The sequence below is a fragment of the Mus caroli genome, unplaced genomic scaffold (genome assembly GCF_978045245.1).
Source record: "Mus caroli unplaced genomic scaffold, Mus_caroli_1 scaffold_2, whole genome shotgun sequence".
Lineage (NCBI taxonomy): Eukaryota > Metazoa > Chordata > Mammalia > Rodentia > Muridae > Mus > Mus caroli.
Window position 1 is genome coordinate 49,899,070 of NW_028227257.1, and position 72,089 is coordinate 49,971,158.

General features: G+C 44.6%; 1 protein-coding gene across 1 annotated transcript; it reads right to left on the reverse strand.

Annotated features, from left to right (window-relative positions):
• Positions 1-19,578: 19,578 nt before the first annotated feature.
• Positions 19,579-55,786, reverse strand: Tgm3 (transglutaminase 3). Its single transcript, XM_085828239.1, is given in 16 exon segments — positions 19,579-19,816; positions 19,819-19,830; positions 20,262-20,286; positions 20,288-20,395; positions 23,131-23,288; positions 25,795-26,103; positions 29,389-29,634; positions 30,421-30,524; positions 37,919-38,054; positions 38,153-38,330; positions 41,105-41,233; positions 43,583-43,701; positions 44,352-44,591; positions 45,076-45,277; positions 55,216-55,360; positions 55,656-55,786. Coding segments are annotated over 16 exon segments (2,376 nt in total). The 3' UTR covers positions 19,579-19,682.
• Positions 55,787-72,089: the final 16,303 nt, after the last annotated feature.

The following is a 72,089-nucleotide window of genomic DNA, read 5'->3' on the forward strand; positions in this document are numbered from 1 at the left end:
CTGAACTCCCATCTTTGAACCAAGTCTTGATGAAAGTCTCATATAAACAATGAAATTGTCTTAGACAGCAATGGCTACATCCTACGGGCACCAGGCATCTCTGGCTAGCTATCCTCTAAGAGTGATGGATGCCTCGTCTGGAGCACAATACAGAGGATGAGTAAAAGCAGTAAATAGTCTACAAACTGCTGGCTAAATATTCTGTCTGCAGGTGTGATCTGAGCCCACCTCCATAGCTCTAGGAAAGAAACCAAATCAGAATAAATAGCTTTCTCTACAGCATTCCAGGAAGGACTGACAAGATGTTGAAGGCTCACTCACACAGTATTAACATTTTTTCTTAAAGGGCACCTTGAGCTACATTTGCTACATATTTGAATTTATATATTAGGGACAAACTTATCGACAATTTATTTGTGTTTAACTTTTGGCAAAATAGAAACTTTGGTCATCGTTCTATAAGAACTTCTTAAAGGTTTTTTTTTTTTTTTTCCTGATTGAAATACCATTTCAGAAGTGATATACAACAAGAACAAGAAAGTAAGCATCTTCATATCTAACGCAAGCGCATGAGCTCTTCACCAGCATCTTAAATAGAGTGGGAGTCAGTGGTGCTTACAAACGGAGGGTACTCTTAATGAACAGTTACCTGGTTATCAAAATAAGGCACACCCTGCTATTGTCACCAATTGCTGTTAGGCAGTAGTGTTCTTCTTGGAAGGTCCAAGTTGGAAATCTAATTACCCAAAGGTTTAAAATGTGGTTTTGAAGACAATGTCAGTTGTGGGGACAGCTGCCTTGAACAAAATACCCTTCCTGGAATCCACAACAAGTTATCAGTGATGACATCCACCAAGATTTCAGCACACTGAAACACAAGTTCTCTTTCCCAGTCCATAAATCTATAAAGGCACTGTGCAAAATGTGGGCAGGGTAGGTCACACTCCAGTTTGGAGTGTATATGAAAACAAAGGCACATTTTCTAGGCACTAAACTGTATGTAAACTAACAAAAATAATCATTTAGATGAATTGTTTCTTTTATTGAAAATGTAGTGACCTTCATATTTTAACTGATTTTGATTTGACATTGTCTTTATCAGATATTAGAATAGCTACATTAGCTTTTTTGTTTGTTTGTTTCTATTTGCTTGTTAGATTGTTTTATATGTATACTATGACTCTTAGTCCCTGGGTGATGATACTAGTGAGGTGTGTTTCTTGGTGAAAATAGAAAGTTGAGTCCAGTTTTCTTTTCAATCTGTTCAGGCAATCTGTGCCTCTTTATTAATGAGCTGAGCCATTTACATGTAAGAATATTGTTAAGGACATTTCCTAATTCCTGTAATTTTCATCTCATTTTTTGTTTTGTTTTATGTTTATTTATTTATTTATTTATTTATTTATTTATTTATTTATGATCCCCTGTGTGTGTGTGTGTGTGTGTGTGTGTGTGTGTGTGTGTGTGTGTGTGTATGAGTGCACGTGTGTGCAAGCCCATGAGAGAGGATGGTGTTGCAGGCAGCAAAGCTGGAAGGACAGAGCCATCTAAGCCTCTGACATCTGACAGCCAACATGGAGCTTCAGGACTTGGAGTTGCCCTCCAGGGCTTTAGTCCTGCTTTGGTTTTGGTATTTCCTTACTATGCTCTTATTGCTTTTTGGAATGGCAGTGTATATTATGAACCATTCTGTGTTGGAAGTATGTCATTTACTTTATGTTGTGAGCTGGAAGTATGTCATGTACAGGGTGCTACAGTTAAGAGTTTGCCTTGAGTCTCTGAAGAGATTTTGAACTTTAGACTTTTAAGCACTGTTGAGACTGAAAGACTTTGGGGACTTTTGAAGTTAGACTGTGAATGTAGTTTGCATTATGTTATTACCACAAATCTATGGAGCCCAGGGAGTGGAGTGGAGTGGTTTAATGAGAATGGCCTCTATCAGCTCATATGTTTGAGACCCCAGTTTGTGGAATTGTTTGGGAAGGATTAGGAGGTGTGTCATTGAGGGTAGTATTTGAAGTCTCAAAAGACTACCTCATTCTCTTTGCCTCTTGCTTGACAGTTAAGATATGAGCTCTCAGCTGTTCCTGCTGTCATGTCTTTGCTCTACCGTCACTGACTCTGACCCTCTGAATCCACAAGCCTATGGTTGTCTCAGTGCACTAGTTTGTTGAATAAGTCTTTCTGGTACAAGTGTGTTGAATGAGCATTTGGCTTGGTACTCTCACCAAAATGCACATTTTCCACTTATTTGTACTCCCTCAACACAGGTCTAAGTATAACAAGCAACAACCATTTCACAGTCGGAAGTAGATAGAGGGGTGTGTGGCAGTGTGCTCTGTGAACGTTCTTCTTTTCTTTAGTCCAGGACCCAAGCCCAAGGCATGGTGCTCCTCACGTTCAGGGTAAGTCTCAACTCTTCAGTTAACCCTCTCTGGAAGGACCCTCTCAGGCATGCTCAGAGGTGTGGTGTGTCTCCAAGGTGACTCTAAACACTGCCAATTACAGTGACACATATGCACTATGACCCCTCCTGACTGTTCCCCAGCATTTATTACTTTTGGATTTATGGTAAGGGTCTATCTGAGTCCTCACAGTGTCATCTCTCCCCTACCTCCCCCCGACTCGGCAGTCTGCCAGTCTGTATGACTGTGAGCCTGTAGAAACCACCAAGCATTGCTGCCAAATCCTTACAACCTGACCATAGTAGGGATTCATTAATCATTTATCACCAGCTGAAATTTTGGCCTGGTGATTTTATGGCCTGGTGATACCAGAAGGTCCCAGCATGAAGGATGAAGTGTGCCAATGCGGAATTTTTAAAAATCCAAACCCTTCTGTAGTGTTAAACCCTCAACCCCACAGAATTCAAGCTCAAGCATAGGCCATCAGATTTATGATGTATGTCATTCTCCCATAGACCACTAGGAGGTGTCTTTTCCCCATTTCTAAGGACTATAAAATACTGAGATGAATATACTGCAGTATATCCTCTGGGAGGAGTAGGAGAATATAACTGTCTACTTACACACACACACACACACACACACACACACACAGCAAATCCTCTCATATTTTTACATATTTAAGATGTTTTAATGTTGTTAACATGCTTGCATAAAATACCTTAATGTAATTGCATGTGTTCAAAAATTGAAACTTCATTAGAAAGAAAGATAATCTATTGTAGACTGGTTATAAATTCCCTGGACCAGCAAGTTGTTTTCAGTGACAGGATCGTGAGCGAGAGGACAAGGAGATCAGGAGATAAAGAGGATAGATGATAGAGAAGAAAGTTTGGGGCCAGGAGGCCTTGCATAAACTGTCTTATGTCAAGCAAGCGTATTGAGAGGTCCTGTGTCTTATGTATTATTTTTAGGGGAGAGATAGGACAGACTCAGCAGAAACTCATATGATGGGACAAAATCAGTATGAAGCTAATCAAACATTGTTGCACAAGGGGAACCCAAGGTATCTCACAAACATCACAGACTGTGCATACAGGTGCTTGGGACTAATGACCACAGCCCTGTAAGTGAGGAAGATTTGGGCTCTCAGGATCTGAAGCTATAGCTCCCCAAGGCCTTGGTCCCAAGTCATTATCAGCTCAGCTAAGCATGATCCTGGTTTTAGAGAAGGAGATAAATCCATTCTCGATATGTCAGAGACTCAGGAAAAGCTTTGGTTTGTCATCCAGTCCTCAACATATAAAGCCTGAGTATTCAGACTATAAGGATAAGAAGTAATATTTTGTAGTATATTCTTGCACGCGTCCGACTCAACCAGCAAGAACGACGCTGCAACAGGATCCTTCTGCACGCGTTTTTGGGAGAGCTTGATTGCAGAGGCGAAAAGACCCTCACCCCAGCCCTGGTGCTGCTTTATATAGGCCTAGGAGAGGCGTGTCTCACACCCGGATTGTGTTGTGTTTGGTTGATGCTTACAACCTCATTTGCATTCCTACATCTGATTGGTTACTTTCTCTCTTCTCTGATTGGTCAATTTCTCTCTTCTGATTGGTCAATTTCTCTCTCTTCTGATTGGTCAATATCTCTCTCTTCTGATTGGTCAATTCTCAAAACCTCATCTTGGCAAAGAACTTTCCTGCCTATGTATGCGTGGTGGCCAGCAGAAGCCTGTGCCACTCTGCAACGACACATGTGGCTTCCCACATCTCCCCCTTTCTGTTTTAATAAAATGAGGCTGGACTAGGCCTGTGCAATTATGTCCATCTGCTGTGGCTCCTGTTTTAGGTCGTTCCTCCAAGGTCACAGTCTTTTCCCGTCGTAGGGTAACCCTATCGCCACCGGGCCCCGTGCCTTAGGTTGGCCTGTGCATGAGGAAAGTTGCCCGTCTCTGGATACCCCAGTGCTGTGTGACAGTAACTGCTAAATGACCTAGGGCGAACTCTGCAAAAGAGGCCAGCCAAAAAATGAATTAGTGGGGAAATCATGATCACCCTGTCGTATGCATCAATGTGCAAGGGCTGATCAATGATTGTTGAGTCTTTCTCATGCGCAAGAGCAGAGAACTCAGATGCCGACTAATTCTTGAGCATAGATAACCAAACTTTGGGGGAGGCGCCGTTTTCAATAGCCAATAGTGCCTGAGTTATAATTACCTTGTCCCGTTTTTGTTGTGTTCTAAATTTGCATACCAACCAGAGCATGAGCGCCAGTCCACAGCATATGGCAGCACCAAACAAAATCACTCCCACCCATTCCTTAAAGTAAGAGAAAGCAGAGGAAAGCCAAGAGGTAAAGTCTCCAAAGGTCACAGATTCCACTCTGGTTCCATTAAGGTTCAGGATCTGTATCTGCAGCCTCTTCTGCAGCCTGTCCAGCTCCTGCGACCAGTTTCCCTTCAGATAATTCGATAAGTCTGTACTTTTAATAAAAGAATTATTAATATACCTATTGGGAGTAATGCATACATGTGGAGTGGATGCCACACAACTCATTTGAATGACATCCATCATCTGTTCCATGTTATGTTGTAAAATATCCCCTCTCTGATTCACTAACATTAATCCTGAGGCGATATGAGAATCCACCCTTTGCAGGGTAAGCAATGCCTCAGACGTTTTTTCTGCTATCTGACTTATTGTGTCAGCAGTATTAACTTGATTGGCCATAGCAATTCCTGCGGTAACCACTGACGCTGCAGACACTACAATGGCAATGACAATGGCAGCTGTGATTCCAAAATCTCTCTTCTGCCTAATTAGACTCATTATTGGGAACTTCTCTGGATCTGCCTCAACAGGTACAGGGACCAAGATTGGTAGCTGTACCACTAAGGCTAAGGATTTGGTTCCATTCCAGCATTGCGTCAAAAAACAAGTGATATTTGTACAATCTAACCATTCTGTATCATTTTGAAATTCAGCCAATATAAAGAAAAATGGAGGACTAACACAAACTTCTACTGGAGAGGTAGTCATATTTCTGATAACTCTATTAGTTGTCACATTATCTAAATGAGCAGAGGTATTGGAAAGTGTGGCAGAAACATTCAATATCTCATGAAAGGTTCCAGTCAGCAGTGCAAAGGCTGACAGACTGGTACTAGCACCTGCCTCATTACTTAAAATCCATTGGTAATATGGCCAAATATTTTCTTTTCCTGTAGCATCTTCCTTATCATTCATTACAGAAAAATCTAAAGGAGGTGACAAAGCAAAACCCTTTGCTATTTCTTTTCGAGGAAAAATTTTTGATTGACAAGGTGAAAAAACTATAGGAAATGTGAGGTCCGGATGTCACCAGGGCACGCTGCGTTTAGCAGTAGCATTGCCAACAGGCCATCGTGATCTTTTGGGAATAGTCACCTTTCCCTTTATCATAATAGTGGTGATGTTTATAGGTGAAGTTATATTATTTCCAACACCACCTGTGCCTAATTGCTCTCCTTGGACGACTTGCGTTAAAGCATTAAGTAATACTCCAGAGCTCACTTTATTTTGGATAATGGGGTCTGCCCAATTAGAGATAATCTTTTTCTTTAAAAATATACAGGGTGTAAAAGGTCTATCCACATCATGCACAAAGCATAGTGTATAATTTAAATGAAAACTCGTACTATTATACATCCGTGGCTCTTGAGGAGTTTGTCGTGCACAAGGCGCATCCAGAAAACATTCTGTTGCATAAAACAAAGGCAAGGTGGAAGAATTGGAATGTACCGGTAAAGGTACTGGCCATGATCTTACTATGGCCCACAAAGGTATACTTATCCCCGTCTCAATCATCAGGAGCAGGAATAGCAGGATCATCTTGGAATTCATCTTGCTCTTTCACGGTCCTTGTCAGTCGCGTCGGGACCCAAAGTGGATTTTCTTCACCCTGTGGAAAAACACAAATAGCTCCCCATGATCTGATTAAGATAGGATCCGGGCCATACCATTTATTATCAAGGACATTTTTCCATTTGACCATTTCATTGGGCGATTGAGGCCATTGTCCGTGCCTTTCAGCTGGTGATCTTCCAGCATCATCCAATTTTAAAAAATTAAGAGTGAATATTGTAAGGGATAGAGCCATCTTTGGCATCATAGCCTCTATTCCCCCTTTCTGTTTTTGCAAATATTGTTTCAAAGTACGATGAGCTCTCTCAATGATGCCTTGGCCCTGTGGATTATAGGGCAGCCCAGTAATATGTTTCACTTGCATTTGTTTGCAAAATTGGCTAAATTTAGAAGAAGTATATGCAGGACCATTATCTGTCTTTAGCACTAGGGGCTTACCCCATGCAGCCCAAGCCTCTAAGCAGTGAGATATGACATGAACTGCTTTTTCCCCTGACAAGGGAGAGGCATGTAGGACACCAGAACTGGTATCGATGGACACATGTACATATTGTAATTTCCCAAAAGCTGGGATATGCGTGACATCCATTTGCCAAACATCTAGGGGTCGCAATCCGCGAGGATTAACGCCCACGGAAGGTGCATTAATAAATTCTACACACCTACCACACTGTAGGACAATATCTCGAGCTTCTGTTCGTGTGAGCTTAAACTTTTGTCGTAATGTAGAAGCAGGGACATGATAAAGTTGATGAAAATTTTTTGCACTTTCTATAGAATTTTGTGATAGGAAAACCATATCTCTGGTGGCTGAATCAGCAATTGCATTACCCTTAACCATAGGTCCAGGTAATGATGTATGTGCTCTAATATGTTGAATATAAAAGGGATGCTCATGCATCAAAATACAATTTTGTATTTTCATTAAAGTTTCAGTTACTGGACTAGACTGCTTAAAATTTCCAACAGTCTCTAACATTAGTACAGCATTAACCACATAAACAGAATCAGAGATAATATTTATGGGCATAAGAAATCTTTTAAAGACTTCTAAAACCACCAAACATTCTACCAATTGAGGGGCTCCTGGTGTAAATTGCAACCTTACAGCCTTTTCATTAATCACATAACTTCCAATTCCTGTTTTGGATCCATCTGTATAAATATCAATGGCTCCCTTTATAGGAGTGTTAGCCGTTACCTTTGGAAATATCACTGGATGTAATAACAGAAAATGTAATAAAGGATGTTTAGGATAATGATTATCAATTAAACCAGAATAACTGCATCTAAGAATAGCCCATTCATCTATAGTCGCACACAATGTTTGCATTTGTGCAGCAGTATAGGGGACAATTATGCTATCCGGCATTTTTCCAAAGTGAGTAATTGAACTTTTTATGCCTTTATGGGCCATATTTGCCACCATGGTGGGATAATGCTCTATAGTCTTATTAGGGAATATATGTGGATGTATCCATACTAGAGGACCATCTTGCCATAATACAGCAGTTGGCAAGTTTATGGTTCGTAATATGCATAGGCAAAAAGGTTTTTGCTCATTTATACGATTTAGCTGTGCTGTTTGGATTGCTTCTTCTACCTTCCTAAGAACATCAGAAGCCTCAGGTGTTAATTGTCTCAATGAGGTAATATGTGATTCACCTTCTAAAATTTGAAATAGAGGTTTTAATTCCGAAGTAGGGATCCTTAAATAAGGTCGAATCCAATTTATATCTCCTAATAATTTTTGAAAATCATTTAATGTCTTTAGATGATCTTTTCTTATACTAATCTTTTGTGGGGTAACACACCGTAAAGTAATAGTGGCTCCTAAAAATTGACTAACATTAGACTGCTGTACCTTTTCTGGTGCAATAATCAAGCCATTATTTTTTAAAATTTCATTAAGAAAGCCATAAGCTCGCTGTATACTTTCTTCTTCAGGTCCACAAATCACAATGTCGTCCATATAATGACAAATTTTTAAGGAAAGGAAACCATCTCTGACTGGTTGTAAAGCTTTTCCTACATATAATTGACATATGGTAGGGCTATTTGCCATTCCTTGGGGTAACACTCGCCATTGATACCTTTTATCAGGCTCCATATGATTAACAGAAGGTAGGGTAAATGCAAATCTAGGTTTATCTTTCTTGTTTAATGGAATGGAAAAGAAACAATCCTTAATATCTACTACTATAATTTTCCAATCCTTAGGTAGAGCTGAAAGTAGGGGGAGTCCTCTTTGTACAGGACCCATAACTTGCATTTGTGCATTAATGGCTCTGAGGTCATGTAACAATCTCCATTTACCTGACTTTTTCTTTGCAACAAAAATAGGGGTGTTCCAGGGTGATTGTGTGGGTTCTACATGTCCCAAGTCTAATTGTTCTTGTACTAATTCTTTAGCTGCTTTTAATTTCTCAGAGGATAAAGACCACTGAGGCACCCACACCGTGTCCTCTGTACACCACGGAATGGGCAAAGGCTCCTCAGCGGCCCCTAGAAAAAACCCAGCCCTTTCTTATCTGCTTTTACTGTGGCTTTAACTGGTGAAATTCTACCTTGTAAATTTTTTCCTAGACCTAGTCCAGGTATATATCCCATTCCTTTCATCATTTCCTTGCTTTTCTGAGAATAATCATTAGTCAGTATAAAGTTCATGGCTGACATCACATCTCTTCCCCATAAGTTTACAGGTAAAGGGAGTACATAAGGTTGAAAAAGCCCTGTCCTTCCTTCTTTATCTTTCCATTGTAAGGATTTTGCACTTATAGTTGGGGTAGCCTCATATCCTAATCCTTGTAAGCTATGTGATGATTGATTAACAGGCCAAGAAGCAGGCCACCAATTACTGGATATAATGCTTTTATCTGCTCCTGTATCCATTATACCTTGAAAGGTTTTTCCTTTTATTTGTAAAGATGTGTACTCTCTTTTCAAACCTACTCTTTCCACCCTTTGTACACTACTTTTGCATATCACCTGTTTTCTTATGTTGTTTAGAATAACTCTAAACTTGAATTTCCAATTTTAAGCTAACTTTCTGTTACAAGCAAAAGGCTGCCTGCCCCTTTAAAAGCTCCATTTGCAATCGGCCCTCAACAGGGCTTTTTCAGCTGTACTTGACTCCCATCCACCTTGCAGCTAACTTTTCAATTTTTGCTGTGCAGACTGAGACTGCTTTTTATTTTTTTTTCAACATGAAACACAGAACAATAATCATTCAATCATCCAAGCATGAATTGACAAACATATAGACAATTTGGCGCACCAAAAACAGACAATAGACAGCTCAAAGGGACACAGTTATCCTAACCAGAGCTAAGAATCTCTCCATAGGAGTCAGAGAGGAAGCAGGACGTCTCCTGTTTTCCTTCTGTCCCTAGGAGGGCTCTGAAATAGCTTATTTTCATTTTTTCTCTTTCTTCTAGGAATTCTGCACAGTGGCTGCTTCTAATAGTTACTCCTCTTTCCCTGAGAGCTATCGTTAAGCCTTTGATGAAGGCTGCCTCTTTAGTCAAAGTCCTCGAGAGGAGGGTAAATTGACTTAATTTTTTGTTCTTCATTTTTTATATTATCCTTTATATTATCCTTTGTATCTTTATATTATCCTTTATATCTTTATATTTTATATTATCCTTTGTATCTTTATTTTTAGCTTCCTTTCTTTTTCTCTCTTTTTTTTTTTCTTAAGTTACTTATTTTTCTACGCGCGTCTTCTTTTTCCTTTCTCTCTGTTTCTGATGTGCCTTCCTGGTACTCCTACACCTACTGCGTAAGAAAGCATACCTCTCAGAGACTTACCTTAATTTCTTTATACTTACCGGTACCACCGTTCCTCAGCTGAAGAGTTCTGAATCCACGCAGTTGAATCCTTCTCAGCAGTCTGTTTTGCAGGAACACTTTATTAACACCGCTCCCCAGCTGAAGAGTTCTGAATCCACGCCGGATCCTTCTCAGCAGCCTGTTTTACGGGAACCTTTATTAACCGCTCCTTCCCCGCGATGCAGTTCTGAATCCTCCCTGTAGCAGGGGGTCTTCGCTCGTGCCTGGAGATGTTTCGTCCTGGGTTCTCGGCACCACTTCTTGCACGCGTCCGACTCGACCAGCAAGAACAACGCGCTGCAACAGGATCCTTCTGCACGCGTTTTTGGGAGAGCTTGATTGCAGAGGCGAAAAGACCCTCAGCCCAGCCCTGGTGCTGCTTTATATAGGCCTAGGAGAGGACCTCATTTGCATTCCTATATCTGATTGGTTACTTTCTCTCTTCTCTGATTGGTCAATTTCTCTCTTCTGATTGGTCAATATCTCTCTCTTCTGATTGGTCAATTTTGGTCAATTCTCAAAACCTCATCTTGGCAAAGAACTTTCCTGCCTATGTATGCGTGGTGGCCAGCAGAAGCCTGTGCCACTCTGCAACGGCACATGTGGCTTCCCACAGTATATTGATCCTTTATGATATCTTCTGATGTGTGCTGAAGATGCAGGTTTATTCAGCACAAATCAGAAAAGATGGACTATCTGAGGAGGGGGCTGATGGGTTGTTGTATTAAATTTCCATTTTCATCACAACTCAGAACAGCACAAGTTATCAAGTAATGTCACCAAACTTATCATATTACTATAGTTTGGATCTTCAATGTCCCCTGAGGGTCCATATTAAAGTCTTAGTCTCAGCCAATGACAGTAATAGGTGGTGGTGGTTTTATAAGGAAAGACCTGGTGGGGCATTTTTAGGTTAATGGGGCACTCCTTAAGGGTGGTGGGTTACTAGACTCTCATTTTCTTTGTATCTTGGCCATGGGGTGGGTGGTTTTCTCTTGCGCGCACCCAACTGGCCAGGAAGAATGACGCTGCAACAGGATACTTCCGCACACGTTCATTGGGAGAGCTTGATTGCAGAGGCGAAGTGACCCCAAGCCCAGAACTGGTGCTGCTTATATAGGCCTAGGAGAGGCGTTCTCTCTCATCTGATTGGTTAACTTGTCTCTCATCTGATTGGTTAACTTTGGTTAATTCTCAAAACCTCATCTTGGCAAAAGAACCTTTACTGCCTATGTATGTGTGGTGGCCAGCAGTAGCCAACTGCCACTCTGTAACTGCCACTCTGCAACGGCTTCCCACAGTTTTCCTCTGTCTTAGGTTAGCTTGTAGTAACTAAAAGTTGACTAGCATATATGTTTTACTGCGATATCACCCAATCAGCTTTGTGCACTTCTGATTATGCATTCACTCCAGTATCTATTGACAGAGAAGGTTGCATCAAAGCCCAATTATGCTCATAAAGGAACAGGAAGGCAAGGCAAGGGGATGGCTTCTCTAAACCCACTTCCTTCTTAGTACCACTGTATAATGTGTTCACTGATGAAGGCCCTGGAGAGAAAAAAACAAAACAAAATGTAATGGCATGAGTCCCCATGAAGCATAGGTTCTGGGTTGAGTCTGACTGTCTGGGACCAGAGTCCTAAAGCAACTGAAATCAAGATTTATTTTATTTTTTTATTAGGTATTTTCTTTATTTATATTTCAAATGCTGTGGATGCTCATAGTCATCTATAGGATGGAACACAGGACCCCCGATGAAGAAGCTAGAGAAAGCACCCAAGGAGCTGAAGGGGTTTGCAACCCTATAGGTGGAACAACAATATGAACTAACCAGTACCCCCAGAGCTCGTATCTCTAGCTGCATATGTAGCAGAAGATGGCCTAGTCGGCCGTCAGTGGGAAGAGAGGCCCCTTGGAATTGCAAACTTTATATGCCCCAGTATAGGGGAAAGCCAGGGCCAAGAAGTGGGAGTGGGAGTGGGTGGGTAGGGGAGCAGAGCGGGGGGGGGGAGTATAGGAGACTTTCGGGATAATCATTAGGGAAATGCAAATCAAAACAACCTTGAGATTCCACCTCACACCAGTCAGAATGGCTAAGATCAAAAATTCAGGTGAAATCAAGATTTATAGAGAAATTGACCTAGAGATAGAGCAGGGGGCGAGGGTGAGGAGGATAATTCTGGGAAAAGGGACCTTTGCCAGTGGTGTAGCAGCTGCTGGACCTTGCTGGGAGGAGACATCTGAAATTGTCTACAGTGGCACCCAGCCCCATCTTTGTGTTGCTGTGTTATTTACCTCCATGACTCCTTGTAAACCCACAATGAAAAGCACCACTGGATCCCACAGTAGCCTCTGTGTGGGTGGTTAGGCATAATGCACAGATTGAGACAGTCTACCTGGAGAAGTTCCCTAGCTCTGCCATTTTTGAACCTGAGAAGCCCCTGACCTAGAAACTCTCGTCACATGCCTCATTTGTATAATTGAAATAATAGCAACACTTTCCTTAAGGACTGTTGCAAGGGTTAAATAAACATCTATAGAATACTTGGAGCAGTAATTAGCAGAGAGTTATATATGACACTCTTTCCAGCCTTGTCTAGTAGTCATTTCACCACACTCATTATTCGCAATTTCATTTACTTTTTGGTCCTTTGTGTGTGTGTGTGTGTGTATGTGTGTGTGTACATACATATGCATGTGTGTGCACATGCATGTATATGCATGTGCATGTGCTTGGAGAAGGAACAGCTACGTAGCTTACCAGAAGAAGGGGCACTGGAGCTGAAGAACACATTTCATGGGTTCATTTTGTCTGCGGTGTACAACCGTGTGAGGTACTCCTGCTCCTATAAGTAGCTCTAAGGAGACCTGTTTGGTCATCATCAAGAACAACAAAAATCCATGAAGGCAGAAGAGGAACTAATTGGGAGAGAGAAGGAATCAGTATGAGTGACAGGGGTTGGACATGATCACAATACAGTGTATGCATGTATGAAACTCATGGTGTTCAATCGTTGATACTGTCACCTGGACAAAAGCTAGAACTGACCTGGGCCAGGGGGTTGTTCTCCAGTAACAGGGTCCTAAGGGGCTGAGCCAGAAGATGAGAAGACAAAAATGATAGAAAACTCGGCATCAGGAAATCCTGCATATGCTGACAGAGTATGCCAAAGAATATTATTAAGAAATACAGCATCTCATATATGTATGTTTTCAGGGATAATGTGACCAAAATAAAGTTAATCAATTGATTTTGACAAAGAGAACACAGGTTATCGCAGACACACCTACCTTAGGACCAACAACCACAGCCTTCAGAGGGGAAACCTGGGTTCTCAGGAGCTGTTATCCTTTGAGGCTCTGTCCCAGCCTCAGCCTGGACTGCTCCTGGGGAAGGACGCAGAGCTAGCTTTCCCCCTGTCCATTCATCAGGGTCTCCAAGAAAGCCTTGGATTGGTCTTGGTCCACAAATAACCACTGAAGAAGCAAGCCTCAGGGTAGACCTGTGGGGGCTTACCTAGATGATATGGGAAGACCTATTCTGAATGTGGGTCCATGGCTGAGGGCCTCAGACAGAATCAAAAGAAGAAAGTGAACTGAACACTAGAACTCACATGTTCTGTGTCTTGATTATTGGATGTCATGTGACCACCCTCCATGATTCTGATGTCATAACTTCTCCACCATGGTGGACTGTTCACCCTAGAACTGTGAGTCAAAATAAACATCTTTCCTTAAGTGCTTCTGTTATGCTTTTTTGACACAAAAATCTCCAAAAGTAACGAATATGCAATGCAACCTTATTGTGTATGAATATATGCTAACATATACTGATAAATATTAAGTAGTTTTACCCTCAAAAATGTTACCAGCTAAAATGTGTGTAATATGCCTAATCAACCAAGCTACATAGCCTAGCCACACAATGCTACCTAAGCATTCTGAGAGGTGGCACTATATACCAACACTCTAGAAAAAGATCAAAGTTCAAAGTTTGAAAATGTTTTGTTTTGAGTATGTATTATTTTGTACCATAATAAAGTATAAAAAATAGGAGTTGGGACTATCTATATATGAGCATAGTGCTATAAATTTCTTCCAGACTGTGCTTTAACTCATCCTACATACGCTAATGAGCTGTGTGAAGATGTTAAAACTCTACAGAGGAGTTTTCTTTTACATTTCCCTGTCATCTATTGGCTATTCTGAAGGCTTTCAGTTACTTCTCATACATTTGGAAGCTTGGCAGGTGTATTTGGTATTAGCATAAGCTAATGTCCTCATGGTCAAAGAAAACAGGTTATTTATAATTTTTTTAATGTATTGATATTTTACCATTAGAAAATATTATTGTCTCTGGTAACATTTTGACTATTTTACATATTTGTGTAACCCTTCCTGATTTCTGTCAGTTACCATTTGTATAAGACATAATTTTTATCCTTTTACATTTAATTCATATCAACTTTATAGTTCAGATTCACTTTTTGTAGGGGCATGGAGTTGGATTTTGCTTTTAAAAATCCAATTTGACAGTAGTTATCTTTAAAAATTATTTAAATTATATTCATTCTTAATTTTATGTTTGAATGCTTTGCCTGCATGTAGGTCTGCAAACATGTGGAGTCTCATGTTATACAGGGAAAGGGCATCGGATCCTCTGGAACTGGAGTTACAGATGGTTGTGAGCCACCGTGTGGGAGCTGGGAGTTGAATCTGGGTGCTCTAGAAGGGCAACACATGCTCTTAAGCACTGAATCTCTCTCTCGAGGGTCATGCAGTAGCTATAGTTTAATTGAGGTGTTTTTGCTTTTCATGTTTAATGTGTTATTAATACTTTGTGTTGGAGTCTATCATGACAATACCCACTGTTTTTACAGGTGATATGGCTTCGTCTCCTGTTTCCCTTTCTCTGCTTTCTTTCCCATTAACTGAATATCTTCATTGTCACAATGCTTGCTCTCTGTACCATTCTCTGAGGGATGTTCTCCATGATGTTGGGGACTGGGATCCCTCATCTTTGTATGCCTAACTCCTAGAATAATGTCTGGCCTGTGTGAGCAGCTCCCATATAACAATACATTGGCTAGGACATTTAACTAGGATACTCAATGGGAAGTGCTTTAACCAATCAGAATGTATATTATCTCACTTCAACACAACTCTGGAGGTTGATAGTTTTGGATTAGCAAATACAATGTCAAAGCTCTGACTTCCTCAAAGGCAGGGATCCACTGGATGCTCAGTTACCTTATCTCTTCACATGTTAAGAGTGAGGTGCAATAAGATTGACAACTAAAATAAGGAATCAAGGTGTTCTCATGGAGCACACTCTTCTTCTCAGAGGTGTTATGGGCACAGTGTGCACTGGAATGCATATCTCATGCATACTCTGTCTTCTGTGTACCCTTTGGCTGGCTAAAACAGACAGAGGTAAAATGGATCTGCTTTGTAAGAGTTTACAAAAGGGTTAGACTTTCCTTCAGGAGCCACATGGCAGACATGGAAATGGGCTACCTCATATTTTCCTGATGCTCTGGAACATATCTCAACTTTTGAGCTGAGGTTATGGGCTTCTAGGACAACCCATGACCAAGCACAGGAAGTCTGCTCCATGTAAATATTTCCATGGGAGAACTCGCTACACACAGCTTCCCATGGGGCTGGCTGAGCTTTTCCTAGAGCCATGCGGTGTCCTGAGTCCCTTCCTTCTGCTTCTCCTTTCACAGGGGCCAGGCCCGACCACAGTCTTCAGGACCAGTCTCTACCTGTCCCTCTTTTGTACCCTGGTCATTTTAATGTACTTCTAACCCCATTTTGATATCTTCAAGGACATACTTGATTTTTTTTTTCTTTTGGCCTCAAAGGGTTCTCATTTTGCTTCTTTAGCAACTGAAATTGGGTACCCCCACTTAGCTCTAAACAATAAATCCGGTCTTCAAGGCTAGAGAATGCTTTCCAAAAACCCTGGCAGGGTAGCTTTAGGCAACCCCAATTTGGGAATCAGTGGTCTGACCTTGGGAAAGGCCAAGGGTCAATTCCTCCGATGCAAGCTTGAAGCTTCTTTCTGCACCATTCAGGGGTAGGGGATAGAGACTTGCCTGATGGGTAATTTGGAAAGAAAAATTAGATGTGAAGGATTCAATTTCCTCTTGGTGCTCTTGGTTTCTCTGGGTTTCCTCCATGTCCTTGTCCCACATTGCCCATGTGTTGGGGAATGAAATCGTGGGGTACTAGTGGGTACCTTTTTTTTTTTTGCCATAGTGAAAGAAACTATATGGCATTAGCTCAGTGCAAGTTCACCTAGCTAATGGCCAGACTTCCTAGCTGACCTAGTAGTTAACTGTGACAACGTTACTAAGTTCAAGCCAGTGGGAACATGAGCAGACATAAAATGTATAATTTTAAATGTCATCTGTCATACTGTTTTCTTCTAATTATTTTTATTTTATGTGTATGGATGTTTTGCCTGGATGTATGTGCCCCACAAATGTGCCTGGTACCTCCACAGGTACCAGAAGAGGGCATCCAATCCCCGGGACCTGGAGTTACATATGGTTATGAGCTGCCATGTTGTGGTTGGAAATCAAACCCAGGTAGCCGGGCAGTCATTACTCTTGGCCACAGGTCCATCTCTTCAGTGTACTTTGTTCTTAAAATAGTCCAGAACTTAAGTATGGTGAGAAGTTTATTCGATTTCTTTCTCAAGACCTGTGCCCGGGTTGGATAGACACGTGGCATAGAATTTTTTTAAATGCTCTGTCTTTTCCTTGAGGGTGGAAAGCCAAAGACAATCAATACTCTTGTATTGGTTTTGATAGCTCTGAACCCTGAACAGTACAGAGTCTGGCTCAGAGTGAGTAACTGGACAACTCAGATCACCCTGCGCTGGAGGACTCAGCCTAGACCAGCCTCCTGTGGATGGGAAGTGCTTGGGAGCTCTGAATTTTCCTATCAGAAGCCAGAGCTCTAATGAGTCTATTTTACTTCAGCCTTCACTGGAGGCTGAGGCAGAGTCTCTGAGGCAGAATGAATGTCCTTATCCCCAACTCAAGGTGAATGGCAGGCCCCAGGAGTCACCAAAAGAGAAAGGGACAGAACTGTGAGGTTGCAAACAGAGTTATAATCTTTTCTTCCCTAGCTTGGGACCTCTCTGCAGTAGAGACTTAGGGCCAGCTGCCCTCAGCCACCAGAGTCAGGGCTAGGTAGGAGTTCTGGGGAAAGTTTGGTGTTGGGAGCAAATGTGGATACAGATGCAGGTGCTGCCTTCCCCCATGGGAAGTGGGATGCGGGAGCAGCTTGACTGGTGGGAAGGGAAAGGCTGGTGAACACAGCATACTTGTCGATGCACATTCACTGGTGGGCAAGGGGATGTGAGCCTCCTGGGCCAGGAGCTGAAGCCATCATACAGTGCTTCTGTACTCTTCTAGGGCAGAGCAGCCAGCATGTGAACCTCTTGGGCCAAAGCCATGCTGTCTATGTCAGAGGGTAAATTGTAAACACCAGCTCACAAGAGAGGCATCAGTGCCAGTGAAAGTCACTTTAGTCGTTTTCCTTGTGACTTCCCCTTGCTGTAATTCTGCAGATCAAACAACAGGAAGGAAAGGAAGGAAGGCGAGGATGACTTTTCCTTCACAGTCACCAGGGAGGCCTGAGCTGAGTATAAAGGGAGCGGGCTTTGGGTCAGATGTGAAGTGGCAATTTCTGTTTGGAATAGTTCCTGAAATTTGCAAAAATGAAACAGAACAGCCTGATTGGGACTGGTCAGAACATCTATGGGTGAACTAATGGAGTCTGCCTGAGACTATTTTGGTTGTTTGAGATAGGGTCTCACTACATAGCTCATTCAAGCTGGTTTTGAACTCATGATCCCCTTGTCACAACTTCCCAAGAGCTGGGAATGCAGGTGTGTGCTCAGTTGCTGGGGGTTATTTCAACAGGCAAATGCTGAGGCATTGTTTGAGTTTGTTGAGGGCAACAGTGCTATAGCTGGCTGACAAACACAGGCTCTTCTGGCTTCAGGGAGCAGAGGCTGGCCCAGGGGAGTGCTATAGTTTGAGGGGGTTTGAGTTTTGTCTGAAGGCTCATGAACTGGAAGCCAAGTCCTCAGTGTGGTTATGTTAAGAGGTGATGGAGAGTTTCAGGAAAGGGGTACCAGGCAGCCATTATGGGTGCTGCTTTCCGGAGGGATACACAGTTCTTATGAGACCCAATGTTATGAGAATGGATTGTTGTGACATAACAGCAGTGGCCCTACCTTACTTTCTGACTTCCTTTCTTGCCACGTAACTCTTTCCTCTTGTATATATGTCTACCAACTGCCATGATGTTCGTATTAGAGCCACTGTCATCATGTTTCAACTTTCATCCCTCCAATTTGTGAGTGAAACAGCCCCCTTCTTTGGACATGGTCCAGCCCCAGATATTTCGGTAGGGCCACAGAAAATGGACCAACACAGCAGAGAACAGCCCTGTGTGGGCAGAGCCCACTTTGCCTTAAGTGTCCTGAAAAATACTTGGAAGTTCTTTCTCTTTCTGAGACCTGCACAAAGGTCCCAAAGAGTTTCCTAAGCACACACAGTGATTAGGGCAGAGGTTCTCAAACTTCCTAATGCTGTGGCCCTTTAATACAGTTCCTCATGTTGTGGTGACCCCCAACCACAAATTATTTTCGTTGCTACTTCGTAACTGTAATTTTGCTACTGTTACGAATGATAATGTAAATATCTGCATTTTCTGATGGTCGTAGGCAATCTCTTTGAAAAGGTCACTCAACCCCTAAAGGGGTCGGGACCCACAGGTTGAGAACTACTGGCTCAGAGCCTGCCGTGACAGCCTCATTTCACTTGGGGCATTATGGGAAAGTTTTCTAGAACCAGCTGGCAGTGGTTCCCCAATTTTGCCCTTGAAGCCGCAAAGAGCTAACACATTTCCTGTGGACATCTGTGCCAATGGACAAGGCCTTCCTGAATCTGGGCCTTCTCTAGAGGAGGTGAACCCAGCCCCTCACCCTCAGGCAAAGCAGCCGGTTGGAACTGGTGGTGTATGATTGCACTTGTTTGGCATTTATTTTGACTGTAAGGGTGCGAGTGATGTGGTATGTGACTACTCCCTGGCTTCCATAGAGGCTGAGGGAGGAACAGGGTATCCATTTTGCAGACTGGGATCAGCAAGCAGTCCAGGCTGCCTTCTTCCCAATTTGTGTTGAGCTCTGGTGCTTCTCTGTCCGCAGCATTGCCGGCTATAAGGGATCAGCGGGGTCAAGGGTTCACGTAACAGGACGTCTCCAAGGGAAGCAATCAGGAAATGTGCAAAACTGATCAAGTCCCAGACCAGGGGGGACCTGGCCTAGCTTGAAGTGAGGGGTGGGGGGGTGGGGAGTTGGATGGGGGGGAGGGTGGAGGGCTTGCTAGAAGTCCATGTCTGGCAGCCTTGGGGACATGGAGGGCTTCTCAGGCTGGACAGAATAGGCAACAGTTTCACTCCACAAGAGAGCGCTGTCTGGTCTGTGTCACCGAGGTCTGTGGGAGTGCTGCTGGGTCGGTCACTCGGAGACATCAATGGGCAGCATGGCCTTGATAGCAGGGAATTTATTGCAGGAAAAGTCAGCGAGCAGTTGCTTGGTGCCACTCCGAGTGGGAAAAATCTCAAATCGGATGCGGGACCTCTCCTTGGGGCGCAGGGATGGCACACTGGTAGGGAAGGGACAGAGATTAGTGTTGACGTGAAATCCCAAGGGCTCAGGCTACATGGGCCCTAGAGGACTCCAAGTCCTGTTCTAGTGGAGTCAGGCAAACGCCACTATTTCTTCAGCACCCTCTAGCTGCCTCTCAGGGTGAGCTGGTTCCCTTTGACTCTGTGACAGCCAGCTAGGGAGGGACAGGTAGTCTTATGGTCTCCCAAATATGCCAAGCCCTGGAGATCAGATTTTAGCACTTGGCAATGAAGACTTCAAGTTTGATGAACTCCAAACCGAATGCAGATTCTTGAGTACCAAGGCTCACAAAGAATGAAGCTGCAAGGCCAGAGGGTACTCTGTCTGTCTACTACCTAAAGGCTCTGGGTAGGCCCTCCTGCTCGACTCTTGTCCACCCCCACAGAGGTTCTTGGGCCCAGGACTTACTCAATCTTGAGGCTGCCACGCAGCAGGCCGCTACCCTCCACCAGCAGCACACAGTTATTCACCGGCTGGTCCAGGGGGTTGGAGAAAAGCATCTGCACGTTCACGGGCTTCCGCACATGAGCCTGGTCCAGCACCTGGAGGGAGTGACCATGAGTTAAGATACTAGGTATGTGGCCCCTGCCTGCTCCCCTGTGAGAGCTGAGCGTGATGATAGGGTGAGAGAGAGAGATGCGCCTAGGATAATGAAAGATGGCTACTTCATTCAGCCCTAAGTATTAGATGGTATCCTAACCTCCATGTGGGGTAGTAAAACATTGCCATTATCCCCACACTGTATATGGGAGACAGCTCAGAGACCTGTGTTGTTCTCTGTGACTGGGAGCATACAGAGACAAGCTCACAGCTGGAGTCACAGAAAAGGACAACAGGATCTGGGACCATATAAGTAACACAAACTACTTACTCACCTTGGAAGGTGAGGCTGTTGTTTATCTGCTAAGCATCAGCCATGATCTGGGCAGACATAGCTGGTGAGGAGGGATAATTAATTATCTCCCGGTCTAGCAAGGAACAAATGACGTCACGGAAAGGGAAGAGAGTGTTTTGGAAATAGATGCTGAAATGGCATGACTAGCAAATTTCTCTCTTCCTTTGAGAACCCTGGAGGCTGTTGTGTTTGTTAGTTAGTTGTTTGTTTGTTTGATTTTCTTGTTAGTGCTCATGGCTACCACTGTATGGTGTAAAAGAGCAAGTTCAGACCAATTTGACAGCTTGGGAAACTCACACACTGGGAAACAAAAGAGCCTGCCTGGTCCTAAAGTCTAGACAATTTTTTGACAGACATTGCAATATATCAGTACACAGTATATCACAGTACACTCTGAATAAGTGAAGCACATTACACATTGTGATTACTTCTTCTCTCCCTTGGAATTCAAAGTACATTAAATAATTAGAAGACAAGAGCATAGTTTTGTGCTGTTGGTATGCGACAAGACTATATAAATAGTGCTGCTGGTGTTAAATGTCTACATCTGTATATTTAATTATCTTTGTTGCTGTTTATTAACCAAGTCTAGAAACACACTCATTTATATTTTCAAGTGTCTATTTCTTTATGGTTATATATTAACTTGGGTCTATAAGTGCAAGCAGCAGACTGGATATGGAGTACTAGTCATCAATTTGGAAGTCTCACCCCTTTGGAAAAGGTCCCCAGGTTAGCCCATGTTAACTACTAATCAGTAGATAAGATAGTGGGATGGGACTGATGAGACAGTTAAATGAGATAAGAGAATTTTACCTAGAACATTATCATTTTCTATAGATTCCCTTCATGAGTTTGAACTTCTGACACTGCTCTGGGTGAACCACACATTGACTTAGTGGTCAAAAATGTCTCTGTTTTCTAGAATCTCGACATCAGGGGAGGGTGTGTTTGAGAGAGGGAAAGTTGGGTGTATCTTTCTTTCTTTCTTTTCTTTTTTTTTTTTTTTTTTTGATTTTCCGAGACAGGGTTTCTCTGTATAGCCTTGGCTGTCCTGGAACTCACTTTGTAGACCAGGCTGGCCTCGAACTCAGAAATCCGCCTGCCTCTGCCTCCCAAGTGCTGGGATTAAAGGCGTGCGCCACCACCGCTCAGCTAAGTTGGGTATATCTTATAAAGATTCAAGGAAGTTTAGTATGACAGCATCAGTGATAAAGATGTTAGAGTGTCTTTAAAGATAAATCAGATGTTATACAGAAATCTAAAAATTGAATAGGAATGTATGAATAAAAGATGACTATGTAAGGATGTTTGAGGATTAGGGAGTAAAATGGGGGGAAACTAACTTAATTTAAATGTTCATCCTTTTAGGACAAAATATTTTTTATAGCTGAGCTGCTCACCACCAAGTATTGCTGTCACCTAGCTTTGGGAGTTGGAGAAAATACCCAGCAGTCCAACATCTTGCAGAGACGGACAGGGAGAGCTTCTTGGAAACTCCTTGTGAAGCAAAAGAGGCTGCACCAGGCAGAAGCACCGTGCACAAGCACCATGCAGGAGCCACCCAGGAACTGACAACAGCTTCCCTCTGGGAAAGGAGGGGTGGCAGCCCAGAGCCACAAGCTCAGCTGGAACCATGACCCGTGGAGGATGCTGTTTCTGTTTGATGAGGTTTATGTGGTGAGATGACCCCAGAAAAGCATTAACACTGACTATCAGACAGGGGCACAAATTGTTATACAAAGGTGTGCGTTCAATGGGACAAACATTTAGAATGACCAGGCCTGATCTGTGAAGATCTGCCAAGCGTGGCTACCCTGAGGAAGTGACACCCTGCAAGGAAAGCAGCTCCTCATTCCTGAGAGAGCTGAAGCAACAGGCTTAGCTAAAGGGCTTGCTCACTTTCCAGGCTGACAAATCCTGGAGCCCAGACACAAGGCCAAGTCTCATTAGGAGTAAGTCTCAAGGCTGGAATTACTACCCCATAGTGACTGTTTAGTCCTGAGGTGGGACCACCCCTGTCCTGAAGCACAGTGGACTAAACAGGACAGCAAAGCATGGGAAATGGGACCCTCTATCACAGTGAACACCCTGGGGCCCCTTTCCTGACATCAGAAACCCTAGAAACTAGGGGCAGCTTAAGAGAGGTGGGATCACGGTAGACACCACTACCTGGATCCTGTACCATGGGGACTCAGGAAGCCAGCAGTGGGATTATATAGGAAGAAGCAAGCACTATATACAGGTACAGTAGACAAAGTGTGACCAGATCCATGAGGCTCTTATGTACATCCCTAGGGAAAAAAACCTGCCTTTTCTGTTCACTTCTTCGTGGCTAGTGGGGCTCTTGGGACCAGGGAGGCGCCCTTCCCATCCTCTTACCTCCAGGGTCAAAGCAGGATTATCCAGGATGACATCCCGTTCCACAACCACCTCAGCCTCATCGGGCACCTTGCAAACGGCTGTGATCCGGATCATGTTGTCTGCCTTCAGGTATCTCTCATACTGAGAGTATTCGATCTTCACAGGATACTGTATTTCTGGAGGGAGAAGCGGGTAGTGGGTGGACTGAGCATGGAGCTGAGCTCTGGGATCCTTTCTAGAACGGAGTCGAGGTGGGCTGAGCTGGCAGGAGGCTCTGTATGTTGCCTATTGTTTTTAAAGCTTTCAGCACTCAGGTTTTGTGCAGTTTGTTGAGTTTGTGGTTTTGTTGGTTTGGGTTTGGATTTTTTTTTTTTTAATCGGGAGGTGGGAAGGGGCAGAGTAAGGGACAAGGAGGTTCCAGGATGCAAGCATGTAAGCTTGCATCCAAAATAGAGGGACTTGAAGAGCTGAGTGCAGCTAGCTGCCCCTCCCAGGCCTGGGAAGTGTCAGAGGGTGAGTGTCTTTGTAAGAGACAGGGAAGGATGCTAACCTATTGTCCTCCCATGCCTGGGAAATGTCAGAGGGCGAGTGTCCTTGTAAGAGACAGGGAAGAAGGATGCTAACCTATTGCCCAATGGCAGTGGCAATCTGGGTGGCAACACAGTAATGACTAGGCAGGGAGGCAGAGGCATTGGCTAAATGCTTCAGTTCTCTCAGTCATCTAATAAGCTGTGATCCTAGAGTGACAGTGTCCTTGGCTTCCTCCCCCTGGGCACTCCTGCTTCAGAGCTGTTCATACTCTAGGAAGGCAAAGCTTTGAGGACCACACAAGGTTTTCTAAATCATGTCTCTCCTCCTGTGCTTCCCCACAAAAGCCTTCCATGATGTCTTACTGCCTCGGGGATAAAGTTCAGACCCTCAACTTGGCCCTGTCACAACTGTGCAAAAGGCACCTCCTCCTTAAAGACACCCTGCACTTCTTCATGGGTCTATACATATCAGGCTTGTTTCCACCATACTTCTGACTTGTGGGTTTTCCCTTAATGAGATTTCCTCCTCTGGCTTCTCTTTAGGCCTCAAAGATTCCCTCCGTGGTGCTGGAGATAGAATTCAGGGCCTTGTGCACACTAAGCACATACTCTATCAGCGAGCTATGCTTTCACCCCGCAAAAACCTTCCAACACGGCAGATCGTGGGGCTTTCCCTCTTCAGATGGTCTTGGGCATCGCTTTCCTTCCCCAGCTGTGCTCCATGGCCTTGAGGGGGAAGACAGTTGGGAGAAGGTTCCCTCTGCTTCTACGGAGGGGATTGGCTACAGCAGTCCCTAATATGGAGAAGGAGTTCTCAAATCAGTTGATCCAGCCTCCTCAATGGTCTGACTCTGAAGCTCAGAAAGGGAATAAGACTCACTCACATTTATCCAGGAAGCACCTGAGCGTCAGGCTACAACGCCCACTCCTCCTGCTTTGCCTTCCAGTCTGCTGGGGTTTTTGTTTGTTCTGTTTTGTTTTTTTAACAGAGGGTTAAAATGTTTCCCCCCTTCATATGGGATATTTTTGGTCTACAGAAATAGGTAGTCCTATGCTAGAGATGTACCTTTGTAGCCTTCTTGCCTAGCATCTGGGAGTCCCTGGGCTCTTTTTTTTTTTTTTTTTTTTTAATTTTTTAGGTGTCAGAGGTAAATAACACCAACAGTTGCTTCTGACACTGACATTTCTGCTGGAAGGGATGCTGCCTCTTCTGGCTCTTAGCAGAGGTAACACAGCTCAATTTTTCTTGGAATTCTTTCAGGACAGGCTATATAATTAACCAGTTTCTATTAATTCTTGATGTGAAGCAAATAGTCACCCCACCCTTGCCAATCTGCTTTGTCAGCCCAAACTTTTCATGACAGCTCCAGGATTTTGCCAATGCCGGCACACACCTACATTCTAATCCCACAGAATCAGTCTCCCTCTGTTCTGCCTGGTTCCCTTCCCATCTCTGCTGCCCTGGAGCAACAAGTCACTGAACCTCCCAAATGCTTAGCTCTCCAAGAAAACCTGTCACTGTCATCAGGAAAAATTGCACCCAGAGCCTGGAAGGGCAACATGGGGCAAGGATTTAAGACTCTGGGATCTTGTAAAGACCACCCAAGGTCAAACCTACAACAGAACTGGGGCAGGGGGGCAGTGAGAACAGGAAAACAGCTACAAAGCCTAGCAAATAGGAGGTGACACTGGGCTTGACATCAGGACACCAAGGACCAACACCTCAGCACTGGCCCTTAATCACCATGGCACAAGCGAGTCACAAGTATCTGAAGCCTTCTGTTCAAGTCTATAACATGAGGCTTGAAATCACCCCTTTTTAAAGAAGGTCAGATGAGGTTACATTCACTCTGAAAATCATGCAGGGTGGCATAAACCCGTACAGGACACTGTGATGTGGCTATGAACTGCTGAAGCCTCCCTTCTTCCTTTGCCAGGGCACAACAAACATGGAGTTAACACCACAGTGACTGTCCTTGCTCACAAGACAGCAACTTCCAGAACATCAGAACTAAGGCTTTACCCATGGAGGCTGTTCACTACTCTGTCCACAGTCAACCGACTCATGGGAAGCAGCAGGACCCCATCAGTGAGCAACTCTTTGGGGCCCTAGATTGATTGAGTCCCACCAACTACAGGATGAGTCCGTTACCTTCTTCGGGATCCAAGGATATTGTGGCCGAGTCTTTCCACACTTCGTGGACAAGGGTACCGTTGTAGACGATGGTCCAGGCTGTCATGTTCATCGTCACCGCCTTCCTGTCACTAGTCATGTTTTTGAGCATCAGGGACAGACTGACTTCTTTGCCTACTGCCAGTACCCCTGTGACCTTGAACTTCCCAGAAATGCTGGGCTCCTTGTCTTCCCCTTCTGGATTCCTCGAAGACGTTGCGCCGAAAGATGCATTAGGTTTGAGTTTGTCCAAAGCCTTTTGGTGCACTTGTCTTTCATCACTGGAACCTGTGCATTGGCGAGAGAAACAAAAACTAAACAAGGGTACCTCAGAGATATAGCTGCAATTCAGACAATGGACAGTGTGACCCGCCTGGAAAGTGGCCTGGATCTAACATTGACACCACTTCTACCTGTCCAAAATGCTCCCAGCAAGGGTCTAATCTTGTCAGGTCTCCATTAACCCTTCTTAGTATAAGGCTTCCAGGCCAGCTGGGCTGTGGTCCCTTTTCAGTCTAGTCTATATACTCTTGGGAAGCCACTGAGAAAGCTAGGTCAGTTTCTGCAAACATTACTATGGGGCTTCATTATTTCCTTGTTTTAAGTTAGTTTTTTTTTTTTTCATTTTCTATCTCCCTCCCTCCTTCCTTCCATCTCTTTCTCACTTCCTTTCTCTTTCTTTGACTGGAAGGTCTTTTCCTGAGACTTGAAGAACAAACCGATCATTTAAAAGCAGACAACAAAACTGAATGGAGAGGATTGAGAATGAATCCATAAGCAAAGCCAGACTCAGGAGGAAGAGCTCCAAATCCCTTCCCCACGTTCCCCAGGCTTGTGTCTAGAGGCACTTTGAGAGTCAGCAAGTGACACTTTTGTCTGTGCAAGTCAGCAAGAACATCCTGAGGCTGGTGAGGTTCTAAGTCATGGCTAGTTTGAATTGCTGAGATGTTTGGAGTCTCAAAAACCGCAAGGGCTCAAACAAAGGGTGCATTCCCTGACTCTATAGGTGCATTCCCTGACTCTATAGGTGCATTCCCTGACTCTATAGGTGCATTCCCTGACTCTATAGGTGCATTCCCTGACTCTATAGGTGCATTCCCTGACTCTATAGGTGCATTCCCTGACTCTATAGGTGCTGCTGACTATGGCAGCAGAAGTAGTGAGAGGACAGCACTGGCGACACCCTAAAGGCTCACGGCACACTGGGAGAGCAAACAACTCCAAGCTCAGGCTGACTAAGCAGCTCACCGGCTGCTCCTGGCCTTGACCCACAGACACATGTACCATACAGCAGAAGGTCTTGGCCTCCCAAGAGGGCAGAAGAGTGACCATGTTGGCATGTATGGATCCTTAGGCTTTCCCAAAACCAACTTGTGAAAGTTTCAAAGTAAACCAGAAGGCTTAAGATAAGTACTCTCCAAGTCAGTGAATCCTTTCCATGAATTATGTAAATTCCCTGGCAGGGACTTCAGAGGCGCATGCAATCGAAGGGAAGCTACTGGTTTGGGCTCCTCTGGGATTTGGATGAAGAAAGGGAGGGACTCATCTCCAGAGATCTGGAGCCTGGTCTAAGGCTCCTCCCTTGTACCCACCCTGCTGAAAGCAAGAGGCTAGATTACCCGGCTTGAGAGCTCCCGGAGGGTCAGGTTCCTCTGAATGCCCTTCCATCCTCTAGCTGAGCTGTCAGTCCACACCCAAAGCTGAAGGCTCTACTGAGCCTCTGAGCCTCTTTGCGTGAATCCCCGAAGCAGGCGTTTGCACAAGGAGGTTCCAGAGCCTATATAGGTCACCTGCTGAGCTTACTCAAGACTATGCTTCCTGCTGCTGTTTTCTCACCGCAGTATTGCTATTGTGCAAATGCTTAGCAACCCATTTTTATGGGCTTTTCCTGCCCGGGGCTCTCTGAGACCAACTGGCATTATTAGGCAAGAAGATGTAGGTAACATCAGATAGCTGTTCCATCCTGCTGTCACGCATGAGCAGAGGTCCTGCCTGGAGTCCCGGAGGGAGCTTCCTACTAGGCTTCCCTCCATTGCTTAGAAGGTTTCTAGGACTTCAGAGTCACAGGATCAATATGTGAGAGTAGTGGGGAAAGTCACAGGCTCATACAGCCAGGAGAGCAGCAGTACATGAACAAAATAATCTGCGGGAAGGTGTTATTCCAGGGAAGGTAAGGGAAGGTATCCAAATGGATGGAGCCCACCATCCTAGTCATTAAGTCCTTACTGTGTGCCAAACACTCTACTCTGTGTGCATTTTTGTATTGGAATCCAACCCAAGAGAGACACTGCTATTCTTGTTTGGTTGGCCGGGGAAACAAGAAAATCAGAGATAATACAAAGCCTGCTATAAGTGGTAGGTAGGACTGAGAGTCGCCTTCTGTCCTGGATTATTTGTTTCCTGTTCCCCATGCTTGTCTTACACCATGCTATTGAAATTACCAGCCTGGCACCTGCCTCTCCAGTGACACCATCTGCTGAGATTTATCTACAGGGCACCTGGAGTAGGCACTCAGACTGTGAAAGTTGTCAGATCATTTATTACAGCAGGCATGATCCCATTCCAATGCTCTACCATTCTCAAACAAGTGTATTTCTATTTCAGAGAATTTCAACAGTGTTTACAGACCACAAAGTGGCCATCCAGTGGTACCTAGAGTGGACACCTCTGGTCTCAGAGTTAGACTCCACCTTCAAGAGACAGTTTTCTCCTGTGAACACTGACTAACACCAATAGCCAGCAGTTGTCGGAGATTCGGTCTGATTTTTAGAAGCGCACTTTTCTTTCACCCTTCCCTCTACCACTTCCTAGAAACTGACTGTGAGGGTCATTTGAGTCTCGAGTCAACTTTCCCCAAGTATTTTAGAAAGAGCAAAGTATGAGTCCATTGGAGAGTAGCCATGGCCTGCTAGAGCAACTGCTAAATTACTCTGGGCTGTTTTTAAGGCGGAACCACACCTCCAAATGGAGAGCTTTTGCCATCCTTGAGAACGGCTATGCTGCTGGTTCCCATAGCAACATGGTGTGACCATGGCCTTCCTAGGTTACCGTAGGAGGATGGCAGCAGTACAGATGATGGAGATTTCATTAGACTCCTCTAGGAATCATACCCCAGGGCTCCTGAGTGGGTGGGGGCCATGCATGCAGATGGCACAAGCTCACATCCCTGAGTTTGTTTCTTTACTGAGATGGCATTCTCTGTCTATGTTCTTGGAGACTAGAGACTTGATAGAGAAATGTGTCCCAAAGCCCTTGAGGACCGGACCTCTCCTTGTGATGCCCAATCATAGAAACATCAGTTCAGTTGACAATTGAGAAAGGACATATCTGGAGGTGGACTGGGTTTACCCTTGTCTGTGCTCTGACGTTAACTCCCCCAGGTATTATAGCCGTCCTTAATGCTTCTGTCCCCATGGAAAGCAACAGTTGAGCACTTGAGACATCCTGCCATTTCTGTACAACTAGCTGGGATGTCGGAGTACCGGGGAAAGGCTCTTTTTCTTGTCACTCTCAGAGCTGTCCACCCATCACCAAGCCCCCCATGTGGCATTGCTCCATCAGCACCCATCCTACCTTCTGGATGCTTGTACTTGTCTGTGACATCCATGCGAGAGTTGCTGCCCACTGCCTTGGTGCTGATGTATTTGCCAATGGAGTGAGTGTCCACAGAATTCTGCTTCTGGGTGTTATTTCTATTATTATAGATCCAAGTGATGCGATCTGCATTAACCTCCGCGAAGATGAAGACCATGTCAAAATTCTGGTCCACATCACCGGCTTTGATTGCATTAACAGAAGCTGGACCGCACTGGAACACACCTGATGGCCAGAATGTAGAGTTTAGATGCATGCAAACCACAGCTAAAGCCATCCACTCCAGCCTGGCTAGGATCTGACTCTGGGGGCATACTGATATGACAACATAGCACTCCTCTGCCTTTACTCCAGCCAGACCTCAGCTCTAACTGTGACCCATTGGTCTGGCACAGAGCAGATACCCATCACCATCATTCTGTACCAAGTCCCTGGTCCAGCTCCACTTAAGACTTGCATGTCTCAGCTGGGCAGAACCACTGAGGTCAGTCTGGTCTTTCTCTAAGGTGCTGCCTTTCTGCCTCTGAAATCACTCTAGCCCAGAGGTGTACTGACTTTCTATCTCTAGAAATCTTTCCTGAACATCTAATCCGTGGGATCCTTCCTCCTCAGAGTTTTTAACCCCAACCTTCACCAAAAGTAAAGACCCAGGACTGAGCAGAAGCAAGGCGACCCATCTGAAGGGAGCCTCGCCTGTCAGAAGGCTCACAAGGAGGGAGCAGAAGCAGCGGCAGCCATTGCCGTGGGCCTGACAGAGAAAGAATAACAGGACTGACTCCAGGGCTTCTGCTGGAGGCAAAGATAGGAAGTAATTATTGGCAAGGGAGAGTATCTTTTCTCTGTTGCCTGACATATGCTAGGGCTCTTCAGTGGTAACAACAGCCTGAGGGGCTACAGAGGAGGGATTCATTCAAATGACACAAAATAAGGAAAAAAAAATCTTCATGCTATTGTACACTGTGGAGCTAGAGAGGGTTTTGGGCAAGATCAGAGCAGCTCCAGCGGGGTTACCTTGGCTTCTCTCCTGGGGGGTGGCATCCAGGACCTGCCATCCATTGTATGCGGGGCCTAGGTCAGTCCGCACGAACCAGCCTTCATTCCAGACGTGAAAATTCCTGCAGACAGAAGGCCACATAACAAGTGAAGGACAACATCATTTCTCTGACCAAATGCAGCTCTCAGATGCTCCCTGAAGATGCTCCCTGTGCCAGAGATTCTGTTAGTCCTGGTGGGTGTCATCTCCCTGAAATCCTCCCAGGACTGTTACCTGAGGCTCAGAGACACAGGAAACAGAGCTTGGGCCGACTGCAGAGAGTAAAGAGGCTGCTCTGAAAAGTCAGAATCAAGGGAGAGGAACCCCAAATTCGACTCCTGTCTGGTGACCCTTGAACTATACATGCATGAGACAAATCAAGTATTGTGACAAAAATGATGGAGGTGAGCTGCTCCCACTGTAGGGAGGCAGTTTGCAGGTTTTGTCCATCTAGGGTTTTGCTGGCACACAGTAAGAGGATAACAGCCGTTCAGCATGCCTGGGGTATAAGCCAAAGGAACTTAGCACACAGAGGACCAGCCATGACAGTAATTCAGCCTCAAGAGAAAAGACTATCAGGACTTGAGGTTGTCAGGCAAGGGCTTTAAAGAAGCTACGCTAGCCAGAATTAATGGCATACAGGGGATATATTCGCAGAGAACAAAAAGAGAGGAACTTCTGGCAGACAAATAGAAATTTTTTTTAGAAGAATCGAATGGAATGTTTTAACTGCACCCTCGCTGATATCTGAAAGGGAATCATTCAGTGGATAAGTTTACTAGGAGAACGGCTATAAGAGAGGAGGAATGAGCATTCTTAAAGCGAGATCTGCAGATCACATGAATTATGTCTGCAAATGGGAGAGAAAAAAAAAAAGATGATGAAAAACCAATAAAGTAGAAAATAGATACAACATGTATGCTGGACAGAAACTTAACCATATTACAGTTATAAGATACTTACAGATTAATAAGAGGAAAAATAAAAAAGAAGAATATGCCAAAAAAGAGTGGCAGCTTTCCTAAGCATGGTGACTGAACATATGATTCTAGTTTTAACCTCACTGCTATTAAAAGAAGATTAAAATGGGGCTGGAGAGATGGCTCAGACGTTAAGAGCACCAACTGCTCTTCCAGAGGTCCTGAGTTCAATTCCCAGCAACTACATGGTGGCTCACAACTGTCTGTAATGGGATCTGATGCCCGCTTCTGGTGTGTCTGACAGCAACAGTGTACTCATATAAATAAAAAATAAATCTTTAAAAAAACAAAATTAAAAGTCTCTCGAATAACCCTGATTCAAAAGGGGATTTCTCATGCCTACATTAGGATTTAAAAAAAAAATGGTAAAGAGAAACCATGATGGATTCTGCCTGCTAAACAGAGATTAAAGTCTAGGCTGGGGGCCTTGGTCATGTTCAGTATGAAAGCAACTGCTACTGGCAGTGGGGAGGATTTAAGGTGGCACAGCCTTTGCAGAGGGCAATTTGGCAATGAGTATAAAAATCTCTAAAAATCTGCATACCCACCAAGCCAGTATTTCCACCTTGAGGGATTTCTCCGGTGGAAAACCGCATGGCTATACACAGTTGTCCCGCCGAAGGCGCTCACTCCAGCATGGTTGTGAGAGTGAGAGCGTTGGAAGAAAAATTCCCCATCAATGGGATGACCAGACACATTGCTGCACAGCTATAATAGAATATCACACCACGGTAAAGTAAATAACAAGCAAAATGAAGCCAGTGTTTAACACGGAGAGGTTATCTAATATAGCATAAAGTAAGGAGGTCAAATGGAAGCTGTGTGTGTAGTACACAGATTAATCCTGGGACGCCAAAGCAGCAGTCTGTGACCTCTAGGCCAGATTGTGCTACATAGTAACACACATCCCAGAAGCAAAACGAACCCCGCAAAATACAAAACCGAAAACCCAAAATCAACAATTAGATTTTCTAAGATAAAATGAAAACAAAATTAATTACAAAATCAAGGCAGAAAACTGTGCGTGTGAGAGTGTGTGTGTGTGTGTGTGTGTGTGTGTGTGTGTGTGTGGTGATAGGGCTTGAACTCAGAACCTTGGGTCTGTTAGGCAACCCCTCTACCATTGATACATAGCCTTGCCCCTGTATTAACTCCTTTAATCTTTGACTCTATAAAATGGAAATTATTAACTGTTCCTTTTTTTTATGATTCATAAACTGTGGCACCAAGAAAAGTGATTCCACAACTTACACTCAGGAAATTCAAGTATAAAGGAAGGAAAGGGGAACAAATGTCACAGTATTAATACAGAACACAGTAATAATTTAACTGTGTAATGGATCATATTACATTTAAATAATTTCACTTTTGAAGGATATTTAGTAGCAAGGAGAGCATGTTTATAACACACACACATTCACACACACAAATACAGGGGGTGCAGTTAAATAAATAATAAATATAAAAACATTTAAAGACTTAAAGCTCAGTCCCATACTAAAAAGCAAGCAAATCCTATAAGTGGAACCATGAGATGACTTCCATCTGAGAGACATAATAGGATGCATTCATCACATGTTCTATCTTGTTCCTGAACTTTGCAAAATTATCTTAATTCTACACTCAATAAAAAGCATTAAAGAATGCATAGGAAATTATCAAATGTTAAAACGTGGGAACAATATGGCTATAGTTGAGTTTTACTTTTTTTTTTTTTTTTTTTTTTTTTGGACAGGGTTTCTCTGTGTAGCCCTGGCTGTCCTGGAACTCACTTTGTAGACCAGGCTGGCCTCGAACTCAGAAATCCGCCTGCCTCTGCCTCCCAAGTGCTGGATTAAAGGCATGTGCCACCACGTCTGGCGAGTTTTACTTTTCTTATATTTTAAAAATTCCTATAACTAGAGAAAATAAGCTCTGGCAAAGACAGGCTTCCCGCCTCAGGCCTCAGAAGGACTGTGTGCTTATTAACAGTCACAGAAGCCTGCTTCTCCCAGCTCCTGGTCCAAATGAGTCATGATGCAAACCTGGCAGTTTACAAACCACCGCTCTAGAGCTTGTCCTATGCTCTGTCACTTTTGAGTTCCTTGGGTGAGGAGATTCTGCCTAGGAAGCGGTCACAAACCCCAGGTTTCTTCTGCAGATAAACTCTAAACATAGCCTTGGCTACTGCGTCACTAGGACCCCTTTCCAGATGTGGGGAGTGTGCTGAGCAGAACTCTGTGTCTTGCTTCTGTTTTTACTCCAGAACCACTGCTCTTTGTGTTCGGGTATAAACTACTCTATACAGTCCCTGTTTTTAACCTCTTGGCACCCAGTGTCCCAGGGCAAGTGCTGAGTCAAGCTTGCCAATTTGAACAGCTTTGGGAACAAGGCTCCTGAATCAGCCTTGGTGACCTCACTATAGTTCAAGTGGTTAAGGGTTAGTAGGGGCAGGAATTCAAAGGCAGAGCTCTGTATAAGAAGACAGGGGATGGGTCACTGAAGAAGAATAGGGACCAACAGGTCTTCTTTGAACACACCACTCCCTAGGTAGGGCAGGGCAGAGCAGGGCAAGGCAGGGCAGGGCAGGGCTGGGCAATCCTCATCTGCCTCCTACCTTGAAGCTCTGCAAAATCTACAGATAGTGATCTGTGTACGATGAGAGAGAGGAGAGGGGGAGGGGGAGGGGCAAGGGGAGGGAGAGGGAGAATGAACAGAGAAAAGCAGAATTATCAAGAAAACTTGGGCAACTTTTCCTAAAAATTTGGTTGACACTCTGAATAATCTCCAGAGCCCTCCCCTTCACAGTGGCCCAACAAGAACCTGGGTTAAAAACAACCACCACCACCCAACATCAAGTTCCCCCAAGTATCCTGCTTCTGAAGAAAGCAAAGGCTCTGGATAAACAAGAAAGCTTGTCTCTCTTAGGCTTGGGGAGAAGCTGTACTCTGCTGGAGGCTGCATGTGTGACTACAAGGGAGCGCTGAAGAAACTGCAGAGGATGCTTAGCCCAGCCCTTCAATGTATAGGTGGGAAATTAAACACAAAAACCCCACAGACAATAAAACCAACAGGAAGTAATTAAGCATCTCACGGTCATTGAGAGTGTTTGTCTCCTAGCTGCTCAAAAGTTACAGGCCACAAGGGGCTGGTTCCAGTATTCCTTGGGGAACCAAACTCTACAATGTTCAAAAAGGATATATATATGTGTGTGTGTGTGTATACATATATATATATATATATATATATACATATATATATATGTATATATATATCTCCTTTAGGTGACTTATAATGCCTAATACAGTATAAATGTGACATACAGGTATGTGATATCATTTAGGGAATAATGAAAAGGTCTATCATGTTCAGACAGACAAAATCATGGTAGGCCTAACTACATTTCCAGTTCAGAGTCTGTGAGTCTGTGAACAGATACAGAGGGCTGGCTGTAACTCTTGGTGGGCATCTTTTCACTCCTCTGTAAGATGACCAGGACTCTCTCTCTCCCTCAGTTTGCTTCCAGTCCTAATGTTCTTTGTGTTAATAGAAACCCATTATGTTCTAACTGTAGCTTAGTCACAAATTCACAGTGTGACGTTGAGCAAGTCAGTTTTCGTTGTGGCACCCCTGGGATATGTTTGGTCTTATCAGGAAGTGTTATTTACTGTTTAAAGTGAGCCAAGGAACTGTGCTTCTCCATCCAAGTGGATGACAGCACCCAACCTAATATTCCACACCATGATGTCTTGCCAACCTTCTTTGGAAAATACCCAGATAGGATCTGTTGGTTGTCTCAGGCTTTAGGCAGGAATAATAGCAATCGCATTCTCTAGTGCTTTGTGAGGAGATTTTGTCCTTTTGGAATAAATTACTAAGCTGCCAAGAAACTAGATTTAATTCAACTTCTCTGTGTCTCAGTCCCTCACCAGTAGGTTGGGTCTGAAAATACAAAGTAACAATACCTATCCCCTGATTTGTGAATGTAGATGTCAGCACAGAGAACACTAGCTGGCATCCAGCTACACATCAGCTGTTGCTAAGCGCTTCCTGACCGATCGTCACCTGCAAAGTCAGGTTCTGATGGGCAGCAGTGTAAATCTAAAGCTTTCAACATTTATGGCATGAAGCTTTAGACCCAAGTTTTTCTGCCTAAAATTAACCTGGGCTTACTATAAAAGGTTAGTTATTCTCTCCTTGGATGTGCTTGCTGTGTGGGTCTCTGGAGGGAGCAACTAGATCTCACACCAAATACAGGGTCTGGGAAGAAGAATATGGTTGAGACACTATGGGAAGACACTTGGATGATAATTAAGTCCTGGACCAAGGGCAGCTTGCACAAGTTCAGAGTAGGTGTGTAGCAGAGATGGAAACAAGGCTCGGGACCCTAACACCATCCAGGCCTGGTTCTCTGCACACAGCTACCAGGGAAGGGGGTTGGGGGTGGGGATGGATACAAATCCCGTTGCTTTCTGAGAAGGGATCCATAAAAGAAGTTAGGAGAGTGAGGGTGACGGGCCCCATAGGAGAGGAGTGAGGGTGACAGGTCCCATAGGAGAGTGAGGGTGATGGGCCCCACAGGAAGTCTGATTCTAGATCTGGAATCTCCCTTAAAGCCAACAGAATGGCAGTAGGGCCACCCAGGTCTGTTTCTTTCAGGCTCTACTGTCTTCAAAGTGATCATATTTGGAATAAATTACCAAGCTGCCAAGAAAATGAATTCAGTTTTAAAGCCCCACATTTCTCTTTTGTTGAAGCTTCTCTTGAGGGTTCCTTCCCTGGGTTCCCACAGGGCTTGACTTAAATCCCTGGCCTGGGCATCACTTCCAGTACCCTGTCTCTTGTCCCCAACACTGTGTGGATGCTTTCAGGAGAGGAGTCTTAAGTCCTGTGGTCACCTTGCAGTTCCTGGTGTGACGGGGTCATCACAGCCAGGTGAAACCACAAGAGACCTTCCCACAGAGATCTTCCAGGCTGCTCCTGTTCGGCCATCTGTTCCTCCTTTGGAGGAACGGTTTCCCCCAGTGATCAGAATTAACTGTGGGGAGATTTCAGATACCACAACAAAACCAAAACCATGAAGAAGAAAAAAAATTAATTTGTGGGAAGCTGGAAAGCAAAACTCTTGTCATTAGTATTGATGTCACTAGGGAGAAAGCTATGTATCTGCAAGAAAGGGAAAGGACTCCCAATAAAGCTCTCTGGGAAACCTCCTGAAGCCGTGTGATCATAGGGGATTATCTGTGTTCACTGTCCTGTAGCGGGGAGGGGACACTTTTACTAGTTTAGCTGTTGGCATGGGGTGGTTTGTTTGTATTAAAAACTTTCCTTAGTTTTTTATTTCATTTTTTTTTCTGTTAGACTGAACACAGTTCAGGAAATTTGGACCTTCACATTCTGGAAATAATAAGTAACCCTGTTATATGAACAAGCTCAAAGTTGGACAAAAATGGTAACTGCTCTAAAGTTCTTCTAGTCATGTGGCTACTTGTGAACAACTATGCATATGTGTGTCCTTCAAAACCGACTCAAGCAATGGGTTACTGACTGTGTGTGTGGTACTTTATATAAAGAGAGCCACAGATATCTATGCATATATACAGAATATTCCACTGATAATAGCTGTTAATAACCTATCATATGGTATAACCTTAAACAGCTATAATAATATGTGTATACTATAAACATATTGATATAAGTAATTATTCATTTTAAAACTTTAGAAAATCTACTTCTAGCTGGCATCTGTTATAAATTATATATATATCTGTGTGCATATGGTTCCATGTGACTATGGTGTATTTATGATTAGAAATATACGATGCTTAAACACATACATTTTCTTATTTTCACCTGCAACCCAGAAGAAACATGTTTTCATCCTGTCAACTAAGAAACATAATAATTGTATATAAGCTATGAGAAAATGCACTGGGTTTTTTTTCTTGTTTAAGAAAATAAGCTGTGCACGGTGGTGCACACCTTCAATCTTAGCTCTCAGGGGCTGTCACAGGAACATCTTGAGTTTGAGGTTGGAGGTTATCCTCGGCTGCAAAGTGATTCTACACTTTAAAAAAACCCCAAACAAACAAACAAACCAACAAACAAACCAACAAACAAAAAAACGAAACAACAAACAAAGTAACCCTTCCTAAAGGAGAAAAAAATTAAGTAATATGGGTTGCGTGAATTAAGATAAATTTGTATTCTTTGTTGGAAAATCAGTAGCTTCTATTTTAACTTCTCAACTGGGACCAGGGCTAATGACTGCTATAAACCTCCAGTGGTCTCCTGGAGTTCTTAACCCAGATTTCCACTGGCATCAGACTCTCCCAAAACTTACAGTGTAGGTCCTGCAAGTTACATGGTTAGCTCAGCAACATTTCTACTCCGAACTAATGCCCTGACTCACGTGTTACTTTCCTTCCAATTCCAGCGTGGAACTGAGGTTCAGGGCAACAGGGGAGACTTCCTCATACGTGGTACGCTATGCCCAGGGAACTGGCTCATCACTTACCACACGCTATCACTGCCTTTCTCCAGGGGATTTCCCATGGCATCGTAGTACACATCCACACTGAGGTTGCGATCTGTGTCGTGAGCCGAGTTGAAGTTGGTGATCACCCGAGAGGGAACCCCCAAGCTCCGCAGCACTACAAACCAAAGTGACTGTGAGGATGCTGTTGATGGTACACTAGCATACTCCATTACTGCCCACTGACCCACAAAAGGCACACCATGCCCATTTCACCTGTGTTGAGGGTTCCAGCAAAGACCCAGCACTGGCCAAATTGGACTGGCCTGAAGCCAGATTTTTTCCAGTTCTTGAGGATCTCCACACTACCATTCCAGGTCCTTGGGTCCACACCACCGGCGTAATTACCACTCCAGTTCCCAGAAAGAACACCGCTGTCATCATTGCCATTAATCTGTATAGAAATATCCCCATATCCCAAATGAATTAATACCATGCCTTGTCTACAGGAGTGACATACAGAAGTCAGAACACAAGGTAGGAGATGAGGAAGCTATGGAGCCTTGAGTACACCTGTCTATAATGAAAATTGTAGCAAATCACTTAGAAGAAGAGGGGCTTTTATGAGTTTAGAGGTATTTTGTTTAATGGGCCAAGTCTGATTGCTTCTGGATGACATCAGTTTTTTACTACAGAATGACACGAAGCAGGAGACTCCACAGTTTGTCAGCAGCAAGACAGGGCCCAGAGATCCTATTTGCAGAAGACAATGGCTGTCTGCTTGTGTGTGTGTGTTTGTACCTGTCTTCTAAAATTTACTTTGAAACTTTAACATATAACTTCTCAAAAAAAAAAAATAAAGTTGGAATATGGTCCTTCCTTCCTTTCCTCCTTCCCTCCTTCCTTTCTTTCTTCCTTCAATCATTTGTTCATTTATTAATTCAGCTTAAATATGATTCTAGTATAAGGAGCACAAATGGGACACAGCACTACTGACAGTCACTGGATGAGGACTTGGGAGGCCTGAGTTCTATTTTCCCACTTCTTTTACAGGTGTGCATGAAGTACTTATAGATGGAGTGATATCAAAGGGTGCAATGTTGAGGTTCATCAAGTCACCTGTGGAGAAGGGATCAGAGAGGACATAAGACCGGCCTTCAGTAGACAGTTGCTGAAACCAATGACAAGTACCTAAAGGACTTGCATATTTCTCTCTATTTTTGTATAGGCCTGGATTTCTTCATACTAAAAGTAGTAAAAGAGACCAGGGACTGTATCTATCTCAGTAGTAGGGTACTTGCCTAGCCTGTGTGCAGCTAGGTTCAATCTCCAGCAATGCACATGCTCACATTCATCTTCATACACCACCAGGTGTGAGAGGAGAAAGAGCTCATAGGTGCTCCCTGTCACCTGCCTTCTTGGGGATCTTGGGAGTCAGTTTGTTTCCCTGACCATTGCACCTTCACATTCCAATACAGGCAAAGTGCACTGTAGATTCATCAGAGGAACCCTTCCAGCCAGTTTTCAGAGACCATTAAACTCTGCTGTTTATCCCAACTGTACAGTGCGAGGCTAGACTGGGACCTCACAGACTGGCTCCTCAACCTGTCATATCTATCCCTTCTCGTTGGAGCGCCTATGAATGTACCAAGATGTATGAAGGAGGACAGCAGACATAGAAGCATCTTGGCCCAGGACGAGCCACCAGTCTTGCCTAGCTGCCAGCCCAGAGGTAAGCTCTCTGTCACATCCAGGGGTACCATGCAAGCTTCCTTGACCAGGGAAGATGTGCAGCTCACCAGCTCCAGGGGTCATGGGTGCTTGGGGTAAGGTCATTGCTGGCTGAAAGCCGAGTACTTCAAAGCTCTGCAGAAGCCATAATTAACTCCTGGCCTGGCCCAACCCAAAAGGAGGGTCTGGAGAGAGCATCAGGGAGGCATGTCTGAGGAAACCAGCCCTGAGATAGCGTGGATTGGCCCCAGGCTGAGTGAGTCAGCAGCTGAAGAGCCAGCTGGCTTTGAGGCTAGACTCAACTACTCTACTTGTTGGCAAGAGATTTGGCTTTTTAAGTGGCCCTGATCTCCAGTCTTACTTGACCTCTGCCACCATCGGCTACCCTTTATCTAAGCAACTTGCTTTTAAAGGTTCAGCCCAGTGCTCCATTCTCCGGTTCTGGATATCCAAGGCCTTCCTGGATCTGTAGGTCTTAAGTGTAGGTCTCTGGGCCCATCTCACTTCTTTCCTACAAGGCTCTGTTCCAGATCCTGTTCTTTTGAGAAGCCCTGCCTAACTAATCTTAGGCATCAGCATGCTACCCAAAGCCTGTTTAGATTTCTAACAAAGTAACTGGGCAGCCTGGGCATAGTCCAAGGTGTGCCTAAACCACGGGCCAACAACATAAAATGATGCTAAAGATATTTCTATATGATTACTTAGTTCAGGGAAGTTAGAATGGAAGAGCTCACTTTGATTTTTAGCTTTCTTTGGAGACAGGGTTCCTCGGTGAAGCCAAGACTGACCCATGATCCCTTGGCCTCCTCAGGCTTCCAAGTGCCAACACAGTGAACTTTAAATTTTTAAACAGATAGATCCTTTTGGATGGAGACACTCTGTACACACTTGAGTGCAGAGCCATGGATTCCTCCAGGACTGTGATGTGTGTGTGTGTGTGTGTGTGCTGTTCTCATGTATAGGTCCATGAGAATGGAAAGAAGCCCTGACCAGATAGCTCAAGACATTGTTTGACTCACAAGGACACACTGTGACTAGGTGTGAACCTCCTCTGCTGTCTAAAACTGAGTGGGGCTCTCTGCTCTCCTCCTGTCAGGAAACTTGAGGGTTCCATGCTGCTGAGGAGGCCCACATTCCAGTCTCATTGGGCACACCCCCCTCTTCCTAGGAGGTCTCATGATGGAGCAGAACTTCTCCTCCCTCTCATTCTGTCTCTGGAGAACACCTAAAGGGCATGTTCCCATGCCATCTAAACCAGGCCTTGCCATATGGCAGAAAGAGCTTTGAAACCAACTATGCTTGGGGTCCGGTTCTGTTTTTGCTGCTTGGTCACTATAAATGTCAGGTAAGCCCTTTAATTTATAGGAGTCCCATGTTCTCTATTGGCAAAATGGGCAAGGTCATAGCTACCAAACACGAGACATGAGTTCATGGGTCTGACACGCAGATACATGATAGCACGATAAGTATTACTTGCTATTGTTTTCTGCTACTTACCATGGCACTCAGCACCCGGCAAACATATTTGGGGTCATTTCTGCGGGCCACATCAGTCACAGGGTCACGACGGAAATTCAGACTCCTATCCAAAATGGAGAGGCTGATGTTCAGAATGTCTTCTTCAAACTGTTTATAATGGAACCACATGTTAAGATGAAGGAAATGACCCAGTTTGTTGGCTAATTACAGGAACAAGGAGCACAACGGTGAAGACCACGGGTCCTGCCCAAGCCCTGTCACTCTGTGTTCTTCAGAGCTAAGAGCCATTGAGGAGCAGTCACCATAACTAGTCTTTACCCAGCAAGCTCACCAGCTCTCTCAATCCACATAAGCCCGAGCTCACTCCACTAACATGAACAGGAGACGGCACATTGCAGTCCACTCTCAGCTTGCTGTGGACTCAGGAAAATATCAGCCTTTCTAGCCTTAGTTTCTCTACGTGATCAGGCCAAACTCATCTCAAAGTTCCTTTGTACCTCTGACTGTGATCTTGAGTATACCATTTAGATTCCTGGAGAACTAGAAATAAAGATAAAGTATGTGGCAGAAGACATAACTAAAGATAGTTTTACAAAATAAAAGCCATGTGAATTGTTGCACATGCTAGCTCTTCCTGTCCTGAGTCTTGGCGCTTGTTTCGCTTTCTTCCTAAAATGTTCTTCTTCAAGCTAGCTAACCAGCAGCCTCCCTTCTCTCCTCAGGCTCACAAGCTCCTTCCTAAGAAAGGCATTCACAAACTATCCCACCCCAAGTCACCCTGCTCCCACTCTAGGGTGTATCATGTACTTTCATCCTCCTTATTTTCTCCCTTTTAATTAACTCAATGCATAAACTCAACTTAGAAACTTTTTTTTTGTCTGCTACACTACATTTTATTTTATTTTATTTTTTTTGTTTTTTTTTTAATTTTTAATATTTTTATTACATATTTTCCTCAATTACATTTCCAATGCTATCCCAAAAGTCCCCCATAGCGCCCCCCACTTCCCTACCCACCCATTCCCATTCTTTTGGCCCTGGCATTCCCCTCTCCTGGGCATATATCCAGAAGATGTCCCAACTGGTAAAAAGGACACATGCTCCACTATGTTCATAGCAGCCCTATTTATAATAGCCAGAAGCTGGAAAGAACCCAGATGTCCCTCAACAGAGGAATGGATACAGAAATTATGGTACATTTACACAATGGAGTACTACTCAGCTATTAAAAAGAATGAATTTATGAAATTCCTAGCCAAATGGATGGACCTGGAGGGCATCATCTTGAGTGAAGTAACACAATCACAAAAGAACTCACACAATATGTATTCACTGATAAGTGGATATTAGCCCAAAACTTAGGATACCCAAGATATAAGATACAATTTGCTAAATGCATGAAACTCAAGAAGAATGAAGACCAAAGTGTGGACACTGTGCCCCTTCTTAGAATTGGGAACAAAACACCCAGGGAAGGAGTTACAGAGACAAAGTTCGTAGCTGTGATGAAAGGATGGACCATTTAGAGACTGCCGTATCCAGGGATCCATCCCATAATCAGCTTCTAAACGCTGACACCATTGCATACACTAGCAAGATTTTGCTGAAAGGACCCAAATATAGCTGTCTCTTGTGAGACGATGCCGGGGCCTAGCAAACATAGGAGTGGATGTTCACAGTCAGCTATTGGATGTATCACAGGGCTCCCAATGGAGAAGCTAGAGAAAGTACCCAAGGAGCTAAAGGGATCTGCAACCCTATTGTTGGAACAACATGATGTACTAACCAGAACCCCGGAGCTCTTGTCTCTAGCTGCATATGTATCAAAAGATGGCCTAGTCGGCCATCAATGGAAAGAGAGGCCCATTGGACTTGCAAACTTTATATGCCTCAACTTAGAAACTTGATGCAGTTAGCTACATAATGGAGCCTCAAATGGATATGCATGCACCTGCCTACCCACTTCTGGGAATGCAGGCATCCTGGCTGCCCAAGGTACTTCATTCTAATGTCTTTACCTATGGCCTGGAAAATGAAAGGCGAAAAGGCTCTCCTAAACATCTTCTAAGCTGAGAAAACTGGGGAACTCTTTGGGCTCAGAGGGCAATGCAAAAACAAAGGCTATGGGTTTGAAAGGCCAAGCATAGTCAATAACGGAGCTTCACCACAATTTTGTGTAGAATAAAAACCAGAAGCTACATTATTGTCATGAGATTCTTTGCTGGGTCTTGTAATTATTTGTGTGTTATGGCATCAGAAATATTTCACTTCATCAATCCAGTAATGTGTCCATCGTGCCAACTAGATTGTGACTCGTTTGGAGCAGATTTTTTTCGTCTGTATCCCTAGTGTTCAACTTAGGGTCTAGAACAGAGTAGATGATCAACTGATGTTCCAAATGAATGAACAGACAGGATAGGAAAATGGGACAGTCTGCTATAAGCCCCAAGCATCTTGTGTATTAGGGAGACAACCCAAGTCTTATGATCCATTTACCTGTCCAAAGTTCCAGCCAACCATGCCAATTCGATTTGTGCTGCCCACATAGATGATGCCAGAATCTTCTTCAACGTATTCTTGTCTTTCGGCATGGTTACTCATAAAGACATCATCCCCTGTTTGAGAGAGAGAGAGAGAGAGAGAGAGAGAGAGAGAGAGAGAGAGAGAGAGAGAGAGAGAGAAAACAGATGCCACCATGAACCAATGAAATCAGTCCTCCCACTCTTGAAGACTAGTGTTGGGGTTAGAGCAAGCGTCATCTTGGGCCCATCCCCCAATCTCTACTGAAGAATGATGTCTTGGGCTATGATACCTCCTGCTCTCACTGTGGGTACTCAGCCTAGAGAGAGAAGCTAAGCTGACCTAAGAGTCTAAAAACTGGACCTAAGGATGAGATATTTGCTCCTTCAGATAGAAGGGTGCTGCCACATTGTAGACTTTTACTCTTCTATCGGCGCTTATAATTTATCATGCTGTGCGGGGTATAAACACTCACGCAAACTCCCATGGGAGCTCTAGAAGGGAACGACACAATGTACACTTAATGGGAAGGGTTTGAGGATGGAGTTGATAGTGTAACTGTCTAGAGTCACACAGCCAGGTAAGTGCAGACCTCCTGACTAGTAGCTTTTCTGCTCCTTCCATGGCCCACAGGCTTTCTCCAACCAGATCTAAGCCCATACGGGGCACAGGTTAGCCATCTCTCTTTTTCACACTCATTGTTTCTATCAGGGATGTGTGGGGAATGCCGTGCTTAAAGACCTACCTTGCAACCACGGGTTGAAGAGCATTATAAACGTGCCAAGTTTCAGAGAGGAGGCCCTGCCCCTGGAGGAGATCTCAACATTCAGTGTGTACAATCCAATGGGAGCACTGACAGGACTGGCAATAGTAATGGCCAGATTATTGCCACTGTTGGCTTTGAGCGCTGCCTTCCAGCCACCCGTGCTTCTCCCAGAGATGGAAAATACAGCCTTTGTCCTGGCTGACTCAGAGGGTTGGGGACCTGTCAGAAAAACAGACAATGAAGGGAACAAAGGGAGCTGGGTAGGACCTAGAAGAAATCAGGCTCTGATGTCACTGTGAGTCCCCCTAGGTCCATAGTTTCTCAACCTGTGGGTCCCACGTCACCCAAGACCATCAGAAAACACACACATATATATAATCCGTTTCCTAACAGTAGCAAAGTTACAGTTATGAAGTAGCAATGATATAATTTTATGGTTGGGGGTCACCACAACATGAGGAACTGTATTAAGGGATCAAAGCATTAGGAAGAGTAAGAACCGCTGATCTAGGTCTTCATCCAGGAAAGCATATCATCATTGTACTTGAGGTAACTGGAGGGAACATGCTAGTCACAGCCTTCTAGATTTGAAGACCATAGGTCTCATGCTCCCATAGTTGGCCCTAATCAAGACATAGCCCAAAGTCCAGTGAGACCTCAGAGGTAACCCAGCAGGCATGTGTGGAGGGGACATGGTGAGTACCTGTGGAAACAATGAAATTCAGATCTTCTTCAGACTCAAGACTTCGGTTGCAGACTAATATTATCTCCCAGGGCTGTCCTCTCCGCACAATGGAATCCTTGCTGGAGAACTTGTCCGTGTGATGCGCCCTTCGATTCATAGGCACCTGCCAGTTGACGTTTTGGATCTGTAAAGCTGTGAGACAGAAAGTAGAATCTGAAGTCTTGACGGAGAGGGAAGAAGTGCACAGCGTACCCAAAAAGGCATCCTTGTACGAGGAGGCAGTGACTAGCTGACCGTGTAGGAGTCACAGTAAGACATAAAAGCTTTGATTCTCCATAGCAGAACGGTCACCACTTGTCCCCATTCACCCTTTCTGTATTCAAATACTCCAACTCATATGACCCAAGATCACATAAACGTCCCGCCTTTCAGATGGCCAAGCCGCTCCACACACTATCCCCTCTGCTCAGACTCTTTCCATCCATCTCGTGACTTGTCATTAGGCCTTGAGGAATAGGCTGAACACTCAGGGAACTGAGGCTGATCACTCAACCAGCTATGGTTCAAGAAGAACCATGTCATGAGAGACTGGGAAGACAGTTTGGTGGATGAACTATGTACTGTGAAACCCTGAGGACCTTGGTACAGATCTGTAGCACTTGCATAAGCAGCTGGGTGTGTTGGTGCACAGCTGTAACCCTAGTACTAGGGATGGAAACAGGCAGGTCCCCGGGGCTTGCTGTCATGGCAATATAGATTGAAACAGCTTGATCCATGTTCCAGGAAAGTCCTTCCCTGGGAAATATGGTGAGGAAACATGGAGGAAGGTATCCCAACATCTACAGACAGCACGTTCCTGAGCATACCACAGTGTGCTCCTGGACACACACAGGTTAAAACAAAAGGAAAGGAAAGAGAAGTGGGTGTCATCAGAACTCCAACAGAACTGAGGGGAGGTGAATCCTATGACTCCAAACACATCTTTCCACTCTCAAACTAGCCAGTGTTGATGTCTATATGTTTTACTCCTATGTTTACCAAATTCTTGGTGTTGGCCTTGGCTACCAGAGAGACCAGTCACAGCTTTAAGCAGCATTGATAGTCCTGGGGCTTGGGGACTATTAACAGAAGCAGCTTGCAAGTGCTTCCTATGACAAATGTCTCAGAAGCCACCCTCCTCCACTTCTCCGATGACCGTGGAGGCAGTGGAGCGAAACTACATTAGGCTTATGGGAGATGACATAATTTATGAGACATTTAGCTCAAACCAACCTGTTGAGAAATCGTATTCTTTTGAGTTATAGCTGAGATGTTACATCACTCACTCCCCTGCAAAACAAACTGCTCTCTGTTTTCACGATGAAATATACCTTGATGAGTATATGATGGCACCTCCCACTGCCAGAAATCATTCCCCTTTGTGTGTGTTGACAGACTGTCCATGAGGATACATCTTGATCTTTATATTTTGAGGCCTAGCACTCCACTTGACTGATTAGGCACAGAAGTGAATGAAATAATATGTAAATGAACAAAGAAAACCCGACATCAAAAAGTAACTGTCTTGGGGCCTGGAGAGATGGCTCAGTGGTTAAGAGCATCGGCTGTTCTTCCAGAGGACCCATGTTAGAGTCCCAAAGCTCAGGTGAGGGTAAGAACTGTCTGTAACTCAGTTCCAGGGAACCCTAAGGCCTTCTCTGACTTCTGCAGGCACCAAGCACAGGTGATGCATAGACGCATATGCAGGCAAGAGAGCTGACAACCCCGAGATGAAGATAAATAAATAAATAACCAAATCTATTCTAAATACAACTCAAAATGTAGCATACAGAATGGGGTGAATGTGGGGTACTCAAAGTGGTGTGTGTGTGTGTGTGTGTGTGTGTGTGTGTGAGAGAGAGAGAGAGAGAGAGAGAGAGAGAGAGAGAGAGAGAGAGAGAGAGAATGAGACCTATTATTTATAAAGCACTGTCAGACATGTTGGGAATAGAAACATGTGAAATGTACATTGAGTGTTCAAAGGTCTTTCTCAGTCGGTAAGACAAGAAAAAGCCATAGGAAGGATGAGATGGGAAGAATCCAGTTTCTTTCAACTAAAGGTACACAGAAAGTGTAGGCAAGAGAGAAGGGTTTTGTTTTGTTTTGTTTTGTTTTGTTTTGTTTTTGTAGAGACCAGAAAAGGCTTTACTGAAAATACTTGACTTTAAAAGAAAACATAAACTGGCAGAAAGCTATATATGAAGGTTTATGGTGTTCAGCATACCTAATCACTAGGGAAATGCAAATCAAAACCACGAGATACCATCTTGCTCTGGTAAGAACCACTACTTCCCGAAATACAAAAGATAAGAAATAATATGAGCTGAGTGAAAAACAGCCCTCTCAACCATTAGTAAAGATGGAAATTATTACAGTACAGCTATTGTGGAAAACAGTATGGCAGCCCTTCAAGACAATTAAAAATTGAACTGCCCTATGGTTGAACAATCCCACCACCAGTATGTAATAAAGGAAATGCAATCAGTAAAACAAAAATCTCTACTTCTGTGTTTATTTTAGCATTTGTGTGTGTGGGGGAGGATGGGATAGGACCTTCTTATCCCAGGCTAACCTCAAACTCATGACCTTCTTCTCTCAGCTTTCTAGGGGCCAAGGTTACAGGCATGTACCACTATGCCTAGCTTATTTGAGCATTGCTTACAAGAAATAAAAACAACCTAACTACAAACCAGTTCATGAATGGATAAGGAAACTGTGGTATCTCTACATACAATGAAGTGTTACTCAGATATTAAACAAAATGAAATCTCATTCTTTGGGACAAGCGTGGCTAGAACCAGAGGACATGCGTTAAGTAGCATAAGCAAGGCACAGGGTGTAACATGGCCTCGCTCATGGAACATGAAAAGGTTGTTTTCGTACACGTGGAGGGACAGATTGGTGCTTAGCAGAGTCTGGAGACTATGCAGGGACAGATAGCTGGGGAAATGCTGTCTGGGGGTTCAAGTCACAGGAGTAAGGAGTTCTTTGATTGTTAGAGAAATGAGAAATATTTGTGGAGATGGAAATGTTATACCTGAATTTAACATCATACGATGTACACACGTAAGCCATCACACCATCCCTGTAAGTGTGTGTGATTTACATAGACCTTGAAAGGGGAGGATTTTGTTGGATGCCAAAGGACATGCTGCATACCAGACAAAAAGGCTCTAAAGGGTCTGGAAAGTGAGGCATATTGTGTGTCAAGAGCAGAGATCCTGTCCTGAAGGGAGAAGGAGAGCAGGTGAGAACTGGGGGGGGGGGTCTGAGATAGGGGCTTCTACCAGAGCAACTTCACATAGATGCTCTCTGTCTCTGGGATGCTGAGCCAAATCCTGCTTTTGGAGTAAAGGGTTTTACAGTGTAATCTTGCCACTGGATCAGGGTACTAAATATTCATTCATTCATTCATTCATTCACCCAACAAATATTTATAGACAATAAGTTAAAGCACTTTACACAAATTAAGGGACATTTCTGTGTCAGATGGAGACAGCTCAGACATAGGTCATTGTCTGACAGATGCTGAGATGTACAGAGATTTATACAGCCATGGACTAGGGTTTGTCTAGGGCAAGGTGGATCTCTGAGTCCAAGGTCAGTCTGGTCTACAGGTTCCAGGACACCAGAGAAACTCTGCCTGAAAAAACAAAAAGCCAAAAACCAAAACCAAAAACAAGACAAGAACAAAAACCAAATGGAGAGAGAGAGAGAGAGAGAGAGAGAGAGAGAGAGAGAGAGAGAGAGAGAGAGAGTAGTTGGCCCTCTGCTGTGGGGAGAGCCACATGTACACTGGCATCTGTTCCCATACACACAGGTTTACCCCTCTCTTGGCTCTCCTAAAGTTTATGTGCTTTGCTGTAGTTGTGCCTTCCTCATTCATTCCAGAGACCAGTGACTGTGCTTGGAAGGAATGATGGAGATGAGGCTGAACTTCAGGGCGCTGAGGCTGTAAGGAGCTGATCCTTCCTACCAGAGATGGCAGCAGATGGGTCAACTCTGGTGTGACTGTGGTGGTGACATCACTGCACTAGCTGAAGTTTGCTGGACTTTGATGTGCTAACAATAGGCCCAAGTCTTTACATGCCTTAACCCATTAATGCTGTGAGTTACAGTCAGAGTTTTACAGATGAAAGAGCCAAGATGTGGGGAAGCCTTGGTCATAGTTTCTCCTTCCTGAGTGGGGTACAGTAGCTACACTGTCAGGAGAGACCTGAGGGGTGTTGTGAGATCAGGAAGGCTTTCCTGAGTTGAAGGAAGAAGGAAAGGTAGACTCATACGTGTCACCAGCATGCAGTGTGTCAACTGTTGACCACACAGAAAACCCATTATGTATCTATACGATGGATGAACTCTGACAACTGCAAACAAGTTCAGGAGACAGAGCATCACATCGGTACCTAGAAATCAGCAGAGCGTGGACTACGTTGTGTAACACAATCAGACATGTGCATTTGGTCTCCGCCTTTTCTTGGCGTAAGTCTTCTAAAACATTTAGAATCTTGGAAAGGGTGAGTGTCTTTTTAAACTAAGATAACTGGTGATTGGGAGCTCAAGCCTCAAGATAGTGGCTGGTTGCCTAGGAAACCAACCATGTCATCAGAGGATTAGAGACTTCGGTTACCATGACCCTGTTCTTCAGGGAAGGGAAATTGATATAATCATCAATGACTATGGTCATTTTGAGTCATTAATTAGCTCTGTAATCAATCAAGAATGTCTATGTAATGAAGCCTTCCTAAAACCAAAACAAAGCTTGCTTTAATTTGTCCATAATTTGGGTCAGCAGTCTTTTTCTTCACATCTGTGGGATTAACTCAGACCTGTGAAACTGAGCCTTTATTCCATAAAGTTCCAAACAGTGTCAGGATTGAGTTCAGCCATAGGGCACCTAGTTAATGCACCAAGAGGTCTGGCTGGTGTGGAAACCTCATCGGTTTGTTAACTAGGAGCACTTTAAGCAGTCTAGAAGCAAACTGTTTCCTTTCCACCAGATCTTACTGACTCTACTCTGTCACTGTGTCCCCAGTTCTTCTCTTGGGAATAGGTCCCATGGAAGACTCAGAACCCAGACGCTGCTGTAAGTGGTAAGAGGTCCTCAGGATGTGCTGTCTACCCACTGACATTGTAACCTAAAAAAAGTAGGGACAGTGAGAATCTAGAGGGACAAACCATGTTTTCAGAGGACAATCTTTGGGAAAAGTGAGTGAACAGACTCTATCTGGTTTGTTGTCCCGGAGAGAGCTGCACAAGAAGACCTGTTGGCTGCCTATCTCAGACCTTGTTCCACCCTTGAACCTCTGAATCAGGAACTCATGTTTGTGGGCACCAGGGGCCTTTGGTCACGCCCAACTCATTGCTCTTAACAGAACACTTTGTCTGCTTTGCCAGGAGAGTAAGAAGGAAAAGGGGAGAAGGTGTCAGCCATCTTGGGGTCTCCTCAAGTCAAAAGCTCATGAGTATGTTTTAGTCTTTGAGTGTTTTCTATGCTCATTTGGGTGAAAGGAAGAGATGAAGGGAGAGTCTCATTGGTCTGCAGTTGAGCCATCAAGTCACACACTTAAATATTGTCAGCAGGAAAAAGAAAGAGGAGGGGCATAGTTTGGTTTAGGACACAAGACTAGCATGATAAAGGCCTGGGTTTGAGTTCAAATACTGGGAGGCGGGGGTGGGGGTGGGGGTTGTGCGTGCAGGGGGAAAAGGAACTCTGAGAAACAACTCATTAGCTTTCTAAGATGCTCCCTGCATAAAGATGGGGCAGTCTGGAGAGAGCAGCAGCTTGCAGTCACATGCCCTGGTGTCTCACTGCAGACCACTTCCCAGTTCCACACTAGGCTGAGTACTGTTTTGTATCAGTGTCAGGATGAAGACATTGCTCAGCAAATATCAGTATCACCAGCATTCTTGATGGAGAAAGACTGCTAAATTCTATCCCAAAGTTAACTTGCTCCCCCTTTCCTAAAAATCAATTAATTAATTAATTAATTAAACCATTTTAATAGGCTGTGTATGTCACAGGTTCCCGTCAGGAGATACACATGAACTATGTCTGGCCAGTGGCTTATAGGTCAGAACTTCCAATGAGTCTTTTTTAAATTGCTGTGATATGTATATAGGATAAAAACGAACATCTTGAGAATTTTAAGGTACACTTCAGTAGGTGTTAGTATATTTGTATGTTGTTTGAACTTTATCTAGTTTCCAGAAGAGGTCTGATGCCCACCATGGTCACTCCTCCCTAGTGTCTCCTGACCTCTGGTCTGTTTCCTGCCTCTAGGGTTTTGTCTGTTCTGGATGATCTGATATAAATGGAACCACACAGTATGTGACAGTCTTGAGGTCTGCTTCATTTCCCTTGTTGCAATGTTTCAAGGCTCTGTCATGCTGTAGAATGTTGGCATAGCTTATTCTCTTATGGCTGAACCATATTCAGTTACATGACTACACCCATTACTCAGCTGACAGACAGTTGTTTCTATATTTTGGCTGTTGTGAAAAGAGCTTTTATGAAGCAAGTATTTCTTGGAGATTCTGTATTCAATTCTTTTGAAGAAGATCTTTGGTTCTGAGAGAGTCTCACTATGTTGCCCAGGAGTGCCTTGAATGTATGGCCGTATTCTATGTCCATACACTTTGAACATGTCCAAGCTTGCCAGAACTTTTGATCCTCCTGCCTCAGCCTCCCAGGGCTTAGATGACATCACCTCATCATTACCATCAAACCCAGCCAGGAGACCTTTTTGACAGCAGTTGGCAAATGTGCTTGGCCTATTTTCCTCCCCTTTCTTCCGTCCTGCTGTCTGGGGTGTAACGTGATGGGGATGGGGCTTGAAATATCCACCTCAGATGACACAGGGCCATGCATGAGGGAGAGTAAGCTGTGAGCTGGTCAGAGCCTGTGCTCTGAGAACTGTGTAGTTCTCTTTCCTTCCCCGACCTCCCTACATTCAGATCCCTTGTGTAAGGAAGGAATGAGCATCATGTCGCTTGTTTTTTTGTCGTTGCCTTTTGGGGGCTCACTACCATTTACAAGTAGTCAAAATCCTATGACCCTGTGAGTATAGCTCTTCCCATCTCTTCTGGGGCTCACGTCTGGCAGGTCAGCATAAGACGATGCCAGACTGTGACAGGAGATTACCATCAGCTAAACAGGCCCTTAACAGCCCCGATCTATAAAGGAATTGCTGGCAGTGGATGTCTGAGGATGCCTTGGTCCTCAGTGTTGGGCTGAGAAAGGGGCTAGTGGGGCACCATCACGGCAGGCCTAAAGCTTGGGGAGCTGGTCTCCTACACAAACTTGTGTGGACTCTACTCCTTATTGTGTCTCCTTTAGACAAAGGTGCATTCTTATAGTTCAGATTTCCAGAGGTAATTAATGCTAATGGAAATTATACTCTACCTAATCTTTTATGTGTATGAGGGATTGCTTACATGTATGTCAGTGCACCACGTGCATGCCTGGGAGGCCAGAAGAGTTCATCCGATTCCCTGGAACTGAAGTTATGATGGCTGGGACCCCGTGCCAGTGTTTGGAACTGAACCTGGGTCCTCTGAAAGAAAAAGGCGCTCTAAATTACTGAGCCAGCTCTGGAGTCCCAATTAATGGAAATCCTAAAAGTTGTGTTTAGCTGACTGGATTTCAGGATAGAGGCCACACTATGAAACATATTTCGGTGTTCTCTAACATTGATTTGTAACTGAATACTGTAATGTACATATTCTTGACATTTTCTCCATAACATCACCTTACAAAATATGCTGGTCGCAGTCTGCTAAAGTAATGTCACAATCTGAAATGGATTGCAATGGGTGTCTTGAAAACTGGGGATATAATTCAATGTAATTCTCATATTTCACTTTAGAAAACCAGATTCCCCCTCTCCCACTGCAAAATCGCAGAAGTGACCTACTGAAAGCACAGAGTAGTTTAGAAGCAGAGCTAGTCCTGGAAGCCAGGTCTCTGATCCAGGCCACAGAAACAGGAGTCATTCCTCAGGTTACTCCCTCAGGCTCCAGGTCACGGCCACCCACTCCCTGGCTCAATAGGACTCACTCTCCTTTCTCTTTCCAGCTGGTGTCCATTGCTTTTAGCTTCTCTCCACAGCCAAACACCTCCAAGCCTGGTACAGCACACACTATAGCATTTCCTGACAGTCAAGGCCAGGATCTGTCAGTAGGCAGGGGAAGGGTCTGGCAAAGTTCCTGGGGTGAAACCCTGGCCAGGCAGAGAGGCCTTGGGTAAGGACCTCAATGTCTGTGAACTGTGGGTGTCTCAACAGTGCAAAGGGAGTAGCGAGACCTCAACATCTGCCTCTTCTAAGGTCAACACTGGGTGGGGAAGGCTGTAGCTCCTTCTGCGCCAGGCCTGGAGCACTGCACCTGCATCTTTTAGCACTCAGAAAAGCCTACGGCATTACACCAATTTACAGATTGGGGGGGGGGGGTTAAGTTCCCCTGGGTGAACTCATTTCTCCAATATCCCAAGCTCAGACAGAACCCAAAGGCCAAGCTGGAATCCAATTTTCCTTGACAAAAATCTAACTCCAAGCTTCTAGCTGCAGCCAACTACCATGGTGGTTGTAGAAGCCACTAACCACAGCCTGCTCCGTGCCCCGACATCATGCTGACAGATAAGAGGCGAAGGTCTTCACATGCTTCCTCCCTAAAGAGAGAGCTTGTCATCTCTCCTGATGGGGGCTTCAAGCCTTGACACACAGGGGAATAATCATCAGGAGAGGAATGTCTTGATCCAAGAGTTTCCCAAACCAATCAAAGCAGGGGCTCCGGATTTAGGACCATCTTTGGCACTTAGAAGAACCTTTCCTGCCGATTCTAAATGTGTGGCTGGGACAGAGAATAGTTACCTTAGTCCTATGCATCATTTCATACTTGTGAAAGTTCCTTCACACTAATGAGCTGTGTAGCTGCTCCGTTGGGGGCTTGGGGAGAGGAAGGGGAACAGCTACCATCATCTCCCAAGGGAGAGAGGCTCAGCAAGGGGAATGCAGTCTCCTTTGGAAGCCATCTCTGAGCCCAAGAGACCCAGCCTGTTTCCTTTCCTCCCAAGCGATACAGAGAGAATTTTCAAACTCCAGCACACACCCCAACCTGGCATGTGGGCCCTGAGGAAGGAGAACAGCAGCACTGCACCATGTGTAAACCACAGCCCTGCAGGGTAAGGGGTGACATAGGAAAACCATTAGAGGTGAACAAGAAGAGTATGCGGACCCAAGGCTACCTAGGAACGTGTGAAAGGAAGGTGACGGGGAGGCTGGAGTGACTTGAGCTAGGAAGAGGTCCTCTGAAAGTCACCAGGGAGTAGAAAATGGGTTTTATCCCATGATGGTTTCTCCTTTTTAAAACTTAGACTTTTTTTTTTTTTAACTACTCTCTGATGATTCTATATGGAAACAATGTCTTGGTCAGATATATACCCGGTTTCCTTCCCCTGCTCTCCCTTGGCACCCTCAACAGGGGTCACTCTCTTATCCGGTTTTCTTAAGATCCGAAGGCAAAGAGGAAACAGGCTTTAAAAAACAAAAACAAACAAACAAACAAATAAACAAACAAAAACCTCCTAAGTGCTGCTAAGCCATACTCATAGACATTCCTAGATGAGTACAATCCACTTTAGAGCTGAGGAAACAGACAGACTCACAGGGTAGAGTCCCTCTAAGATCACCAGGGACAGGGCTGGAAGCCAACTACTTCAACAGTCCTACTCCTGGATGTAATCCTAAGTGACAGTTACAGTTTGAGCAGCCCAAAGGCCCAGTGGGTTCTGCCTCTGATGAGCAGGTAGCAGATGCTGAGAGAGGTGACAGGCCATTGAGCCAGGGTGGTGAGTGTGTGTGTGTGTGTGTGTGTGTGTGTGTGTGTGTGTGTGTGTGGTGTAATCTGGTCTTCAATGCAAACAATGGATGGGCTGGAGTCTCAAGATATGGAGTCGAGAGAGAGCATGGATACTTCTCTGGTCCAAGGAACTGAAATAAAGCTGTGAAAGGGGCCTTAGCTGGCTGTAGGTGCATACAAAGAAGTCAGGAACCCAGGAGGAATTCTCTTCTCTGCAAGAAAGCAGCTGAAGTCCTAGCTCAAGAAAAAGGTCTGGTGGCTCACCTGCTGGGAATCGGGTTTGAGCTCAGATCTGGACACAGAGCCTAGTGGAAAGGCACCTTGGAGCTGGGGATTCAGTCCATTTTTGCTACCAACTTGCTGTTTGACTTTCCTAAGGCTCTCCCTATACCCAGGCCCCAGCCTCTTCCTGGCAGAAGACAGTTGTACTAGATGACAACTGTCATTCCCTTTTGGTGACATTATAAGCCCCCAGAGCTCCTTTTGTTAGCATCTCAGCCATGCCTGTATTCATGAGAGGGAATGGATGGTAAAAACATCCCCTGCCCAGTCCTCATCTGGAGATTTTCTCAAGTGGCCCATATCCACCTTCCACATCTGGATTGGTTCTCTTGCTCCTAACCACCATTCACCACACTTTACAGGTTTGACTCATGCCTTGTTTGGGTTTGGCATTGCTGCCGTCAAGGTCCAAGGCCGATCACCGTGACAGGCAGTAATTAGCAGGGCCCAAATCCTCGACAGTAACCACGGAGTCAGAAAACCTGCACTTCTTGTTCCTTTCCAGTCGCCTTCCCTGGTGCTGTTCATAGGGACAGTCGAGATCTTGTGACATGCTTGCCACATCTACTGCTGGGTTTCCATACAGCAAGCTAAGTCAGGGAGCCTGCCAGGGTTAGAGGATCTGTAATTGACTTAGGAACATTCCAGTTGATGGTTTCTCAACCCTCAGCTTCCACGTGTGTGTATGTCTCTCTCGCCCTGTGAAAGTTGCTTTCTTTTGTCCCTGCTACTGACAGCCAGGAAAAGTGTACTGAGAAGCCCACTTGACTTTATAGGTAGCAATGGAGAAGCAGTACCAATAAGACAACGCTTGTCCTCAAAGGGAATGTGACCCCGGCTGTGTTGAACATCCTGCCTGTCACTCTATCCATCCCAGTCATGTTCCATCACTGAAATATGCCAGCGGAACCCAGCAGGTACTCTAGAACACAGACACCCCAAAACACAGAGTCCCCAAGACAGACCGCTGTTCCAGCTGGCTGCTCTGCCAGCCCCAGAGGGCAGTATGGGTTCCCACGAGAACCTGCTGGAGAGACACCACACTCACCACTCATGGTCGGCTTCTTCTGCCTTTCCTGGGGCTCCTCTGGGAATGACAGAGATGGTGTGGGGAGACCGGCGCCAAGGATTGCCTTACCATTTATAGAAGCCTCTCCTACACACCCCAATTAGAATTCTAATGAGGTGGGCGAGGCACCAGGTCATTCCTGTAGTGCCTGTAAACGTTTCACTTACAACATACCCGTCACCCAATGGGAGGTCATCCTGCTTATGCAAGACGGGCTTGGATAGAAGAAAGGAGATGAAAGAAAGTCGAATAGTTTGTTCTTAGGATTCCTTGTTTTATTTACAAAGGTAAGTGACTTCCTGGAACCCCAGCATTTGGGAAACTTGTCCCAAGCTTATGCCAGGAAGGCTTTTGTGACAAGGAGATGTCTAGAACTTAGCAACATCCTTTCTCTCTGTGTACAAATATTATTAGGGCTGACTGCCTCCACACGCCACAGTTCATGTGCCCGGGATGAGGATAATAAGGTACATTTGAGGAAGCTGACAGCCCTAAGTTCCAGTGCTGGCTAGGTCCTGGGTCACCCTTCAGATCTGAAGCTTGGAAGCTTTGGTTTAGGTTTGAGGATAAGCGTACCCACACGCTCACCTCACAAGGATGGAGGAGGATTAATTCAACGTGATTACTTAAGTGGAAAGTGAATATATGTGCCTCACCATGGACTACATCAAAGATCTTGAAATCAGATGGCAGTTAGAACCCAGGTTAGGGGGACCACAGTCTGTCTTTGTAAAGCACTAGAAATGTCCACTGACTTTCCAGCCACACACTCTCTCCAGGAGTGTAGGAGGAGTCATTGACCTGTGTTGTTTGTTTGTTCGTTTGTTTGTTTCTTGCCCCAGCTTTGAAGGGGGGAGATTAAGGGCTGATGAGGTGGCTCAGTGGTTAGGAACCTTTTCTGCTTTTCCAGAAGACCAGTTTTGTTCCCATCACCTACACCAAGTGGCTCACAGTCACCTCCAAGTGTAGCTGGCTGTTTGGGAGGCACAGCTGGAATCACAGTTCTTGGGAAGCTGAGACAGGAGGATCACAAGTTATAGGCAAGCTTGGTTTAGGGGGATGGGGATGAAGCACAGTAACAGGGCATCTGCACAAAGGGCCTGGCTTCAGTCTCTAGCAATGCAATGCAATGCAATGCAAAGCAATGCAATGACTCAATCAATAAATAGAATACGTATTGAGAGTTTAAGATCTACTGCACTGCACTGTAACTGTCTGCTTAATACATCCCCACCCCTAGACTGAGCTCCTTGGACGTACAGGCTGTATGTTATTAATTTTCTTCCCCAAACCTAGGTGAGTACTTGACAATGGTGAGAACACAAACATGTTTGACTAAAAATTAAAACATTATCTTATTAGCATGTGTGTCGTGTGCATGCGTGAATGCATGTATATTACAACTTTGGGGTGTCTGTTCTCTCCTTCTGCCTTGTTGAGGCAGGGTCTCTATTGTTTCAGCCATGCTGTTACTCTAGGCTTAGGTGGTCCTCCAGTTTCTAGGGAATTCTCCTGTCTCTGCCTCCCGTCTCCCTAGGGTTGCTGATGTGTGCAACCATGCCTAGTCTTTTGTGTGGGTTCCAGGGATCTAATTCTGGATGCCAAGTTTGTGTGCCAAGCACTCTTATCTACTGAGCAATCTCACTGGCCCCTGCTTGAATACATGAATGAATGAACAAATGAACAAATGAACAAATGAATGAATGAATGAATGAATAACTAAAAGGATGATAAGAGGATGATAACTTCTATCCTTGTTCCTATGGCCAGTGCCTTCATGCGTGTTACCTTTTCCCACCCGCACATACATATCCATAGGTTCTATTGTTGTTGCTGTGGTATGAAGGGGACAAACAGATGAACTCAAGGCTACATAGCTGTAGGATTGGGACCCAAATTTAAATGACTCCAGATCTGGTCTGCTCAGTCTCTGAAGGCACTTCCTAGATGATGAGGGAGCTTGGCCTTTTTAGGCTCCTGATAGTTTTTTTTTTTGTTTTGTTTTGTTTTGTTTTGTTTTTTGAGAGGTAGACAGTCAAGAAGAGAGCAGAGGTTTCAGAGGTGTCTGGCAAAGAGCCCTGAATCCCATGTGGAGGTTTGAGGGTGGCTGTGGCCCATGCTGTTCTACCAGATGTGACACTGGGGAAGGCCTTAGTTATACAGGATCCATCCTACCAGGAGCCTTGAAAGTCACTATGTGACCCAATGTGATAAACGAGTGTGGAAGCACTCCAAGTACTCTTGAGTATGGAACAAGGAGAGGGAAGAGTTACCCATTAGTGCTAGTATTTCTGTTGGCCTGAGAGCCTTTGAATAATATGACAAAGTAACCCAAAGAGGACAAGCAGGTGGTACTGCCCTTGGAGAAGAGCCTGAGGTCATACAGACCTAGGTCCATAATCTGGTTTTGTCAAGTCACCTCATCATTCAGAGCTTCCGTTTCCTTGTCTGTAAAACTGAGGCAGAATTGTTGTGAAAATTAAAGGAGTCGTAAAGACCTTAATTAGCATGTCCTCTGGCACAGCCCAGTGCAAGCACTCAGTGCTGAGATTGTTAGAATTATTACCCTTAAAGAATTGCCGAGTTCTGAGTGTCATGAATTTTGCAAGGGGACCTACAAGTATCTACGCTGATGCCTGGTCATGTGGTCTTCCCTTGGACCAGCCTTTATCCCAGTGTGGTAGATAAATACAGACACGGGACTCAGAAGACTCAGATGCAAATCTGGGCACTAGAGCTTGCTTGCTGTGTGGTACTTGGCTGGGTACTCTGCTGCCTGACCAGGAATCCTGCTGAGCTGCAGGGAAACCCAGAACCACTGTTTGGTCACTGCTAGAAATACTTCCTGAGACACGGCTTGGACCAGTTTCCCTTGTTCCCTTCAGGCCTGCCCGTCTAGGATGGCCAGCAGCCTGTTAACTCCCCCAGCTGCCAGGTGCAACAGGGAGTCTGCCTGAGCCTAATGCTAGCTGTGGGAGGATTGCATCATGTCCACTGCCACAGCCCCAACCTGCAGGCAAACTATAATTGCTAGCTTTGTCACAATTCCAGCTAAATGATTTTCAATTCATAGTTGAGTCAGACAGCTATCCATGGGATGAAATTCCTGCTTGACCACACTCTGCGGCCCAGACACTGGGTAAGATGGAGTACGCAAATGGAGGCTTTTAAAAAGAGAAGCCCATTGATCATTTGCCTTTTTTCTCTCTCTAATTAAAGGATTTAGGATGCTGAAGATTTCACAACACAGAAAGCACAGGCTCTGAGAAGTTGTTCAGCCCAGATACATCTTCAACACAAACCCCATACCTAAAGCTCAAGGAATATCATAGTGGACAGAAAGACTTGAACAACCAAGAGGACCTGGACATACGACAGGAGAGTGGCACCCAGCAAATCCCAGTAATATGGCTGTCTAAACAAGAGCTGAGCAATGACTCCAGTTGACATAATGGAGGAAATTTTAGGGGCCTCACCCCTAGAAGAACTATAGGCAAGTTATGACTGATGAGAGGGGGAATTAGTTTTCCCTAGGGATGTGCCCCCTAATTGATTAACTAATATGGGATAGCCAAACCTAAATATGTGTGCATACACACACACACACACACACACACACACACACACACACTGAATAAATATATAGGTTCAATTTACTGAGTTTATTTAGTACTGTATGTGCCTCCATGCATGTGTGTGTGTGTGTGTGTGTGTGTGTGTGTGTGTGTGTGTGTGTAAATACATGATTTTGAGAGAGAGCACAGGGTTAGGCCATGGGAAGAGAGGAAGGGAAGGGGAGTATGTTGCAAATACAGTACACATTTGTAAAATTTTTAAAAGGAAATTAAGAAAATGAAAAATAATTTATTTATTTTTTTAATTCAAGAGTAAATTATTATTAGTCACTACCCATGCTTTCAAATGCCTTTCACACAGTCTGGCTGCTTCTCTGCTGGGACTTGATGCAGAGCTGATGGTGCCTCTGTCACCTGTAGCCCTGTGAGGCTTCCTGTGGCCCCTTTCCATGTCCATATGAACACACACACACAGACACACACACACACACACTCATGCGCTCACCACTATTCCTGATATCACATTGTGTGCTAAGAGTTCCACATCTGTTAACTTCTAAAGCATCGTGGGGAGCATTAATCCATTTCACGGCTAAGAAACTTTGCTTATAGAAGTTAAGTAGCTGTCTTGATAAGGTAATGTGGACCCACCAGGATCTACCTAACCCAGGTCCTTCCGTTTAGTGAAGCCTGGTTCCTAGGAAGGCCCTCACCTGGGGCTTCTACCCGGGAGACCGATGTTACTGATCTCAGTGGTGCTGTTAGCAATCCAGGGCTGAACAGGAAGGTGTGGACTCTTGGGATCTGATGCCAGAAACATCAACTTCAATGTTTGTGTCCCAACTTTCTACTCCTGTCCAAACACAAATCAACAAAACCTTGTAAGAAGAGTAGGTATTTGATGATCCTCTTAAGTCGTCTGTGTGCATTTCTTTGACTGACTGCTTCGGGGAGGGGGGGGCACAGTGAATTCTAAGTGATGTCTTTACTTGAACAGTCAGACAGGAAGCAACAGAAAATTTTGAAGATGATAAACTAATAGCCAAAGGGGTGTGTATCACTTGTAGTCAACTTCCAGAAAGAGTGATAGATACTGATGACGGCAATAAGTGAGGTCAGCTTATTAAAGAAGATGCATTTCAGATAAACCAGGAAGGAGAAGATCAAGGAAAGGCATGCACGGTGACGGAGAGACTCCATTCCACGGGCTGCACATGGCTTTCTGTGGGGCACACAGTGCTTGGAGTCAGTAGGGAAGACTGGAAAGGCTGGCCTCCACTTTTCATCCCAATGGTCACCCTAAGTTCTTAGACCTAGAAGAGAAACCTGCAAGACTCTCTTGGCCATTCATGAGCACAGGTGGGAAAAAACAAACGCAGAAAAGCGACTACAACCCACCGTCTGGTTCCTGATGGTACACCTGCAGGGCCAAGTTGTAGCCAGAGAGAACACCAGGAAATGATGGTGTCAAAGGACAGTTTGCTGGAGGATGTAGCTTCTCAGGAAGAAAACAGACCAGAGGCCACAAAGCCCAGCTTTTTATTTTTCTGATAATGGACCAAGGCCTACAGATAAACGCTTGGCCTAAGATCTCAGAATGGTGACTTGAATCTCAGAGCAGAAGGGAGTGCAGGGGCTCTTCCTTCCCTTTGGAGAACCCCTTTCACCACCCAGGCTGGCGCACCCTGGATTTCCAACTGGGAGAACTCTGTTTCTGCCAGTTTAGTCATTTCCTGCTTTTCAGTTGAGAAACTCCCTTGACACCTTCTTATATGTAGTGTGATGAGGCACATTTTTATTAAATTCTTTCTTTGACAACGTCATGCATGTATATGAAGCAATCCGATGACTCCCACCCCACCTTCTCTTAGCTCTTCCGCACCTTCTCCACCTCCTCCCTCATCCCTCCTCCCTCCTCCCTCCAACACCCTACAGTTGTGTCTCCTTGTTTTGTTCTGTAACCCACTGAGTTTAACTAAGGCGGTCTGTGTGACCATGGGTTTGGAGCGATCCAATTTTGATATGTCTTCAGCAAATACAGAAAACCTTTAAAGTCTAGAATTTGTGTAACAAAATGCAAAGTGTTTCATATTCCCTGTTGTTTTGCTGTGACAACAATAAATATGCATAAATTATGGACACAGGAGGAAAGTCTCTTCTGAGGAAGGATGAGTGAAGTAGGGTCCTGCCTTTCCCACAATGATGATCCACTACAGGAGAGGCAAGTAGAACATATAGAATGTAATTATACAGCAGGGATCATAAGGCTTGCCTACTATATATAGTAAAGATTCACAGGAAAGTGAACATTTCACCGTGACATAAAAGATAACAGAAACTGGAAGAAAGAACATTCTCATCTGAATAAAGGTAGGATGAAGTCCGAGCGCATCCATGGAACGACATTGGAAGGCACCTGACAGCATGTGACCAACTCTCCTATCAGCCACTTTCCAGACCTACTCACCCACTGCACTGAAGTTTAGGCAGCTTCTGAAATAAGGAGCCATGGACAGGAGCACAGGGCCCCACGTCTGTTCTCATTTGTTCTCATGCATGGCACACTGGATGACTTCCATAGAGGCAGATTCCACCGCTGCACTGCTTTTGGGTACACGCCTGAAGAAAATGAAGTTGGTACACAGCAGAGACATCTGCCCACTCATGTCCATTCAGCTCTATTCACAAAGCCCAGTCACAGAAGCAGCCTCGGTGCCTATTTCTAGATGGATGGGTAAAGCAAAGGTGATATATGAGTTTTAGTTAGCCATAAGTAGGAACGAGATTATGCTATTTGCAAGAGAATGGATGGAAAAATGTATTAACTGCAGTAAGTCAGAGTCCAAAAGACAACATAGCATATTTTTTCTCATGCAGAATCTAGATTAAAAAAAAAAAAAAACAAGTAGAAGAGGGCCTATTTGGGAGGAAGGACAGAGAACTGGGAAGAATACGGAGCAAAAAAAGGAATGTGATCAAAGTACCTTGTGTGCATATGCAAAAACGTCATTATCTTCAATATTTGCTATTCATTTCTTTAAAGGATTTGGTACTAAAGAGGTTCCGTCAGTGAATTTGGTGCTAGGAACTGCACTTGCCCTGCTAGACAAGTTCTTTACCACTGAGCTGATTCCCAAGATAGTGCATTAATTTATGGTTGGGAAATCTATTGTCTGCTGGCTGCATTTAACTGGGAGGTTTGGTCTTCATCAGATTAATCCAAAACTAAAGGCCTCTTACTTCTCTGGAGCAAAGTGGGAATTCCCAGGCAGCATATTTAGGTCCTAGTTTTGTGCATCAGTAAAGAGAGCCATAAAATAAAAGAGTCATAAACTTTAAAGGGCTGAGGCTTGTTCTGGCACATGTGGCTCCTTATAGCAGGGTGCCAATAACTTTAAAGCAAAGTGTGAGCGAGGTTACCATCTTGTCTACCAGAAGACAGACTAGATGACAGAAAGTTGGGGACGCTTGGAGAAATAGCGTTGTTCACATCTCTGACATAAACATGTCTAGAAAATCCAAACAAGGCTTGCTCCTCATAGTACGGCAATATTTGTGAGGACCCAAGAGAGGAAACAGAATTGTTAATTTAAGTCAATTACAGCTCAGAATAAATAATCTTCTGTCTTCCTCCAGCAAGCCCCCAGCACTCCGCTTCTCTTGTTTGTCCCAGCATGTCCTCTGGCTCAGATTCTGTGTCCTCAGCATTTGGGTAAAACAGAAACCTTGCATTCTGGGGGTTTGGAGATTTGGTCTAGTCAAGGCTTCTCTCTAATACACTTGGAGACCTTGAGAGATGCAGGGTTCTGTTTAACCTTTTCCTCGGTCAATACATTACCTCATCTACAAACCCATCAGCAACATCTCTCATTAGACACGGTGATTGTCAGCAAACATGACCACCTCTACCCGTTCCTGATTCTCAGTGAGAATCTCTGAGCAAGATGATCATAATGTATTTTGTATCCCTACCCTACTCCTGAATTTTAAGATTCTACATTTAAATTAGAGCCAACCCCCCCCCCAAAAAAAAAAAACACAGGCTCAGATGTAGTTATCCTTTTATACAGCTTGATGATGCCTGAAAAGACTTCAAAGAAGATGCTAACTATGGTTTTCTCTGTTGAGGGGATCTAGGAACCCAATGATAACGAAACTATAGTCAATAATTTTGTTGTTTGCTTTTTGTGGTACTGGGGATTGAGCCAAGGACTTTGCGTGTGCTAGACAAGTATTCGATCACTGAGATATATGGCTAATTCTTGGCCATTTGAGGCAGAGTTTCAATATGTGGCCTAAGCTGGAGTGGGACTTCTGATCTGCCTGCCTCCGCTTCCCAAGAGCTGAGAGTATAGGTATGTTCTACCATGCCCAGAGGACTCAGGGAATTTTATTTGGCTGCCTGTGACAGAGTCCCAAAGAATGGCACTTAATCACACAAGAGGTTTTTATCTCCCTTCTATCTAAATGAAAAGTTTAGACAGGCCATCCAGAGCTGGTACATGGTTGGAAGGATTGTTTCCAGCTACATCTGGCTTTACTTGGCCTCAAGCTCATTGATAGTTCGTGCACCTCTGGGTGACACCCTGTGTTTCTGGCAGGAAGGCAGGAGGGCAAAGAGCACTGGCAGCTGATTATATAATGAGCTATCCTGGAAGGAAGCCTCAGCCACTTCTGGTGAAATCACAGTTGAATGTTCCTGCTCCCCTCAGCTTCAAGGGCTGGGAAAGAGAGCTGTCTTACTGGATCGCTGCCAGGCATACAACACATGTCTAGTGCAAACTTAGGGTCTCATTGGTACTAATGAAGAGATAGGGCATTGACCTGGTGGTCACAGTGTGCCTATCATACATACCCATGCATTGTCTTTTCAAATAATAACACTGACAGAAGAAAGCCCCAGGAACAAAAAATACAGCATGAAACATGACCACAGCAATGACAAAGTAGAAACCACACCAGGTTCCCAGCACAACCAAGAAATAACCAGAAATGTCCTCTAAGGTTGTAGCAAATAAGAACAAAGCACACTTATCTAAGCTCAGCCTTGGTGGGAGCGGCACGAGCTGTACTCTGCAATCATGTGCTGTCCTGTTCTCCCTCTGCTTGGGTAGCAAAGCTCCACTCCAGGCAGCAGGCTTTCCTCCATTGTTCATTGCTCTGTGTCATTCGAGGGCTAGGCCCTCACCTAACAGAGTCTGGGATTTTAGAGCTCTTTAGCTCATGGCTGTGTCTTTAGTTTTGTTCTCACAGATGAACCTATTCTAAAGGAGACCTACTCGGTCCTTCTAGGGCAAGGAATCACTACAACAGAAAACAAAGAGTGGAATGAATAATTGGGACATCCGAGTTCAGGTTCCCTGTTCTCTTGGGAAAGTCACTGTCTGTCTCTGAATCTCCATTCCTCCATTGGGGTGGAGAGGGAGGGTAGAGACAGACAGGCAGGCAGGCAGGCAGTCACATAGAGAGGAATAGACAGACAGTCAGACGATAGACAGAAACAGAGAGACAGGAAGAAAGAGATAGAGAGCGGCAGAGAGAGATAGTCTTAGCAAATAAAGAAGACATCTCACACTATGCTGAGAGCTGTGGCCCAACCCTGCTGTCATAGACCCCTCCTCTCTATCCTTCTTTTCCTCTTTCTCTTCCTTTTCTTGTTCTCTCTAGCGTTCTCCTTACCTCCCTCCCTTTTCCTGTGAAGAGTATTTGCCACCTGAAACTCTCCCAAGGACATATAGGAGATGGAGGGTGTCATTTGACATAAGCTGTTAGAACTGACAATATTCCCGTTAAGGCAAAGGGACTTAGGGCAAGAATGCCCTAATGGGGAGCTAAGACACATAGCTAGGAGAAAATGGAAGTGAAGGGACATTTATGCTCTAGCTGGAACAAGGACTTACACATGAAAACCATAAGCACTTTCTGTTTCCTCCCCAGCTTCTCTCCCTTCCTGGGGATGGAAGCACGGGAGGGGATATGACCTTTTGCCATGTGCCAGCCCCCACTTGCCTTCCTGCGGATTCTGAGCCTTGCAGACTTAAGCCTGCTTGTCCCCTTATGTGCACACTTGCTATGCCCTTACTAATGAAATATTTTCCTTCAAATATTTTTAATTTGCATATCCACTTTAAACCTGGCCCAAGTAATGGCATAAGAGTTTGCTGTGTTGGGTATTTGCTAAGGCATCTGAAAACAAACCTATTTGGAATGGATAATTATTCCTGTGCGAGTGCTCAGTGTGTCACAGTCTGGGACCCACCAACAGTGAACCCCCCCAATCCTTGGAAGGGTTCTCCAAGGCAGGGATTACTACTGTCATCTCACACAGGAAGAGCTTGAGTTTCTTTGAGAGATTAAGTACCTTTCTCAGGAATACAAAGGCAGCAAAGACAGAGAAATACACACCACTACTACTGTTAGCTGGGCTCTTTTATTGCTGTTTGCCCTGTAGCTGGGAAGGAGTGGAGGAAGAGGCAGACAGAAGCACATCAGCCTACAGTGCTTTGTTCAGTACTCACAAAGACCCAAGCTCCAACACCCATCCTTGCCTCCAGTGTAGTCCCTGCCTTTTCCACCTCACAATAGAGTCATGTCTGCCACCAAGCTGGCGCTTTGATGTGAGCCTATGGAGTGGTGGCTTTGTTTCCAGATATCTCCCACTATAGTGTGGCCTGGGTAGAGCTGCTAGAAGCCTGCTTAATCCTACCCTTTCAGAGTTCTAGCTCTGCTCCTCCTGGCTGTTTGCTTCTTGCCTGGGCAAACACAAGGCTTTGCCTTACCCTTATGTAGAGCCTAGTTTGCTAGCACAGGAGTAGGCTGTGGGCGTTCATTCTGGAAGAAATGGTAAGCATTCTTGCAACTTCTCTTGATCCCCAACAGCATCTGGTTACCTAGCACAGTTGACACACGTGGTTGATAAACAGAGGCAGGATTCTCTGCCATCTGCCCTCTGGTCCCTTCACTTAGGTCTACCTATCAAGCACCTGGTGCATGAAACCAAGAAAACATCAAACAGTCAAGTGAGCACCTGACCTTGCCCTACCTGACTTCTTTAGTCTCCTCTGATAGCAGCTGGGTCTAAAGCGTCAGAGATAGGAAAGGGTGTAGGAGAGCCCATGAATAATGACCAGAGTAACAGGTGTTTACGATGGACAGAGAGCATGTCAATGACTGTTATGGATACTGTTAAATATAAATGCTGTTATCTTATTAAACACCAGTCAATCGCTTGCAATTCCATTAGGAAATATCACCAAACCCACTTTATAGATAAGGAATTCCTGGAAAGGAATTTTAAGGGATTCACCTAAGGCCACCCAGCTATTAAAGAGCACAGTGAAGATTTGAACCCAGGTCCACCTAACTCTAAAGTCCCCAGTCATTACCACTACGGTCATCATTACCTTTGGATGAGAGACAATGGTTTACAAAAAGCATTTCAGGATGATCTAAACCAAAGTTTCAAAAATAAACAAATAAACAAACAAACAAATAAATAAATATGCCCTAGAGCATTAGTTTCTTAAATCTGAAGAGGAAGGGACCGAAAATTGTTGGAAGAAGTTGGCTAAAGGAAAGCAGATGTTTCCACTGTAGGATTTCTGAGTTTTTATCACTATAAAGTCCAGGTGAGTCTCCACAGGGAAATGTAATATGTCTCATGATCCATATCACCTAAGGAGATTGTTTATATGTGAACACACGCACACACACACATGCACACACACACTCACTCACACACACACACACACACGCACACACTCACACACACACTCACACACACACACACTCACACACATGCGCGCGCACACACACACACTCACTCACACACACACACACGCACACACTCACACACACACTCACACACACTTACACACACACACACGCACACACTCACACACACACATGCACACACACACTCACTCACACACACACACACGCACACACTCACACACACACTCACACACACACACACACACTCACACACACACACACGCACACACTCACACACACTTACACACACACACACTCACACACGCGCGCGCGCACACACACACATGCACACACACACTCACTCACACACACGCACACACTCACACACACACTCACACACACTTACACACACACACACTCACACACACACGCGCGCGCACACACACACAGAGTGTTTTACAGAATAGTTTGGAAGATACTCATGCTTCACATCCTTTTAAGTATAAAAAGGAAGAAGGAAGCTTGCCTAGGTAACAAGATAATCCAAAGCAGGATGCTTTGGGCACACCATAGCCTCATTTCTGTTCTGCCTATTTCCATAAACAATGCTGTTTGTTGGTCATTAAGAAGGAGGTAAATACTCACCACATGCCAGGCACTGGGGTGAATGAGACACAATAACAACCTCACTGCACTGTGTGGTTGACATTGATAAAGCCACAGCCTGAGGTTAGGGAAGCCAGTGTTGGAATGAGTGGGTGGAATCTTCTGGCCCTTGCCATGTGCCAGCAGGCCTTTTGGAAATCCGAGATACCTTCTGTTTTATTAACCCATCCATCACAAATAGCAAGTCATTGTCTGGTTCCAATCCCATCCTCAAAATTCTCTTACGATAGTAAAAGGACCAATGGGTGTACGTGTACAGTTCTCTGACTCTTGTCGACACTGGGTGAAACTCTTCTGCAATGGGGAGGGGCGGCAGGGGGGGTGGCAGGGGAGGGGTGGCAGGGGAGGGGGGGCAGGGGAGGGGGTGGCAGGGGAGGGGGTGGTTCCTGGAGTGCCGAACCCCAGAACCATCACAGAATGTCAACAGGAGGAGATCTTGGCGAGTCAGCATTCCACACCCAGGCTGCAAATCAACAGGTCTTACTGGAGGATCAGGGCTTGCTCTAGTCTCCTGCACTTGGAGATCCAACCTGGTGTGCCTGCTGTACTCGCTAGCCTTCAGTTGATGTTCAGTGTGACACCTAAGCCACTTGAAGTAGAAAGTCAAAGCCCTTCTACATATGTGTAACTGTGTGCCCTTAGGTAGGTCACTCTCCATGCCTGGATCTGTTCACTTACTCTAAGAAAGAGGAACTTGGATTTGAGCTTTCCTTGGCCTCCAAATTTCTGTGGGTGTTCCACAGGAGAGGCCAACTTGTCAAGGGTCAAAACATCTTCAATCTACAGGTGCCTCTCAGTATCCCCATCTTTGTCCACTTACTGGACATATGTTCTCTGAGATTTTGTTCCATCCTTTTAGGTCTCAGATGGGTAGGGCTTGCTTCTGGGAAAACATAAATGAAGGCTAACATGCTGGGACAAGAGTGGATTGATGGGATAGTCCCATCAGCTGCCATGAGGTTCTGCAGTGTCAGTTTGCATTTCTGTGTCCTGACTCAGACGTTATGTCTCTTTCTTTGAGGTGCAGGACAGAACCTAAGTATACTTTTTCTGGTACTTTGAGTTTCTTCAGTCTTTGACTAAAACCACATAGCTGCCAGTTTACCATGTAGCTGATCTCCATGTCCATTTAGATAAGCGTGTGTGCGCGCGCGCACGCACGCACGCACGCACACACACACACACACACACAGAGCCTTTTCTTCTCCATTCTCCTGGAATGTTGAGAGTTACAACTTGCCAGCCCTGGGATTTTTCTTCCAATCTCTAATAAGACTGATTGTTTTGAATAAGCTTTGAGTTTACCTAACTTTAAAAATTAAATGGGAAAGATGGCTTGGTGGGGTTACTATGTAGCTTGTGAGAGCAAGGGGAGTCAGCTACCCCTGAAGGTTTCTCAGGGGTGGGGAAACCCCTTTCTCTGCCAATCCTAATGTTGCAGGATAGAACAGGACCTGGAACAGTGACAACACCAAGATGTTGAAATTGTGCCACCAAATGGCTTGACAACCTTTCATTCTCCACTGCTCCCTGATTTGTAGACAAAAACTTTTGAAGGAATGGTTCCAGAGCGAGTATCTCTTCAGTTCAGAGTATCCCTGTAGTCCATCCTTCAAGACTCATATGTGGCCAGGAAGGTGGTCCTGATGTTGGTAGGTTTGGAAAGTCGGGTGTTTTCATATTTTCTCCCAGAACAGAAGCCCCATGATTAGTCATTAGTGACTTGGTGTACTGAAGAGGTCTTAGCTTTGGCTGAAATGAGCTCTAAGTTCTGGGCTTAACATAAGCAGCACTTGATACAACTCAGAAAGAAGAAAAGGTGTGTCACAGGATGGTGGACTTGCTAGCACTGAGGACAAATGCAGAGTGAATGACACAGCGCAGCAGCAGCAGCAGCAGCAGCAGCAGCAGCAGCAGCAGCAGCAGCAGCAGCAGCAGCAGCAGCAGCAGGTTCTCCTACAGGCTGGAGACTTGAGCCTGGGGAAATGCCTGATAAACGTTCCCGTTCCCTGGTCTTCTACCTGAGACTAACTGGGGGCCCCCAATTAGTACCCAAATTCTTCCCTAAAGAAAACAATGGAAAAGGCAGCTATGGTATCCCTTCCCTCATCCATTTCCCCAATGAGGTTTGGTAACAAACACCTTGGAAGCCATGCATTTGAAAGAGCAAGGAGGGGCATATGAGGGGGTGGCTGGAGGGAGGCAGGGAAAGAGGAAAGTGATATAAGTATATTATAATCTCAAAAAAACAAATTAACATACAAAATGAAGACATTTCTTATTTCTGTCTTCAACACTGAAGCTCGTGGAGAATAAACACTCTCTCTGTGGGGCCATCTGGCTCTCCCATCTGGGAACGCCATTAATACCAGGTGCTGCTTGGGGGATTTCCTGCACGTTTATTTTCTGCTTTCTCCACCAGGCAGTTATTATTTCACATTTCTGATTGGTGGCTCATGGATTAGCTCTTCTGCTCTGATTTTTCGATGAGATAATTGGAAAGTTGGCTATGCTTCCCCATCATTTCACTCTGCCTAGGGCCACTTTGGAAGCCAATGCTAATTTGATATTTTTATGGCTTTTCCAGGGAGAGTGAATAATTATTTAACTTGTAGCCATGGCAGTGATTAGGAATGACTAGAGAAACCTTAGATACTCCCAAGTCTCTAATTCATGAAAAACTACACAGGAAAAGTGTGACTGTTTTCCCTATTCCCATAGGGCATCTTTCTCAAGATCAAATAGGATCATGGTAAGACTTGAACTCAGAAAAGACAGATCTCAGGTATGGTTCTGTCACAAACCGTGTGTTCACTTCAGGCCTCAGTTTTATTATCTGTGAAATGGAGATGGATTTGTTCATTCATTCAGCAGATATTTGATCGCTGCCAGTGCATAAAGCATGGTGTGCAAGACCCTTTTACCTACAGAATGTGGCATTCATACATTTGTATATCTATGGAAAGGCTTTAAAAATAGTGTTGTAAGTTTGCATAGTAAGCAATGGGCTCATGTCAACATATTCATGTGTTGTCTTTTCACCCCCTCCTCCTCCCTCCTCCTCTTCCCTCCTCCCCTTCTCTAACCTCCTTTTGCGGGTCCCCTCCCCCACAGCCCTCCTCTGCTTTTATGTCAAGTAGGTTTCATTCCCCTCCCCTCCCTTAAGATCTCTTCTTCTCTTCTCTACTGATTTCACCACACAGACACACAATGAGAGAGATTGAGAGAGAGAGAGAGAGAGAGAGAGATTAAATAGATTTGTCCCGAGCCTGGCTTATTTTGCTTAACATAGGATATCTATTTCCATCCATTTTCCTGCAAAGGCTGTTATTTCATTTCTCTTTACAGTGGCATAACATGTTGTTGTGATGATATACATTTTATTTATCTATTTGTATAGGCTGCTTCCATATCTTGATGATTGCACTTCATACAACAATAAACAAAGGATCTTTGTGGGATTCGAGGCCTAGTCCCTTGGGTGTACACTCAGGAATGGTATCAGTGGCTCACGTGGCAGTTTTATTCTTATTTTTTGGGAAAGTCTCTGTATTGATTTCCATGGTGGCTACACCAGTTCACATCCCTAGTAGGGCTTTTCTTTCTCTATACTTCTGGCAGCAATTGTTTTCTTGATTCTGACTTGGATGAAATAGAATCTCAAAGTGTTTTTTCTTAAAGATGTATTTTATTTTTAGTTATGTATATATAAGTCTCTGTGTGTGTGTGTGTGTGTGTGTGTGTGTGAGTGTGTGTGTGCACACACAGAGGCTAAAGGTACTGGATTTCCTCTGGAACTGGTGTTTTAGGAGACTGTGAGCTGCTGTCATGAA